At 36.8% G+C, this 72,089-nt stretch overlaps 2 protein-coding genes across 2 annotated transcripts; both read right to left on the reverse strand.

Annotated features, from left to right (window-relative positions):
* Nucleotides 1-10,900: 10,900 nt before the first annotated feature.
* On the reverse strand, nucleotides 10,901-11,524 carry LOC145098912 (zinc finger BED domain-containing protein RICESLEEPER 3-like). Its single transcript, XM_079036502.1, has one exon. The coding sequence runs from the start codon at nucleotides 11,522-11,524 to the stop codon at nucleotides 10,901-10,903; it is 624 nt and encodes a 207-aa protein (XP_078892628.1).
* Nucleotides 11,525-56,607: 45,083 nt separating this feature from the next.
* Nucleotides 56,608-60,855, reverse strand: LOC145102748 (pyrophosphate-energized vacuolar membrane proton pump-like). Its single transcript, XM_079040215.1, has 5 exons — nucleotides 60,434-60,855; nucleotides 59,548-60,122; nucleotides 59,105-59,484; nucleotides 57,205-58,093; nucleotides 56,608-57,077 (listed from the first exon to the last, which is right to left on the reverse strand). Exons 1-5 carry the CDS (start codon nucleotides 60,681-60,683, stop codon nucleotides 56,871-56,873), a joined length of 2,301 nt encoding a protein of 766 aa, XP_078896341.1. The 5' UTR covers nucleotides 60,684-60,855; the 3' UTR covers nucleotides 56,608-56,870.
* Nucleotides 60,856-72,089: the final 11,234 nt, after the last annotated feature.

Raw genomic sequence — 72,089 nt, forward strand, 5'->3', positions numbered from 1 at the left:
AATATCAGAAGATAAATCCATAGTTAATGTAGTCAACGCCCTTTCCTGTTCTTCAACCTTTTCGAAGTCTTCATCAGTGTAATCAGCATACACTTTGTCAATTATTTGTCCATTCGCAAGAGTAGTAGTGATTCTGACCGGTCCTCTGAGAATGCTTCGCCAAACCTTAAAATCTTTCATCTTGATGTATTTCTCGATCCGGTATTTCCATTTCGGGAACCCTTCCGCAAATAACAAGCGTGGAATGCGAGTGGTTGTTCCCATGATTGAATACAATTCATGATGAATGGCTGGGCTTTGAGAATCCATTTTTTGTTTTTGTTTTTGTTGTTTTTTTATTTATTAAATTGAAAATGACTTGAAAAATAAACTAAAATACCAGAAAGCTAGTTTACAGCCACAAGATTACGACTGTAAACAAGTTTACGGTTGGCTGAGATGAATGGCTGGGCTTTGAGAATCCATTTTTTGTTTTTGTTTTTGTTGTTTTTTTATTTATTAAATTGAAAATGACTTGAAAAATAAACTAAAATACCAGAAAGCTAGTTTACGGCCACAAGATTACGACCGTAAACAAGTTTACGGTTGGCTGATTACGGTTGACGAGTTTACGGTCTTTGAAGATTGCCTTTTTACGGTTTCTGAAGATACACAGTATACGGTTATTGAAGATTGCTAGTTTACGACCGTGAATAGGAGTTTACGGCCGCGAACTCTTACCGTAAATGCCCAGATTTTGACAAAAACACGAATTTTTAGCAGATCTGATCCCCTTTTGTTACGAAGACACCAAATCAGGCCTCGAACAGTGGCGAAACTAAGCTCCTTTGACCGTGAACTTGATTGTAAGATGATTTGACACCAGATTTGCTCTGATACCACTTGTAAGTCCTAAATCTGCTTGTGTATCAATCAGATCCATTTGATGGTGCGGAATCTCAATCAAACAGATGATGCCAGATCAAAATAAAAGAGAAGGAGAAGAAGAAGATGAAGAATCTTATATGATTTGATTAGAATGAAGCTCCAAATACAAGATTCACACACAACTTACACACACTTAAGCTCCTTAATTCTCTCTAACTTTCTCTCTATACCATATGCTCTTATTTCCCCTCACATATGCACTCGTCTCCCTATATATATGAGACATGGGTCGTGAACAGATTCACGGCCGTAAACCTGTTCACGGCCGTAAACACATATATAGCCATAAACACCAAGCTGTTTACGGTCCTAGACATAAAAATATATTTTCCTAGAAAAGTAAAGTATAAACCATATTTTTGACCCAACATTGAGGAACTCATTGTTTTTATTTAAATTGACCTTTGACTTAAAAACTCAAAAGTCAAACTTAAAAGTCAAATTTAAAAAGTCAAACCGAAAAGCTAAATTTGAAAATTTTAAAGTTAAACGAGAAAGTCAAAGGTCAAACTTGAAATTCAAAGTCATTTTTTAAGGTAAAAAGTCAAAAATAAAAGTAAAAAATCAAAAACCAAAATTTTTGATTGAAAATGAAATTTAAAAATTTTAAAAATTGATTCTTGGGAAAAAAGTGTTAAAAATGTGAAACTAAAAACTGAAATAAGGAGTCCTTTTGAATTAAATTGGGAAGGAGAGTATCAAGTTGCTAGCTAAATGAGATGGTAAGGTGCCTGGTGGAAGATTCGTGTGACCCGGGTTCGAATCCTAGCAACCCCCCAAAAAAAATTAAACTTCGCTGATGGCTGCGAACTTCGGACCCTCTGATCGAAGACTCGCTTGTATCACGTGCTGGCCGAGAACAAGGTTGCGGACCGCAAACGAGGTTGACCGTGAACGTGCAAAGACCATGAATGCTGCTGGGTCGTGATCTCTGCGAGACCTAGGACCGTGAAAGCTGCTTCGGTTGGCCGTGAACACTTCGCAGATGACGTTAAAAACAATGTTTTTTTACCCCTTTTGCTCCAAAACTAGATCAAAAACTCGTTTTTATGAAAAACTCAAAGAACAAACCCCCAATATTTTTCCAAGAACTATCCAAAAACGCAAAATCCCTCAAGAAAAAGATCAAAAATGCTCCACATGGCCAATATGATTGATACATTCCAAGCTCTGGTACCAACTGTTAGTCCCAAATCTACTTGACGTATCAATCAGATCCAATTAATGGTGTGGAATCCCAATCAATTGAATGATGCAAGATCAAAATAATAATAATAATAATAATAATAATAAGATGAATCTATGATGTTTTTATGATATGAATGATAATCCAACACTAGATTCACACACACTCTATTCTTCTCTATAGTTTATCTCTCTAGAACACCTTGATTTGCACACACTTAAGCTCCTTTCTGATCGTACAGACTCTCACATGCACTCCTCACCCTTACATCTATTTATATGGAACATGGGTCGTGAACACCCACTTGGGCCGTGAACACACAACTGCAAATACATATTACATGAACGAAAACCCAATTGCCTAGAAAAGCAAAGTATAAACCATATTTTTGACCCAACAATCCTCGCGGAGGGAAACGAACTGCCACCCCGGTGCTAGATTGCCTTGGCCAAGACCGGTCCTTGGCCAAAGTCCTGACGAGATAACATCTCGTTTATGATGTTCGTTACATTTAACGGGACCATTTATGGTAACGTTAACATATATATATATATATATATATATATATATATATATATATATATATATATATATATATATATATATATATATATATAGGGAAAAGTGAATATATTCTTAAGGGTATATAAGCTTAGGTACTCAAACTCACCATACTACGTCGTTTTGTATCATTTATATACATTGTAATATCTAATGTTTTTATAATTCAACTTCTAACTTGATTTACTTCAAATATTTTTATAAATTTCACATTTATCTCCCTCTTACATAATTTTCATTTTCAACTATAATATATACAACTTAGTAGGTGTTCGTCAAAAAGATGTGATGTAAGAGGAAGATAATATTAAAATTTTGAAAATCTTGAAATTAAATCAAGTTAATGATTGAAGTTTAAGAACATTATAACGAATATATCAAATAAAACGACGTATTATGGCGAGTTTGGGGTACCTAAGCTTATATACCCTTAAGGGTATATTCATTTTTCCCATATATATATATATATATATATATATATATATATATATATATATATATATATATATATATATATATAGGAGTAGGATCAAATGAGAACACCTAAAAGGTTGAGAACGCGATAACAGATCTGGACCATCTAAATACTAAGATCTATGGTTAATATAAAACGGACGATTTATGAAAACTCTAAAACTACTGGCATTTAAGTGTAACTCTAAAACTACTGGCATTTAAGTGCAACTTTACCTATTTCCTATAATTTCTCACCCTCTCACCTCTTACCTTTCTAATTCTCATATCTTGTAACGCCCGTAGATCCGGGCTAATCAATTTAGAGGCAATAGGGGACGAAAACGAATTTTCGACAAAAGATTATTTAGAATAAATAATTTGAACCAAGTTGTAGTATATGTCACCAGGTTTCCGTACATATAAAGAACGCCGAAATCCGATTTATAACGAAGAAGTTATGGCCCGTCGAAGTTTTACGGCAAAACCGGCACGACATCGGGAAGCGTAAATAGTAAATTTACGATGTTGCAAATTTTAGCCTTAGCGATATAAACAAAATTCGTAGAATACATTAAGCTAAGAACATTGATAAAAAGAACGCCCAAATCTGACTTCGTATGAAGAAGTTATGATTTTTCGAAGTTTCGGATTAACGTGTACAGCCCGAAATTCGAATATTAGACCGAGTGATTTTTAGCCGACACGACCTAAACGAGAATCGAAGATCTCGATAAGAGGAGCGTAATGAGAAAAAATGGGTGAAAACGGACGCCGGATGAAGAAGTTATGAGAATTTAACGGACTAATCCAATCTCGGCCTGTTAATAATATAAAATTTACAATCGAGTCAAAATTAGCCGACGGAGTCTAAACGAAAGTTGTAGAGTACGTTCCCACCTTCGCGTGGATATAAAGAACGTCGAAAACGGAGCACGTATGCGAAAGTTACGTTTTTTAGAAGTTGAGGGTGAGATTTGCAAAACTGATGCAAGGATTGATGACGTGGCCTAGCTCCCAGCCGTCCGATGAACTCGCTTAGGATGAGTGACACGCCACCCTCGCATTACGCCCAGCGTCCGAGCTCGGGTACGCGCCATGTACGCCTTGCACTCCTCGGTCCAGCTTGAGCCACGTCGCCCCGTCCGAAGCTTGCCACCTGTCTGCCTTATCCGAAGCTACGCCCCGCGTAGAGCTTCTGAACTCCCAGCGTAGCGAGGCCCTCGCGGCTATAAAAGGAGGCCGAGGCTGCTCGCATTTTTCACACCAAAATCCGTTCTCTCTCTAGCTTCCCAAACCACCCCTAAGCTCTAGGAAAAATACCTAGCACCCTAAGGAAGCCCCGAGGCTCCCGGAGTCCCGAGAAAAAGTGTCTTTCGGTTTCGAGACGCTGCTCCAATTAAGTTCCGGTTTTCAATAAAATTCGCTGTAAGTGAGCTACGCTTACGCAATTTTTAATATAGCTTTCAAATAATTATAGGAATGTTATTAGGTCCTTCAAATAATTATTTGGGCTATTATTATGAGTTATATTGAGTGTTATTTAACGCTTATATAATAATAATAATAGTCAGACTATTAATTTGTTGCGGTTATCGTTAGACTAAACCCTAGTGGTAATAATACTTGGTTTCGTTAAAGGAAATTATTTTAAAGTAAACGAAGCGCTGTCCGAGTACCGAGTCACCACCTTCTCAGGTGAGTGCATAGTCCCTTTCATCTTACACATAGATATGAAGTATTTTATTACGTGTTGTGTGTGCATATTGTCTGAATACTTGCTATCTATGCTGGGTGAAAGATTTTTATACATGTTTTAAATGATTTAAACTGTATATGTATTTTATATCTACAAAATGTGTTGAGTAAAACATGGGTAGATGAAATAGTTGTTTTGTGATAACACGATGGGAGACATCAATGTTGTCAGTGATCTAGTCATCTAGTGGAGTATAGATGATGACCATGGGCGATACTAGACGGTCTGGTGGAACGCTAGTAAGCTCGTAACTTGTAGGTGTTTTTGAACTAGGTGCTCATTAGGTATTTTGAACTGAGTGTGTTCACTACGTATCTTTGAACTGAGTGTGTTCACTAGGTATTTTGAACTAAGTGTGTTCACTAGTTACTTTTGAACTAAGTGTTTATCAGATGTTTTGGACTACGTGTTCACCAGTTGTAATCTATAAGCTTTGGTAACGATGGACTTCGTGTTGATTCCTTAGGATAATCCTTAGGAATGAATGAACGAGAAAAAGCTGATTCTTAGGGTAGATCCTTAAGAGTAAAGAAGATAATGGGGATGGGTAATTGGGTTTAATTGCTTGATTGTTTAAACATAATAATTATATTATTGTGGGTTGAAAACCCTATGTACTCACCAGGTTTCCCAACCTGACCCACTCAGTTTATTTATATCACAGGTGTTGATATGAAGTCACATTACACTGAGAGATTAAAGATATGTAGATCACTAGTGTAAATAAATGTAAGTTTTGTTTATGCTTATGTTTCTGTATTGACAATGACATCCCAAATGTTTTAAAATGAATAAAATACGTTTCTTCGAAAATGTTTTAATAACGTATTTATCATGTTTTTCTGGGAACAAATTCCGCAACATTTTTATGAAAAGAAGTACTCTGACTTTTATAAAGCATAAACAAAATCGGTCTTTTCTGGCTGTGAAAATGGGGATGTCACATATCTATATCTTCTCTATATCTCTCTCTAGGGTTTCATAAGACACATCGACTGAACAACTGACATTCACTCCCCATTTCCCCTTTATACGCATCGTCGCTTCCATCGGCTTGATGACTTCTACTCATCGGCAAACGTCAGCATCTACTCACCAGCGCAAGGCAACGAACAGTGGCAGACCCCAACGATGACTTTCGTTCTTCATCGTCATCGTCACATACAGAGTGAGACTTACAGCCGACGACTCTTTCTCTTAACATTGTCGGCAATCTGGTGAACACGACTTCTACTCATCAGCGATAGCAAGCAGCGGTACACCACCAGTGTGACATCCCCAATTTCACGGCCAGAAAAGACCGATTTGTTTATGCTTTGTTTTAAAAATCAGAGTAATCGTTTAAAGAAAAATGTTGCGGAATTTGTTCCCAAAACAAAATATGATAAGAATTTATCAAGCGTATTTATTAAAGAAAATGTATTTTCATTAAATAATAAAACCTCGGGATGTCATGTTCCGATACAGACCAAAAGCATAAACAATATAAAATAGACCTTACAATAGTTATTTACAACTACTGATCTATAATCCAAAATCTCTCGTCAGGTCCACCAACTTATACCCTTGTGCCATTACCTGTAATGAAAAGAAAACTGAGTGGGTCAGGCTTGGGATCCTGGTGAGCATATAGGGTTTTCAACCCATAATAATATAATTATTATATTTAATCAACAAAAAATCAACCCAACTACCCATCCCCATTATCTTCTTAAGGTTTTACCCTAAGAACCAACTATCCTTCATTCATTTATTCCTAAGGATTTACCTAAGGAATTGGCACGAAGTCCATTGCTGCCAAAGTTTATTTGTCAGGTACTAAATCCATAGCTATCAGGTGCTAACTCCATAGTCACCAAGGTTCACTTAACAAGCACTAACTCCATAGTCACCAAAGTTTATACAATAGGCGCTAACTCCATAGTCACCAAGGTTTATACAATAGGCGCTAACTCCATAGTCACCAAGGTTCATACAATTTGCATTACGTCTCATAGTCACCAAAGTTTACACAATAGGCACTACATCTCATAGTCACCTGGGTTTACACAAAAGGCACGAAGTCACATCGTCACCAAGGTTTATCAAATAGGCAAGAAGTCGCATCGTCACCAAGGCTTACTCAATAGGCACGAAGTCGCATCGTCACCAACTATTCCATCTACCCATGTTCTACCCAACATTTTTGTAGATATAAATACAAACACAATTTAAATCAATTAAAAACTGTATAAAAACATCAAATCCAAGTCCATCTCAAATAGACAATTAATATATAACACATAGCATGTATTTCATAGCTAATACTTTATATTTATGTGTTAGAAGAAAGTAACTATGCACTCATGCATATAAACAACAATATATATATATATATATATATATATATATATATATATATATACATGTATATACACATAACATGTATTTTATAAAATACTTCATATCTATGTGTAAGATGAAAGTGACTATACACTCACTTGATTAGACAATGCTCAGACAGCACTACGACTTGTAGAAGTAGTATTCCTCCGTAGATCTGGAAGATCTTTACAAAAACAGGCTCCTCACGGGCAGGGCTTCGGCTTGGGAATCTCACTTCTCGGGATCCTCGGGGCATCGAAACTTGCTTCGGGACTCGGGAATGATACCGGGGCTTCGGGATATAATTGGCACGCAAATCGAGGCAAAAACTAGAGAGAAGAAAGAGTTTGAACAAAAGAAATCGGTAGCTCTCGCATTCTATTTATAGGCTGTTGGGTCTGGGATTACGTTGGGCGTAATTTCCAAGTACGTTGGGCGTAACTTCCAAGTACGTTGGGCGTAATTTTGGTTACGCTGGGCGTACGCTTCGGATAAGCTTTGGTATGTGTGTCACGATCTTCAGAAATTCATAACTTTCGCATACGAGCTCCGTTTTCGACGTTCTTTATATCCAGACGTAGGTGAGATTATGCTCTACAACTTTCGTTTAGACTCCGTTGGCTAATTTTGACTTTATTTTTTATTATTTATTTTTAGTAGGCAGGGACAGAAAAACTTCGTTAGAAATTCATAACTTCTTCGTCCGACGTCCGTTTTTGTCTGTCTTTTTACCGTTGGACTACTATCAACAAGATCTTCGATTCTCGTTTAGATTGTTTCGGCTAAAAACCGCTCGATCTCAAATCGAGTATTCGGGCTGCATATCGCTAAGTCGAAACTTAGAAAAATCATAACTTCCTCATACGAAGTCAGATTCGGACGTTCTTTTTATGCACGCTCATGGTTTAACAAAATCTACGACTTTTGTTTAGATTCTAAGGCTAAATATTAATCTAACGTCAGTTCACTTTTTACGTCATGCCGGTTTTGTCGCGAAACTTCGTCAAGTCATAACTTCTTCGTTATAACTCGGATTTCGGCGTGTTTATATGCACGGAAACCTTGAGACATATACTACAACTTAGTTAAGATTATTTATTCTAAACAACCTTTTGTCGAAAAGTCATTTTCGACCCCTATTATCTCTAAATTGACTAGCCCGGATCTACGGGCGTTACAACCAGACTTCGATCCTCCACTTCGGAGCAGTAGGGGAGCGACGAAGTACTCTAAATCAGGTAACATTATATTTTTTTTCCTTGAAAATGTTGTTCGAAATCCACCTCTTCTCTTGATTTGAGCCTTATAATGCTATATAATGTTCGAATTTATACATGGAATCTATTTGTGCAGGCTATGTGAATCTATCCATAAATATTCAGTTGTAATCTTATATGAATACAATGTCATATGTCTCATTTGCAGTTAATCATCAATGAATACTCCATGAGACTGGTCCGAGTGGAGCAAGGCAAACAGCCACAACAATGCAGGTTAGGGGAAAAAGCCAAGGGGCTGCTGCCTCTTTTGATTTCACCAGAAACACAACCCCATCCTGGTGGTTATTCTTGGCAGGGAACGAAGAATAAGAAAGGGAAAAAAAAGGAGCAGAAATCATTTCATCAATTTTAACAGCAAAAAGTGGGTTCAATGGAGATTTCTTGGGTCTTGATTTACTCTAAATTCAACAACTAGAGCTGACTAGAAAGGTAATTTTTTGTAGTTTTTCTTAGTCTTTGATTTCACCAGCAAATTAAGCATTAAAAGGGTACTTTTTGTGTGGTAATACTTAACAAAAAGGAATGAGAAAAGAGATGAATTGAGGGCTGAAACGAAATGAAAACAACTATTTTCTTATATTCATTTGTGAATATCAGTATATTTATGTGTGAATTTATGTTTGAATGACTGTATTTATTTATGAATAGCAAGGTATTCATGTGTGATCAATATGTGTATTTATTTATGATTAGGGGTATTCATTTTATGAAGAAATGATAATTTTTACACTATTTTTATTTTGTATTTATTTATGAATAACAGTGTATTCATTTGTGAATATCAGTGTATTTATGTGTGAATGACTATATAATTATACATAATTGTTTCTTTAACATTTTTGCAGATACAATGAATAAACACGCATATAGTTGGAGGTGGGAGATTTACCAAATGAAACACCGACACCAATACCTCTTTCGGAAGGAGCACAAATGTGTTTTATTCATTTATGTTTGTAATTGTATTACTAGTTTCTGTGTAGAAAAAATATATATTGTAACTTATTCATTTACTATTATAATTATATTCTTATATGAATAGAAATGTGTTTTATTTATTTATATATTAGTACCATTTTAGTTGATTTTATAATCTTTTTTCAAGTATTATTTATTTATGATTTTACAAATGTATTCATAAATACAACTGAGTTAATTTATTTATAATTTACAATTTTATTCATTATAAAAGGAAATGTATAAATCATTATTTATGAAGATATTTGTTAAAAAAAATGAGGTAAACCGATAAATTATTCATTCTCTTGATATTTGATTGCTAAAAGTAAAACATAAAAATGAAAAATGAACTGAAAAAAAAAATGTTATCTTAGATAGACATTAAATCATGATTTTATTAATTATTGGTTCATTAAAAGAATAGAATCTAAAAAATGAGATATTTTGGGTAATTGTCATCATAATCACTAAAATTTAGGAAATTAAATTTCATAATTTAATTAGATGGTAAAATTTCATTTATGCTCTCATAAAATGATTGGTCTACAACTGTTCTCGCGTTCTCAACCTTTTAGGTGTTCTCATTTGATCATCTCCCTATATATATATATATATATATATATATATATATATATATATATATATATGTGTGTGTGTGTGTGTGTGTGTGTGTGTGTGTGTGTCTGTGTGTATGTGAGGTAAAAAATAATTTTTCAAATTAAAAATGGTCAAACAAAGTAAGTGGAGATAGAGAGAGAGAGAGAGAGAGAGAGAGAGAGAGAGAGACGTGGCATTAGGCTAGAGAGAGTGGTGCCACTGAAACCATACTCTCTTCACTGTCATACGTGTGTTACATCATTTTTACCACATAAGTATGGTTTCTTGCCACACCTAAGGTGGTGCCACACTTTTGTTTTTTTTTTAATAATTTAATCAAATAAAACTTCATTTAAAAAAAACATTACATTGCATTACTTGGGTTTATTTTATTATTTTTTTAATGGATAAATTAAAAAAAATGATAATATTTCATTAATTAAAAATAAAAATGTCATACATTGTTTAACTTAAAAAAACCTAAAAATTTAGAAAAGCAAATTAGAAACATAAAACCTACAACTTAAAAAAAAAAAAGACAATTATGAACTTGAAAAAAAAAACTATAAGTAAGCCACGATTGGCATAACGTTTTTTCACTTGCTTCTTCATCGCCAAAATAGCTTGAAGCTCGTTCCCGGTCATAAACAAATGTATACTATCACAAACATGCATGAAAAAACGTAGACCTCGAGATGCATCTTCAAAAAATCAAGAATCCGACCATTCAACTCACCGAGCACCTGTACAAAAGTAACTACATACAAGTTATTAAGTGACTTCAAGTTAAAAAAATTTAAGTGGCTTCTAGAATTAAAGCAACATACTTTTTTGTTTCCTTGAGGGTAGCCAATCTTGTGCAGTCACCATCGCCTCTATAGTTTCAGGTACCAAGGATGAACGACCTTCATCAATTATTCTTCCTCCACTACTAAATGTTGCCTCGGATGCAACACTAGTTGCCGGAACGGCTAATATGTCACGTACGATCTTTGCAAGAGTAGGATGTTTTGCACTATTGGCTTTCCACCAATCTAGGACATCAAAAGACTCGCTTCTTGGAAATAAATATTCTTCTAAATAAATCTCCAACTCAGTTTTGCTTGTAGCAACTATATTAGATTTATTTTTTTCATACCAGGAATCAAATCCACATAACTCATCATCAGAAAAGTGTGTGTCGCTTGAAGAACCACGAAATTTTGGGCTTGATTCTACTTTAGAATGAGATAAGCACTCATCATACTCATTAAAGAGCTCAAACAAAGCACTACAAACTTTTTCAACATATGAAATAGCAAGAGAACTGTGGATCTTATTATAGTAGTACTCAACTAGACTCATTTTGTACCTGGGATCAAATACAACAGCAACTGATAAAACCAAAGAACATTCATTCCAATATTTGTCAAACTTAATCTTCATTGGGTTGGCCATATTATGCAAAAATTGATATTCACTGGTTTCCCACTTCATCATTTGCAACGTAAAGACTCAGAGTCGAGAATACCTCCTGCAGAACGTCTCTTCGATTCCAGGACTCCTTCCTATCCCGTAAATGGTAAATGGTAATTAACAAAATAACAAATAGATATCATATATATATATATATATATATATATATATATATATATATATATATACATATATATATATATATATATATATATATAATAACAAATTTATATTATTAAAATATACACGGGGTGGGTTATAAACGGATCGGATCGATAGTGATCCATACCCGGCCCTTTTAATAAAAGGTTTAACGGGTATGGGTCGCTAACGGGTAAACGAATCACAAATCTCAATCCAAACCCTTATAATTTTAACGGATTCGGATCGGATCAGGGTCAAAACATGCTCCATTGCCAGGCCTATATACGACGTGTCCATCGATAGTACTCTCATGTTGCTGTCCATTTGTTTCCGAAGCTCTCTTTCAGAAGCAAGTTGCAAAATCATGTTCATTCTATCTTTTATACCCTTCATAACGGCCCCCATTTTTTTCAACTAGTCTGAATCCGACGCTTTGCCTTTGCCTTTGCTTTTTTACTTTGTCTCTTCCCATTGGTCGGGAAGGTGGTGAAACTGGAACAGGTTCATCTTCGTTTAGATCAAATTGAACACGAGCATCTGATGTAGTGTGGTCGAACTCAAATGTTCTGCTACGTTTTGAACCACTATCGATATACTCGTCTGATGTTTTGATGTTTTGTCATTTCTTGTTATCTTTCACAAAATTCCAAACTTCAAGAAACTTGAAAGCCTTCGGGTTTTCTTTTTGATACACTTTCAGCGCTTTCCTCAAAATCACTTCATTGCTTTCTCCACTTTTCCATTGATGTTTCATGTTGGTATACAAACATGAAACAACATGATTTCCTTATTCATCTTCCCCCATTTCGAGTACACTTGATGTTTTGAACGGTATTCTCAACGGTTCATTCCTTTATGGAACCTATGTAAAACGCGAATCCAAAAGCGGTCATGCTTTTGGTCTTTTCCAATCAACACATCTTCTGAAATATCGATCCAAGATTGTGCAAACACTAACACTTCTAGGGGTTCCCAACCTTTAGCATCCGCCTTCTCTTTTCTTTTAGTTGCTGCTCGAGTGGGCTGAGTTTCTTTAACGAATTCCGGTTCGGAATCAGAAATGACCGTTTATGGTTGTGCTTGTGTTTGTTGAACAAAGTCGGTTGAGACAATAAATCAAATAGATTAAAATTTGTGTCGGGTTGTGGTAGTGATTGGGTAGTGGTTGTGTTTGTGGTAGTGGTTGTGTTGGTCGTTGTGGAAAATGCGAAAGCATGCCGCCATAATGGTAATACGGAGGCGAGAAAATCGGTTGATCAAATAAAGGTATTCGGGTTGTGGTGTTTCTAGCGAGTGTTTTTTCTTTGGAGGGCCTTTTGGAAGAAAACATTTTGAAAAAAATTTGAAGAAAAGATAGTTAAAGAGATAAGTAAATAGAGTTAAGTTTTTGTAAAAATGGTAAGTATATATAACGTAAATTTAAAAAATAAATAAATAGATAAATAAATAATTTTGCAAATGGACTGTTCAACGGTCAAAAGATGCCCCATCCAATCAAATTGCACGGCGAGAAATGATCACACCACGGCCTAAACCGCAGGAGACCGCGGTCAGGGGGTGTGCGCAGCTGAGGTGGCAAAACCGCGGCCCCAAACCACGCCCACTCCCTCAAGCCTTAGGATGTCTATGTGGGCACAAGTCTTAGCATGTCGAGCACCCAATGTGGTGTTTTCCAATGCTAGCTCAGCAATACCAAACCATTTGTCGAGCCCACTCGTTGTAACCTATGTAGCCTAACATGTAATACGGTATTAAAAATTATAATGCTAGTCTCCATATTCATGCCATAGGGGATTACTACCTGAAAACTCTAAAGGCTATCTTCCAAAAACGAAGTCAACAAAAGTGGTCTCGATCTAAATTCTCCGTCAGTTACGAGCTAGATCATATCTAGCTTCTTTACAAATGTGATCACAACCAAAAATAAATTAGACATGTGTCTAATAAGTTCAAGTGATCAATAATAAAATAATCAACCGACCACGATCATGCTAACACAAATTTGCGTGTGTGAGTAACTAAGTATTTAATATGCATATCTCTATTTCATTAAGCCAATTCTAAACCAACACATCCATGTAGCCCAACAACTAAGTTCATGTTGCTTCTTCTTTTACCTTCTCCGGCTTTCTCTAGTTTTGATTCGATACGTGTTCCATTTTCGTTCTGCACCTTAATTTATTTCTTTTTGCAATCCTCAACTCTCAACTCTCAAGACATTTGTAATGTTGATTTCGTATATTTTTAAATAATAAACTTATATATGAGTGTGCATTTACCAGGTGTTAAATAGCCGAAAAGATGTTCATGCTTTAAACATGTTTCTTATGCATTACTTTTAATTCTAAATGTCTCAAATCTTGATGTTTCATGAATCAGGACGAAAATTCATATTTAAAGGAGTAGGTAAACACTAACAAAATCTTGATGTTTTATGTGGAAAATTCATCTTTTATATATAAACACTAATAAAATCTTTTTTAATGGTTGCTAACTAAATATAAAAATATGTTAATAAATTACAATAATAAAATGTTAAAAAAAGATAAATTACAGGTATTTTAGACACATACCAATTAAGTGTCCTAACTTTTGTCTTTTAGGTTGTGTTTGGTAAGCCATAACTAATTTATAAGTTAATTTATTTTTTGAATTTTTTAAATTGTCATTTTTAATGATCCAAAAAATAATTGAGTCATACGATTTATAATGCTCTTCTTCAGTGGTATTCTTTTCCATTTTTTTTCCAGGTTCTTTCTTTATTATGTCTCCTTTTTTTTCTCTAATTTCATGCATTTATTATTTTCTTATTACATGTTATTACTATATACCTGTTGAGATATCATAAAAAATTAATCAATCTACTAGAGGAAAGATACGTGCTAACATTTTGAATTTGCATTGCCCTCCAGAAACCAACCGTAGTCTCATAGACCATTCTCACATATCTTAATAGGTCTTAGCATTCCCCCAAATTCAGCTACAAGAAGTCATGAATGCACTTCTTGAATCAATCCTCTAAACTGAAATTCATTTGTTAGTTAGATGTAGTGATCAAAATGAAAGATTTGTGAAAGTTCATTATTATTTATTAGTGTTAACCTTTGGAAAATTATGAAACTAATATTATATTTTTGTTCATAACAAGGCTTTTTTTTGTAATAATTTCTTTGATCGGAAGATATGTATATTTGATTAGGTGTAGCCTGAAAAATCATATTTTAATTCTTATAAGGAAAAAATACTTTAGAAATTGACCAAATTACAATGTCTAAGTTTGATGTTTATGGCTATGGCAATGCACCTTAATTGTAATGTTTATTAAATTTCTTTACAAAATTTAACCTTGCTGGTACATATAACAACTTATTGTTGCTTTTGGTTTTACATGATCAATATGAAAAGTGACATATGAGCCTCCATGGGGTTTGTATACCGAACAAAATCAATTCATAAAGCTACTACACAACATATTTTAATCAATGAGTCGCATTGTGATAAAACAAATATCACGTGGATCATTTATGTTAAAAATTACTGTATTAAAACACCAAATTGCTTTAATATAAATATTAAATATTTTTATTTAATAAGTTTGGTTCAAAAACTCAAAATGAATCTAACTAACATTTTTTATTAAAATTTCACCTAAAACAATACATTTATTAATGTGATGTATATTTAATTTATATTCTCCACGTTTAACGTATGTCATAATCTAGTTCATATTTAAAGGAGTAGGTAAACACTAACAAAATCTTGATGTTTCATGTGGAAAATTCATCTTTTATATATAAACACTAATAAAATCTTTTTAATGGTTGCTAACTAAATATAAAAATATGTTAATAAATTACAATAATAAAATGTTAAAAAAAAAAAAAGACAAATTACAGGTATTTTAGACACATATCAATTAAGTGTCCTAACTTTTGTCTTTTAGGTTGTGTTTTGTAAGCCATAACTAATTTATAAGTTAATTTATTTTGAATTTTTTAAATTGTCATTTTTATCGATCCAAAAAATAATTAATAAACTAGCTTTTATAAAAATTATATTAGCTTTTCAGAAGCTTTTTGAAAATATTCTAAATGTTCCATAATTAATTATAGAAAATCATTATCCTAAATGTCATTTTATATCTTTCAGCTAACATATCAGCTAGTTTTGTCAAACGTCATTTTTTATCGACTATAGTTTATACGTTAGCAGCTAGTTTTTTCGCTATCAAATAACGTTTTATCACCGGACATAACCTTAATGATTTAACTTTTAAAATCTACACCCCCATAGGGACCTTCCGGGAAAAATTCCCTACATGTAGCATTGAAAGAGTATCCCCAGGGTTTGAACTAGGACATCAGCCACACATGGGTATAAAGCTCCATGCATTTATCCAGCTAGGCTAGACGTTATTTATAGGTAGATTATATGATAGAAGAACAAAATATTTAGACATATAATATTCTAAAATTTAAATGTTAATATATATTTATACAATAGTATAATATGACATGAGAAAGATAATAAATCAATTAAAAGTGGATGAATAAACGTAGTGACAAAATTACGGTAAAAATAAGACTTCTAAATGCAAACTGCATGCCCTTAAGATGCGGTAAATTGGTTTCCACGTGAATTGTTTGTTACTTTGAAGAGTAACAAATGCTCTCATAAAATCAACAAAGAAATACATTTACATGTATTTAATGCTGTCATTTAATATACTCTCTGAATTAACATTGTTTTAAAGAAATGTTTGAAAGAATAACTGTACACATAGAAAACGTAATGAAATAATAAATGAACACAAATATATAAAAACTTAAGCACGTGACGGAAAAAGTGTCTTTATAATCACTCTTTTGCATAAAAAATTTAAAAAGAAAAAAATAATACTCCATCCGTTACAATATTATTGTCCACCTACAAAAAACATATAGATTAAAAAAAACATTAATTACTACTGATTTATATAATAAAATGATAATTTGTCTTTACTTTGCATTTAATGTTTCATTAAATTCTTAGTTTGTTAAGTAATAATAGGGGTATTTTGGTAAAAAAACTAAAAATATTATTTATTTTTAGAAAATTGACTATTATTTTAAGACAAAAAAAAACGGAAGAAGTAATAAAAAAAATAAAAAATGAAAACATATGTATACTATTTACGGGATAAGTCTTGTATTATTTAACCTTTTTAATGGATCTGTCGTCAATTAAAAGAACAACCCACACCAATGTATGATAGCAAACAAGTTTTGTTTTTACAAAATTTCTTAATTGGTTCCTATAGTTTTCAAAATATTTCATTTTGAGGACTTTCAAGGAAAACGTCACGCCACTAATACCTATGGTTTGCAAAATTAGATGAAAGATCCTCCTGTCATTTAATCTAATTTTTCAGCTCTTAAATTTTAATGAAAAAAAAAATTCATTTTACCCTTGTACCAAATTTGCAATACACTATAAACCTCAAGGACCATTTGTGAAATTTTATAAATTCGAAATATTGTATATATACAAATTATATATATATATATATATATATATATATATATATATATATATATATATATATATATATATATATATATATAATTTCAACAACTTGATAACTTTTTTTTGTTTTTTTACATTTTTTTTTCTACTTTTCTTTTATAATTTTAGTTATTTATGGTTTTTTTAATGTTTTTATTTATTTTTATTCAAGTAAATAAACTTAAATTTGATAAACAAGGTCGAAATCATTTTTTCGTTAATTTTTATCTTATTTGTGAATTGAAGTGTTAATGTTTTTTTTAATTTATACTGTTACTGTTCATGTTTTTTTTACATGAATGCTCCATAGTTAATATTGTTAGCAACTTATCATTACTTTACATTTTGTTTTCTACTTTTTTTTTATAATAATTTTAGTTATTTATTATTCTTTTATTGTTTTTATTTATTTTGATTCAAGTACTGAAAAATAGAAAAACAAAAAACAAAAACTCAAACACCAAAATTATAATATACTCTTATATATATATATATATATATATATATATATATATATATATATATATATATATATATATATATATTACACTTTTAGAAAAATGTCAAAAAAAAATTATCAAATTGATGAAAAATAAAATGAAACAACGAAAAAATAAAAATAGGAAAAATCTAAAAAATAATATGAAAAAAATTAATAAAATAATACAAAAAAATATATAAAATACGAAAAGAACCAAAAAGATGAAAAGTGTAAAATGTATTAATATATTAAAGTATATTACAATTTTGGTGTTTAAGTTTTTGTTTTGTTTTTTTTTTCTATTTTTCATTACTTGAATTAAAATAAATAAAAATAATAGAAGAATAACAAATAAGTAAAATTATAAAAATAAATAAATAAATAAATCATACAAGACAAAAGGTGAAGTAATCTATATATATCATACTATCGTACTATACTTGTAATGGAGACATTTTTCCATGAAACTCATGTATTTGAAACCTCCATAAAAAGTTGCAAACACCTCATGCATTTGAAACCTCTTAATTTAATTAATACCACTCAAAAGTCTCTTAATAATGATTAACAATTCAAAGGTTTCAATAAACAATTAATGGATAGTCTACTATAAAAAGGTCAATCTTTTTTAGTAGACACACAAATACGAATCACATACAAAATTCACAAAGAAAACAAGTTTAAAGTTTTTTGTGTTGGTTTGAGGGATTTGGACCATTTTTCGAGCCATGTTATTATGTTGAAGTTTTTAATTTGTAAGTTTGTTATATACTAATTCTTTTTTATATTTTCTTGATTTAAGTATTCTTTTAAGAATATCATTGTATGTTGTGGTTGAAATTTAATGTAAATTAGTTTAGATTCGTATTATCAATCATATATTATGGAAGGTGATATATATAATATTTAATTAACTATTGTATACATGTTTGTATGTTCGTGTTGCTTCAAAGCAATAATTAATTAAAAATCATGGATATGTCATATTATCCATGTAAGTCTTTTAAAATGCAAATTGTCTATTTTATCACTTTATATTTTAGTATATATTTAACATTGTAATTATAATAATAAGTGATTTTTAAAAGTTTCTTTCACTTATTAATAATAATAAGTGGTTTTCAAATTAATGTACAACAATTATAAATAATAAAATAAAATTATAAAATCATGGATATGTCATATTATCCATGCAAGTCTCTTTTGAAATGTAAATTATCTATCTTATTACTTTATTATTTAATGTATGTTTCATATTTTAATAATAATATTAAGTGTTTCTTAAAAGTCTTCTTTAGCTTATTATTAATAATAAGTGGTTTAAAATTAATGAATAATAATTTTAAATGATAATAACATCAAATTATAAATTACATTTAGCTACAAATAAATTGTATTTTAAGTGAACATCATTATTGGAACTACAAATGATCGCATAAGTAAAAATATAATTAACCAATCATAATAATTGTTAAAAATAATACTAAATAGATCATTATATTTAATTATATTAGTAAGGAATGTGGGTTGATATCAATGAACATTATTGTTCAAAGTAATTGAGATTATATATATATATATATATATATATATATATATATATATATATATATATATATATATACACACATATATTGTAACGCTTGATTCCTGGTACACATTTAATTATAATTTATTTATTTTTGTAGAGTTACTCGACGAGTTGGGAGCCCAAACTCGTCGAGTAGAAATGGGATTGGATGTGGGGTTTTAGGCAGTCTACTCGACGAGTTGAGAGCCCTCGACTTGGCGAGTAGGTCTGCCAGAATGAAACCCTAATTTCGGGGTTTTGCACCCTATTTAAGCATCTTAATCCTCACCCTTCAGCTTTATTTACATCCCCCAAGCCTCGAACCATAATGCACGAAACCCTAGTGCTTTGCTTGAGAATGTGAGCCATTTTGAGTGATATTTGTGTGTTTTTCAAGCTTGTGGAAGAATAGAAAGCTAGAGGGATCAAGAGGGAGAGAGTAGATCCAGAAACTACACATCATTTGCTACATTTTTGGGTAAGCAAGTCCCAACCTTGCTCAATGGTTTCTTTGATCTCTTCTTTTCATCTTTATGAGGGTTTTGGTCCAAGTATGCTAGCATGTGAAGAATGGACGACCCAAGTGGGTATTCTTCCAGATCTAGGATCTTAAAGGACTATTATGGCATAAAGGTGCAAACTTTATGCCATAGGAGGCCCCATGCAAGCCATAAAGTGTCATTTTGGCCCTTTTTAGCCCAAACGGTCATGCATGGAAGTAAAGTCTGAGACTTTACGTGTTCATTTGGTATCTAGGACTTAGATCTCGGTTTCCATGCTTTGAGTTGGAATAATAAGGCTTTTGGACAAAGATCTATGTGCTAAGGAACTAGGGTTTTAGCTAAACCCATTAGGATGGGTTATTAGCGGGTAAAGTTAGAAACTTTACCCCTAAATGGGGCATTTCCAGTGTATAGACGAAGTTTGGACTTTGGATCTGAGAGTAGAAGCTTAATTTGTTAAGATGGCCAAACATACAGAGGAACTCGTCGAGTCCATAAGGGAACTCGACGAGTTGGGTCGTATTGTCCTGTTTCAGCTTAAGATAGAACTCGACGAGTCTGTGAAGGGACTCGACGAGTTGATTCGCTAAATCGCGACAATAAGCAGCCCAATAGAACTCGACGAGTCGGGGGGACGAATCGGCGAGTTGGGTCGCGATTTCAGGACTATTGAGTTAAACAACTCGGCAAGTTGATAAGTCAAATCTGCGAGGTGGTCAACCCAGAATGTTAACTTTGACTAGAACGTTAACTTTGACCAGGGGTAAAATGGTCATTTTACCCTTAGAAGAATTATCAGTTTTTGACTAGTGCTTATTGTGATAATGATAGTCGGGGAGTCGATCGGAGCAGCCATCAAAGATTCCTCACACGAGATTTCAGCAGTCATCTTGAGAGGTGAGTTCTCCTCCAGTAGGAATGGGTCTAAGGCACCAATGTCGGCCCGTTTATGTATTTTAGTGCATGCCATACTTAGATCTGATGTCGGGGCTAGCCCGATGTAGATTATATGATTCCGGACTTCGGTCCGATGTCGGGGCAAGCCCGAGGAAGGGTTTGTAAGCTTGATGTCTTTGTGATTCTTGCATGTGTTTGATTATATGTTCCGAAATTTGGTCCGATGTCAGGGCAAACTCGAGGAATGTTTAGTTATATGCTATGTGTTATGTGTTCTGGATTCCGGTCTTATGTCGGGGCAAGCCCGAGGAAGGATTTAGTTATATGTTTATGTTATGTGTATATGTTATATGCTTGTTCGTATGTGATATGTATATCGGACTTTGGATCGATGTCGGGCAGGGCCCGATGACGGACTTCGGTCCGATGTCGGGCGGGGCCGGATGTAGTGGGCAAGGCCCAATGTATGGCATTATGTGATTATGTGTATGGTATGTTGTAGTTTGGGGAGACTCAATAAGCTTCATTCTTTCAGTTTTCAGTTTTGATTTCAGGTACTTCCGGTAGCAAGGGGAAGAGCTCGGGATGATTGCAGTGCACACACCATTTGATTCAGCATGGGATGTTTAGACTCTGATATTTGGCACATGATTTTGATACAGTATTTTATTATGATGATTTGAGATACATTATATATGTTTTACGAGATGACAAATGGTGTTTATGGATTTTTATAAATAATCAAAACGTAATTGTTGGACCGTATTTTTGGTGATGTTATATATATGTATATATATATATATATATATATATATATATATATATATATATATATATATGTGTGTGTGTGTGTGTGTAAAAATATTATCTCAAAGTTAATGTGAATAACATAACCATTTTAAACTTATATTTTTCAATATTTTAACAATATATTTTTAACCTGTGTTGCGTAACGCACGGAAATTCGTCTAGTATACTTATAAAAGAAACTTTTTTTCTTTCACCACATCATTTGAAACACCCATGACTTTTAAATTTCTTTCTAATAGTGATTATAAGTTAGTTAATAAGGTTAAATTAATATCAAATCTAAAGTGTAATCATATATAAACTAAATTTCAATATTAAAAAAATATATTTACTTCTACTTATAATGTTATGTTTTTAAAGTTTAACGTATTATACTTGATTTATTAGTTTTAATATGTTGTTGTATGTAAACCATTACCATTTTAAAGCTACAACTTTTGAACAATGTGTATAAAATACTTAAATTGTTAATTTAAATATAACATTACAGGGTCAACTTAAATATAAATTTTAGTTCAACTTAAACAACCCAAAGAATATTTTATAAATAGTTAAAAGTGATAAATTATAGTGTCTTTCTAATAATGATTATAAGTTGGTTAATAAGGTTAAATAAATATCAAACCTAAAGTGTAATCATAAATAAACTAAATTTCAATATTAAAATTATATATATATATATATATATATATATATATATATATATATATATATATATATATATATATATATATATTAGTGTAAAAATATTATGTCAAAGTTAATGTCAATAACATAACCATTTTAAACTTATATTTTTCAATATTTTAACAATATTTTTTAACCTGTGTTGTATAATGCGCGGAAATTCGTCTAGTATACTTATAAAATAAACTTTTTTTCTTTCACCGCATCATTTGAAACTCCCATGACTTTTCAATTTCTTTCTAATAATGATTATAAGTTAGTTAATAAGGTTAAATTAATATCAAATCTAAAATGTAATCATATATAAACTACATTTCAATATTAAAAGAATATATTGACTTCTACTTATAAAGTTATGTTTTTAAATTTTAATGTATTCTACTTGATTTATTAGTTTTAATATGTTGTTGTATGTAAACCATTATCATTTTAAAGCTACAACTTTTGAACAATGTGTATAAAAGACTTGAATTGTTAATTTAAATATAACATTACAGGGTCAACTTAAATATAAATTTTAGTTCAACTTAAACAACCAAAGAATATTTTGTAAATAGTTAAAAGTGATAAATTATAGTGTCTTTCTAATAATGATTATAAGTTGGTTAATAAGGTTAAATAAATATCAAACCTAAAGTGTAATCATAAATAAACTAAATTTCAATATTAAAATAATATCTTACTTCTATTTATAAAGTTATGTCTTTAACTTTTAACATAGTACACATAATTTATTAGATTTAATATGTTGTTGTATGTAAACCATTGTCATTCTAAAGCTACAAATTTTGAACAGTTTGGAAAAATACTTAAATTGTTAATTTAAATATAACATTACAGGGTCAACTTAAATATAAATTTTAAATTCACTTAAAAAAGCGAAAGAATATTTTGTGAATAGTTAAAAGTGATAAATTGTAGTGCTAAATGCAAAAACTAAATTTTAATCTCAATTTAACTAAAATATTTCGTAAATATATTTTTATAATCGTTAAAAGTTTTCAAATAAGTATCTTAAAATAACTTATCTAACAAAGGTTAAAAATAACTCTATATAAATGATTATATTATTACTTTTAAAAACAAAAAACAATGTTTGATGTTTTAAATAATTACAATTATATAAATTAAAATTTAAGCAAATAAATTTTTAAAAAAATTAATTAACAATAACACCAACTATAAATAACATTAAATCATATATTATATTTAATTTTATTCATGTGTAACCTGCAGGTAGAGATCATTCAAACAATTGAAATTATGCAGTTTTAATAGATGTGTATATATGTTATCATATAAGTCAAAATAATCAATATATTATATCAACTTATTATAAGAATTATTATATCAAATTTAACAACAACGTTATTGTTATATTTAAAAAACATATATTTGTAAAGATTTCAACTATATAGGTGTTTCTGCGCAACAAGCGGGCATTCGCCTAGATACGTATAAATGAAACATTTTTCCTTTCACCACATTCATTTTAAACTACCATGTATTTTTCCTTTCACCACATTTATTGGAAACTCCCATTACTTTTCAATTTCTTTCTAATAATAATTATAAGTTGGTTAATAAGGTTAAATAAATATCAAAACTAAAGTGTAATCATGTATAAACTAAATTTCAATATTAAAATAATATATTTACTTCTACTTATAAAGTTATGTTTTTTTTAACTTTTAACATATTATACTTAATTTATAGTTTTAATATATTATTGGATGTAAACCATTATTATTTTAAAGATACAATTTTGGAATAATTTGTATAAAATACTTCAATTATTAGTTTAAATATAACATTACAGAGTCAACTTAAAATATAAATTTTAGTTTAACTTAAACAACCCAAAAAATATTTTGTAAATAGTTAAAAGTGATTAATTGTAGTGTCTTTCTAATAATAATTATAACTTGGTTTTTATGGTTAAATAAATATCAAACCTAAAGTGTAATCATAAATAAACTAAATTTTTAATATTAAAATAATATATTTACTTCTACTTATAAATTTATGTCTTTAACTTTAAACATATTATACTTAATTTATTAGATTTAATATGTTGTTGTATGTAAACATTATCGGTTTAAAGCTACAACTTTTGAACAGTTTGGATAAAATACTTAAAATTTTAATTTAAATATAACAATAAAGGGTCAACTTAAATATAAATTTCAGTTCCATTTAAAAACTCAAAAAATATTTTATGAATAGTTAATAGTGATTAGTTATAGTAAATGAAAAAACTAATGTGTAATCTCAATTTAACTAAAATATTTTCTAAATATATTTTTATCATAATTAATAGTTTTCAAATAAGTAACTTAAAATAATTTACAATAACAATATTTAAAAATAACTCTGTATAAATGATTATATTGTTACCTTTAAAAACAAAAAGCATTGTTTGGTGTTTTAATTAATTGAATGATACAAATTAAAACGTTAATCAAATATATTTTAAAAAATTAACTAACAATAATAACAATTATACATAACATTAAACCATATATTATATTTAATTTTATTCATGAATAACTCGCAGGTAGAGGTCATTCAAACGATTGAGGTTATACAGTTTTAATAGAAGTATATATTATCATATAATTCAAAAAAATCAATATATTATATCAACTTAGCATACGAATTATTATATCAAATTTAACTACAACGTTATTGTTATATTTAAGTAAAACATATATTTGTAAAGATTTCAACTTTATAGGTGTCTCTACGCAACGCGCAGGTATTCACTAGTAATAATGATAAATGCAAACATAAAGTTGTTAACGTTATTAACTATGGAGCATCCAAAAAAACACGAATTGTAACAAGACAAACACACACATACACACACATTAACACTTCAATTTACAAATAAGAAAAAAAAATTAAAAAAATATTTCGATATGGTTTATCGAATTTAAGTTTATTTACTTGAATCAAGATAAATAAAAACATTTAAAAAACCATAAATAACTAAAATTATAAAATAAAAATAGAAAACAAAATGTCAAAAATATATTTAAAAAAAGTTAGCAAATTGTTTGAAATTATATATATATATATATATATATATATATATATATATATATATATATATATATGTATAATTTCAAATTTAAATAATTACACAAATGGTCATTGAGGTTTGTAGTGTAACGCCCGTAGATCCGGGCTAGTCAATTTATGGATAATAGGGGTCGAAAACGACTTTTCGACAAAATATTATTTAGAATAAATAATCTTAACCAAATTATAGAATATGTCACAAGGTTTCCGTACATGTAAAGAGCGCCGAAATCCGAGTTATAACGAAGAAGTTATGGCCCGTCGAAGTTTTACGGCAAAACCAACACGGCACCGGGAAACGTAAATAGTGAATTTACGATAGAGCGAGATTTATCCTTAGAGATCTAAATGAAAGTCGTAGAATACGTTAAACCGATGCTTGCTGATCACGCCTGATGCAATAATGAGGACGTGGCATGATCTGGACCGTTGCTTGCTGATCACGCCTCGCTTCGGATGAGTGACGCGTCGCCTAGCATCTACGCACCACGTCTGAGGCCAGGTACGCCCAGCGTACTTCGGTTCTTATCCCTTCCGAATGCGAGACAGTTGGAGGCTCGCTAGCATCCTTATCCGAGCATTACGCCCAGCGTAGCTGAGTCCGAACGCCCAGCGTAACCGAGGAGCTGGGCACTATAAATAGATGTGCGAGGCTGCCATTCTTCTTCACTCCAAAACCTCTTCTTTCCCTCACTAATTTCTCTCTCTAAGGCTCCTAAACCCTCTAAACCCTAAGTAAACCCCCTAGCTCCCGAAGGAAGCCCCGAGGCTCCCGGAGTCCCGAGAAAAAGGGTCTTTTGGTTTCGAAACGCTGCTCCGAGCAAAGCCCGGTTTTCTTTAAAACCCGCTGTAAGTAAGCTACGCTTACACGATTTTTAATATAGCTTTCAAATAATTATAGTAATGTTATTAGGTCCTTAAAATAATTATTTGGGCTATTATTATGAGTTATATAGAGTGTTGTTTAACGCTTATATAATAATAATAATAGCTAGACTATTAATTAGTCGCGGTTAACGTTAGACTAAACCTTAGTGGTATTGATACTAGGTTTTATCGAAGGAAATTGTTTTGAGAGTATCGAAGCGCTGCCCGAATGCCCAGTCACCACCTTTCAGGTGAGTGCATAGTTACTTTCATCTTACACATAGATATTAAATATTTTATATAAACTACGTGCTATGTGTGCATATTATCTGAATACTTGTTGTCTATGCTGGATGAACGATTTATACATGTTTTAAATGATTTAAACTGTATACGTATTTTATATATACGAATATGTTGGGTATGACATGGGGAGATGAATGATGAGAGATAAAAGATTATGTGAGTAAACTTTGGCAGCTATAGACTTAGTGCCTAATAAACATCGGCAGCTATGGACTTAGTGCCTATTGGACAAACACTGGTAGCTATGGACTTAGTTCCTGTTAGGAATGGGTAGCTATGGACTTAGTACCTATTAGATAAACACTGGTAATTATGGATTTAGTACCCGATGAATAAACTATAGCAGCTATGGAATTAGTGCTTTACGAACAAGCATTGGTAGCTATGGATTTAGTATCAGTCCTATAACCCTGGAAGCAAGGGACTTCGGAATAAACAAATGCATGATAGATGACTCTTAGGATAGATCCTTAAGAGTAAAGAAGATAATGAGGATGGGTAATTGGGTTGATTGTTTGATTGTTTAAACTTAATAATTATATTATTGTGGGTTGAAAACTCTATGTACTCACCAGGTTTCCCAACCTGACCACTCAGTTTATTTATATCACAGGTGTTGATATGAAGTCACATTACACTGAGAGATTAAAGAGATGTAGACTACTAGTGTAAATAAATGTAAGTTCCGTTCATGCTTATGTTTCTGTATTGACGATGACATCCCAAACGTTTTAAAATGAATAAAATACGTTTCTTTGAAAATGTTTTGATAACGTATTTATCGTGTTTTTCTGGGAACAAATTCTGCAACATTTTTGTGAAAAGAAGTACTCTGATTTTTACAAAGCATAAACAAAATCGGTCTTTTCTGGCCGTGAAAAATGGGGATGTCACAGTTGGCATCAGAGCATTAGTTTAAGCGAACTAGGAATTTGTAGGAAATTTCTAGACTTAAACTTAGAATGCTAAGCGATGATTGTGAGGCATGAGCACTAGCTTATTGTAGGAATTGCGTCTAAAATGCTTTTATGTGCTAAAAGCTTTGTGCCTGATATGATGTTATTTGTTTGGATCTATGGTCTGTTGTCGACCGGATCTGGAAACCTTATGTGTTTAGGATTCTAAACGTACGAATACGATATTAGAACCAGCATATAAACGTTTCGGAGTGATAAGGATGATTTAAAACACCAGTCCTAAATAAAGATCTAGATTTACCTTATTCGGTTTATAGATCAAAATGGCAAGAACCCGCAGTGGAGCTGGGAATGCAAATGAGAATAGGAATCAACCCCCGGTGATTCAGCAAATACCTGTCGTAGTAGAAGATGTACCCGAGCCAATCACCATGGCTGGAGTACAAGCCATGATTCGGACTATGTTAGATGAACAAAGGGAAGAAATGAGGTGGATGTCGAATAGAGACGAACCTACTATGCCCACTGAGCAACCCGAGCTGATTCCCGAGCAATCGGAGGAAGGGAACTACAACCGCCAAGTGAGTCAAGTGGGGACTTTAGGCAAAGGAAGGGATGGCCCGGAAAGGAGAGACGACAAGGATGGGCGAATGTACAAGAACTTCTTGGGTGCAAAACCACCAAGTCTCTCAGGAAGCCCAAAGCCTGTTGAGATTATGGATTGGATCTCCGAGATGGAGATGGTGTTTGAGAGTTGCGACTGTAGCGAGAAACAGAAGACCGTCTTCGATGTAAGACAACTGAAAACTGGAGTCTTGAGCTGGTGGAAGCTATTGGCAAATACGATGCCACGAGGAGAAGCCCTAAGGATGTCATGGGAAGAGTTCTTGGAACAGTTGAAAATGCAGTACTGCTCAGAGATATATCTAATAGACCTAAACAACGAGTTTCAGAATCTGAAGAAAGGGAAGATGAGTGTTGATGAGTACGCCACCGAATTCACTGAGAGGATGAAGCTATTCCCCTACTTGGTTCCTACTAAACTCTCCAAGATTGATAGGTTTGCTAACAGACTACCCGTAGACTTCGGCCCAATGGTCAAAATGGCAACTACTTTGAAATTAGCTGTTAGAGTAGTTAAGAACGTAGAGACCCAGATAAGAGAAAAAGGTCTAGAAAGAGATAAGGCAGGAGAGAAGCGGAAGTTTGAAGAATCTCCAAGGTCCAACAAGGAGAGCAAATTCTCAAAGCTTGGAGGAGGAGAAGGAGGTGAAGCGAGATGGTGTGATAAATGCAAGAAGAAGCATTGTGGGAAGTGCAACGAAGAAGTGACTTGTTACAAGTGTGGAAGAACTGGTCACTATTCCAAGGATTGTACACATAATGATAAGGTATGCTACAGATGTGGAGGCAAGGGGCACCTGTCTAGAAATTGCCCAAAGAAAAACGAAGCAGCAAAGCCAAACACACCACCAAGGCCAAGGGCATTCCACATGATCCTCTACGAAGCGGAAAACAACGCAAGGAACCAAGGATGATAAATCCATACCCGAAGATCGATGTTATAAGGTAGCCTAAGAGATAGAACAATATGATGTAGCCTATTAGAGGCATAGTTTAGGGTGAACTTGAACACCTATGTAATAGTTTCAAGAAATAATAAAGCGTTCGTTTTGTTATCTGATGTATTAAACTGTTATGTGATTTCCTTTTATGATGACTTGGAAAACTGCGAGACAATACTTGGGACGAGTATGAGTAGGTGTGAAAGGTAGTAGATGCATATACTACCAGAAGCACACGACTCACGCTTGGATCAGGGAAAGTCACAAGGTTACCAAGAAGCCAATAATTGATTTCGTTTTATTCAAGCATGTCGTTACCATCATTTCGGTAATGACTAAGAAGGTTGTTGTTATTCTGACCCTAGTGGTCATGTAAAATTGAGTCCGACTATAATGAGTATGATACGTGGTTCAGAGAACCAAGTTCGATGTAGCATCTGACTTAAACCAGAAGATTGAAATGAAAGCTAACCAAGGCGATCAATAGAAGTATTGTGATGATTGTTAAAGAAGTTGGTAGCTAGAAATTCTACGTATTGAAATGTGATTGTATCACATTAGAACATGAAGGAAGGTATAGTTTGTTCTAGAATTTGACTCTAAGAGACCTGAGTCCAAGTGTTGCAACATACGATAAGAGGTCATTAGAATATGACACATTGGTCCATGATAGTAATAAAAGAACTTATTTTAAGTTCGTGTCCAGTGAGGATCGAGATTGTGAGTTGAAGGTCATAATTTGGAATCTAACATGAGATAGGGAGCAAGTGCAAGATCAAGCACCGCCTGCAGGCAGGAAGTCTTAGAGTTAGATACTCGTTCGAAGAAACATCAAAGTTACGGTTATTACTTAAGATGAAAAGGTAACGTATGGAGTCATCATGTGAGCCCTATTTTGTTGATGATTCCGGGACGTAATCATCCTAAGGGGGAGATAATTGTAACGCCCGTAGATCCGGGCTAGTCAATTTATGGATAATAGAGGTCGAAAATGACTTTTAGACAAAAGATTATTTAGAATAAATAATCTTAACCAAATTTTAGAATATGTCACACGGTTTTCGTACATGTAAAGAACACCGAAATCCGAGTTATAACGAAGAAGTTATGGCCCGTCGAAGTTTTACGGCAAAACCGACACGGCACCGGGAAGCGTAAATAGTGAATTTACGATAGAGCGAGATTTAACCTTAGAGATCTAAACAAAACTTGTAGAATACGTTAAACCGAGAGTGTCCATAAAAAGAACGCCCAAATCTGACTTCGTATGAGGAAGTTATGATTTTTCGAAGTTTCAGATTAGCAGTGTACAGCCCGAAATTTGAATAATAGATCGAGCAGTTTTTAGCCGACACGACCTAAACGAGAATTGAATATCTCGTTATGAGCAGCGTAACGAGAAAAATATGGGTGAAAATGGATGTCGGATGAAGAAGTTATGAGAATTTAACGAACCAATCATGTCCCGACCTGTTAATAATAATGTAACTTTTAAAATAAAGTCAAAATTAGCTGACGGAGTCTAAACAAAAGTTGTAGAGTACGTTCCCGCCTTTGCGTGGATATAAAGAACGTCGAAAACAGAGATCATACGCAAAAGATATGAATTTTTAAAGTTAAGTGTGCAATTTGCGAAGCCTGATGCAATAATGAGGACGTGATATGATCTGGACCGTCGCTTGCTGATCACGCCTTGCATCTACGCCCCGCGTCTGAGTCCGGGTACGCCCAACGTACTTCGGTTCTTATCCCTTCCGAATGCGAGACAGCTGGAGGCTCACTGGCACCCTTATCCGAGCATTACGCCCAGCGTAGCTGAGTCCGAACGCCCAGCATAACCGAGGAGCTGGGCACTATATATAAATGTGCGAGGCTGCCATTATTCTTCACTCCAAAACCTCTTCTTTCTCTCACTAATTTCTCTCTCTAAGGCTCCTAAACCCCCTAAACCCTAAGTAAACCCCCTAGCTCCCGAAGGAAGCCCCGAGGCTCCCGGAGTCCCGAGAAAAAGGGTCTTTCGGTTTCGAAACGCTGCTCCGAGCAAAGCCCGGTTTTCTTTAAAACCCGCTGTAAGTGAGATACGCTTACACAATTTTTAATATAGCTTTCAAATAATTACAGTAATGTTATTAGGTCCTTAAAATAATTATTTGGGCTATTATTATGAGTTATATAGAGTGTTGTTTAACGCTTATATAATAATAATAATAGCTAGACTATTAATTAGTCGTGGTTAACGTTAGACTAAACCTTAGTGGTATTGATACTAGGTTTTATCGAAGGAAATTGTTTTGAGAGTATCGAAGCGCTGCCCGAATGCCCAGTCACCACCTTTCAGGTGAGTGCATAGTTACTTTCATCTTACATATAGATATTAAGTATTTTATATAAACTATGTGCTATGTGTGCATATTATCTGAATACTTGCTGTCTATGCTGGATGAACGATTTATACATGTTTTAAATGATTTAAAATGTATACGTATTTTATATATACGAATATGTTGGGTATGACATGGGGAGATGAATGATGAGAGATAAAAGATGATGTGAGTAAACTTTGGCAGCTATAGACTTAGTGCCTAATAAACATCGGCAGCTATGGACTTAGTGCCTATTGGACAAACACTGGTAGCTATGGACTTAGTACATGTTAGATAAACACTGGTAACTATGGATTTAGTACCCGATGAATAAACTATAGCAGTTATGGAATTAGTGCTTTACGAACAAGCATTGGCAGCTATGGATTTAGTGTCAGTCCTATAACCCTGGAAGCAAGGGACTTCGGAATAAACGAATGCATGATAGATGACTCTTAGGATAGATCCTTAAGAGTAAAGAAGATAATGGGGATGGGTAATTGGGTTGATTGTTTGATTGTTTAAACCTAATACTTATATTATTGTGGGTTGAAAACCCTATGTACTTACCAGGTTTCCCAACCTGACAACTCAGTTTATTTATATCACAGTTGTTGATATGAATTCACATTACACTGAGAGATTAAAGAGATGTAGACTACTAGTGTAAATAAATGTAAGTTTCGTTCATGCTTATGTTTCTGTATTGACGATGACATCCCAAACGTGTTAAAATGAATAAAATACGTTTCTTCGAAAATGTTTTGATAACGTATTTATCGTGCTTTTCTGGGAACAAATTCTGCAACATTTTTGTGAAAAGAAGTACTCTGATTTTTACAAAGCATAAACAAAATCGGTCTTTTCTGGTCGTGAAAAATGGGGATGTCACATGTAGTATATTGCAAATTTGGTACAAGGGCAAAATAATCTTTTTTTATTAAAATCTAACAACTAAAAAGATAGATTTAATGGCAGGAGGACCTTTCATGTAATTTTGCAAATTAGAGGGACCAGTGGCGTGACGTTTTCTGTGAAAGTCCTCAAAGTGAGATATTTTGCAAACTATAGGGACCAATTATGAAATTTTGTATTTTTTTAAACAGTAAAGTTAATTTATTTTTATTTTCATTTATATTTCAGATGAAGACATGAACTATTGAGCTCAAAGATAGATAGACAACATTTTATAGTAAACTAGTTATCATAAACATAGAGAGATTCTTTAATAAGCTAACATAACAAATAGTCAACTTACATTAATCTAATCCATAAATCAACTCATAAATAAGCAAGTAATCTAGTCTAAACGAAAGTTAGGGTATTTAGCCCATAACTTTGGCAAACTAACTTGTAAAAACGAAATTTAACTAGTAATCCATGATCAAACAGAAGAAGAATAAGTAAATATAAGAAGTATTACCTCAAATCTCTCAAAATGAAGCTTCTAATCGATCTTCTGCACCACCAAGCTTCCAAATAATGTTCTTGGTCTTCTAAAGTCGACTAAAGCTCCAGCAAAAGTTAAGTTTTTGGAGAAATCTGCCTTCTATATATATTTTTCTTGAAGTCGGTTCACCACGTCGTGGTAAGTCCCTCCATGATGTGGTCTTTAGGTTTATCGCGTAATCAGCAAGTCTGCAAGGTTCATCGGGAGATTTCAAAATGTCATGTCGTGGTAAGGAGACTTTTCTTCATTTTAGCCTTGATGCAAGTTCCTAACTTCCAGCTTCCTTCCTTTTCGTCCCCAAGCATATATTTACTTCTACAACACAACGTATAATAGATTAAGTATCATTTTTCCTATATATATATATATATATATATATATATATATATATATATATATATATATATATATATGCACATATAATGCACTAAGAACACTCCAAAGCATTCAAAAACTCAAGTATCTCACAAATAGGGCTAGGGTTTCAAAATTAGAGTTAAAGAGGATGGAGGTTGAAGCTAATAAGGGTTTGAAATGAGTTAAGGTCTTTAAATAGGGTCCAAAACCCAAATATTAGGGTTTGCATCTGACTGACATACGCCCAACATACTCCCGGTATTCCCAGCGTACCAGGGTGACCCTCTGTGATCAACTGAGCCTAGTACTGTAACGCTTGGTCCAAGTATCATTTATGTCTCAAAATTTTAGAGTTTTGGACTGGAAATCGAAGAGTTGGGGAGTTCCAACTCATCGTGTAGTCATTTATTTGGACGCGCAGATTAAGCACCCAACTCGACGAGTTAGGGAGCCTCAACTCGACGAGTTGACGTTGGGAGTTAGGGAGCTCCAACTCATCGTGTAGGGATTTATTTGGACGTGCAGATTAAGCATCCAACTCGACGAGTTGATGCTGGGATGAAAACCCTAATTTCCCGGGCATTATACCCTATTTAAAGGACTTAACCTCTAGGGTTGGCCTCCTTACCAGCCTCCTTGCCCAGAGAAAACCCTAGAATCACCTTCCTCCTTGTTCATTGAGTTTTGTGAGTGTTTGAGTGATTGTTGAAGATCTTTCAAGGAAGGTTTTGAAGAGATAAGTATCAAGCTTGGAGGAGTGAGCTTAGATCCTAAAACTCTACATCAAAGACAACATCTCAGAGGTATAAAGTCCTAACCTTGACATGTAGTTTATTAGATCACATTTTTGGTAGTTTTGGGACTTTGGCTTGGATGTCCAAAGAAAAGAGATTTCCAGAGGTTGAGAGCGCAGATCTAGCCTTTATAAGACCTCTAAAGGATTAAAGTTGCAAACTTTAATAGCCTCCATGTCCCATTCATGCAATATGCCCATTATTAAGCCAAAAAAGAACCTTAGAGGTTGTGTCTAGCATGCATGTACGTAAAGTTGGAAGCTTTATGTGATTAAACCACCTTAGGACCTCGGATCTATAATATGGAACATTGAAGCACGGGTTAGAGGCTTAATGGGTCAAGACCCTCCTCAAAGGAACTAGGGTTTGGGTCTAAAGCTTATTAGATGATATTTGGGGGTAAAGTTGGAAACTTTACCCTTCTAGACATCTCTATGGTTATGGATCTGAAGCTTGGAACCTTTGGATTCGAGAAAAAGGGCTTAATGCATTAAGTGAGTTGACAAACTGAAGAACTCGGCGATTTCACAGGGGAAATCGGCGAGTTGGGTTGAGGTTACCCCGATTCTATTGGAAAATGGAGGAACTCAACGAGTTGGATCGCAACATCATGATTCTGCTTTGGGATGGACTCGACGAGTTACAGGGATGACTCGACAAGTTAGGTCGACTCGGAGCGTTGACTTTGACCTTCACTAGAGTTGACTTTTAATGGTTTGAAGGTTTGAGTTGTATCTAATAAGTTGCTTATGATTAGGGAAGTGGCAGAGCTGATACTCGGAGTTTGGACCTACTCAACTACAGTTCACATTTGAGGTGAGTCTCCTCACCGTACCAATGGGTCGAAGGCACCAAGGTCGGCCCATTATGTGATATGTGGATTGTTAGTTGATTATGTGTTATGTTGATATGGCATTTGCATGGAAGACCTCGGGGGGTTCCCGTGGCAGTATATTAAGACCATGTGGGGGTTCCCATGGCATTTGGTGTAAGACATTGGAGGGTTTCCATGGCATCCTAGTATGTTTGTATATTTAGCTTGCATGATATTTCTTTGGTTAGCTAAGACCATGTGGGGGTTCCCATGGCAGTTAGTAAAGACCGGGTGGGGGTTCCCATGGCAAGTAGTTAAGACCATGTGGGGGTTCCCATGGAAATGGGTTAAGACCACATGGGGGTTCCAGTGGCACCTGGTGTAAGACCTTGGAGGGTTTCTATGGCATCCGTATATGTTTGTATGCATGGTTTATGTGGTATATGTAGTTGATATAACTAATATGGTTTATGTGATTATGTGTATTGTGTGGGGTATGCTCTGGGTAACTCACTAAGCATTAGCTTACAGTTTGTTGGTTGTTTCAGGTACTTCAGGATCTAAGGGCAAGAGCCTGGCATGATGGCGCGACATACACTCTCCAGCATTTTAATTGGGGACACTATGATATTATGAATAAAATGTTTGATGTTATGGATTTTGAAAAAAAAAATGTGATTGGAATTTTATATTTTATGGAAATGATTTCATTACTTAAAAATGAAAAACTTTATTGGAAATTTGGGCTGTTACAAGTACGCCCATCTTACTAGCCTAAACCCAAAACCTTCCAAACTTCTAATGGTCATAACTCTCGCGTTCCAACTCCGATTTTGGAGTTCTTTATATGCTCGAAAAGATAATGAAAATCCTTACAATCCCATCAAGTCTCCTATGACTCAAAACCTTCCGAACCCGAATTCTTATTTCAATAAAAGCCTGAAACATCACTTTTACCATTATACCCTTGGGGTCCAAAGTACACATAGAAAGCTTGACTCGCACAACCTATATATAAACGAATCCCAAATAGGCCTAGAACCCAAACCCTTGAAGTCCAAGACCCTAACCTGATCCATCAATTCCCATAATTCCCGAAATTGGAAGCTTCTCGAAACCGGATGTTATAGTAGGCCAGTTATCAGGATTATGTATTGTCACACCCCAAAACCGGAACGGCGGAAACGTTCTGGGGTGGATGACATCATGTCAAGTATCAAAACATGTGCAGTGTAGTAATCAAAGTACAACAACCATTGCATTAATAGTAATAGTTTTACATAAGTTACATTTCATAGAGACATTAAAGTAATCCAGAAACTAGTATAGATGCAGCTCGGTTCTAGGCTAACTTCGCAAAAGCTCCCAGGTGTACTTGTCTATCGCTGACCTGAGAATACAAGTTATTTTGTAAGCGAGTATCAGCATTTTTATAAATGCTGGTGAGTTCATAAGTATTTAGTGTCATTTGTGTAAGTAAGCATTTTTATTCAAAATAACTTTATGAAAAGTAGTAGTTTAGAATCTACGGTGTATTAGTGTCCTTTCCAAAAAATCCTATATTTTCTAACTAAAAGCAGTCTTCTACCAAGACCCGACAGAGTTATGTTTTAAAGAGTAATTTTCCCCGAAATACTATCATTATCGGAAAACAGTATTTACTTTAAAGGAATAATGAGAAAATCACAAGTAAAAATACCAGGGGAAAAATAACATATGCCTCAGCAGTAATACTGCTGATTAAGGCAAAAGAAATCATAGACTCCAGGAGAATATCGAATGAATGATACGCCTGGCTCAGTCTAACAAAAGGAACACAGACCCCAGACAATATCAAATGAACAATACTGCTAGCAAGGTCTAAAACAAAGAAACACAAACCCCAGACAGTATCAAATGAACGATACAGCTAGCAAGGTCTAAAACAAAGAAACACAGACCCCAGACAGTATCAAATGAATGATACAACTAGAAAGTTCTAAAACATCCGTTAATCCTAAGTGGGTTGTCTCGAAGTACAGTGTTGATTCTCGTTACCTTAAGGCCATGAATTATAAGGTAAACATGGAGATACTCGTAGCCATACTGATTGACACTAGAGTACTAGACGCCCTGCAAGCGTCAGAATAAATGTGACATTTATCACCCCTTGGCTTGGTAGGTCGGGGACTGTAGCTAGCAGTCAGGGTGTGGTAGTGTCAGTCACGTATAGATCTATAAACACAATGTCTGCTCTCCCTCCAGGAGACTCTAGTTACCAACTTGACAACGGGGAAAACCGTGTCCTGAAGATGTATCTTGTATTCTAAATTCTGTTAGAGGCATTGGAATAATGATATATACTCAAGAATAAACGGACTCCTTTGGAATTCTCGTACTAGAAAGAGTAAATAGAACCTCCTAACTATTCCTATAATAGTTACTAGTGTCTCTGATCTATGAATGATGAATGGAAGGATGCCCTTGCTACCCAAGGGAAATGAACTGGTCGATGTAAACATTTATGTCCATACATGTATACATGATATATAATTAATGTTTAAACGACCTTCGGACGGATAACCGATAGCCACCAGACCACATCCAAACGAGGAAAAGGAAATAGGGCGAACTAGCCTTCCTAAGTCCTTTAAACATTATTTATATAATTATACAAATATAGGCATGCATTTAACGAAATAAGAACATAGAAGAAAACTTTGGTAAAACCTTTGTAAAACCTTTACACTTAAGAAAATTGCGACTTGATATCATGTTGTAAAAACAAGCTTGAAAATCCTTTGGAAATCCTTTGAAAACCTTTCATAAACAAGTTTTGAATATAATTTGATAAAACAGTTTAAGTGAAGAAAACCTTTGTTTAAAACACTGCTGTAACTGGTTTTGAAGTAAAACATACAGCGCAAGAGACAATTTTGAGAAAAGATTTAAAGAAGTAAAGACGTTTTGGAAAACCATCTATAGTATTATACTTGGTAAAACAGCTGAAAGTGTGATAAATCCTTTTGCATGCGGGTTATTAATCACATATGATTGATATGATAACTAGCTTGTTTTAACTTGTATCCCCCCCCCCCCCATAAAAGCATGTAAAAACGTTTAAAAGGTTAATTCAGGGGTATGAACTCACCTGACGTTGGCGTTTCGAACGAATGGACGGTATAGGATGCTAAGTGTCAAGTGAGGACTTCACCACACACGCGAATCCTATTTAACATGTAATGATACATTTAAGTATCTAATTAGTCATTTAATAACTAATTAAGCAAGTAAGGATGTCTTACTACATAAAAACACTTTGCTACAAGTGCTAGAAGTACTAAGGGTTGCATAGAAGGTGTGTATGGACTCACATTGGAGTTTACTCTTCAAATGATGGCCCTTATGGGTGTTTACGGTTTCAAGACCATTTTCCCCAAGATTTTACGGCCGTAAACTCATGGTATTGGTGTCATGGGATGTTTAAAGGTCTTATCTCACTCATACAATCATGCTAGGGTCGAATCAAGGGCTAAGGAAGTGATTGGGGCTCAAAATGGACACAATAGGGAGTTTACGGTCCTTGGACCACTCCTTGAGGAGTTTACGGCCGTAAACACATGATTTTACGGTTGTAAACTCATGTTTGTCCATTTATTTTGTGCTTTGGTGGTTCTAGGCTATGTAGGCAAGGTTCTAGTCACTTATATGAGCATAGGAAGGTGTTAAAGGCACTAAAACACCGTGGAAAGGTCTTTACGGTCTATGAAGGTGTTCTTGGTGAGTTTACTACCATAAACACATGAGTTTATGGTCGTAAACTCATGTTTTTCCATGAATCCTGTGTTTTGGTGGTTGTAAGTTAGGCATACAAAGTTCTAGGTTCAATTCTAAGCCATACAAAGTGTTAAGGGCACTTTAACACCCTTTGGAGGTGTTTATGGTCTAAGAAGGGGTGTTTACGGTTTTGGGAGACCTTCCCAAACCATAAACTCAAGTGTGACTCATTTGTGTATGTTTTGGTGCATCTCATGAAGGAATATAAGGTTCTATGCACTCATGGAAGCTCATAGAAGCTTTTGGAGGTGTTTAAGGGGAAATTTAACACCTTAAAAGGTGTTTATGGTCCTTGAAGATGGGTTTATAGTCCAAGAATGTTCTTAGACCGTAAACTCATGTTTACTCCCCATATGTTAAGATTTTGGTGCTCCAAGTCCTTTCATGTAAGCCCCTAAGTCATAACTAAGCTCCATAAGTGGTTTGGAAGGGTTTTTGGGCATCAAAACCCCATTTATGGGTGTTTACGGTCCAAGAGTGTTATTGGACCGTAAACTCATGATTTTGCCACTTTTGGGTGTCTTAAACACGAATTTTCAAGTTAAATGAGCTAAACAACAAGTTAGGGTAGATCACTTACTAGTTTGGGGCTTGAAAGAGGCGATTTTTGACCAAACCCGATTTGTAGAGAGAGAAAGTAGAGAGAGAGAGAGAGAGAGACTCCTAAGGTGTGGAAAAGGGTTGGAATGAAACCCACTCAACCCTTATATAGGGTGGAGTTTATGGCCTGGTTGGGGGTCCACCCGACACCAACCGCGAACGGGGTTTTTCACGACTACCGTTAAACACGACAATTTTTAAAATTAGACCACCTTATTTTCGGTTTGCTTGACGAATATTATTTAAAATATTCCAACGGGTTTAAATCCGGTCAAAAATATTTTTGGGATAAATTTGGCTAATTTTTTACGTACTTAATTTCGACGTTAAAACTAATTGAAATTTTTGGGTTGTCACATCATCCCGCCGTTAGAGGGAATTTTGTCCCGAAATTAGAGTTTAGGCAAAGAAGTAGGCATGAATGATCGAGTAATGAGATGAGGGCACTTCCTATTCGAATGTTCCTCGCACTCCCAAGTGAACTGCGGTCTTCGCTTGGCGTTCCAGCGAACCTTCACTAGTGGGGTGCGGATTCGTTACGCTCGCTTGATTCCTCGGTATGCAGTTTCCTACGGGTTTTTCTACGAAGTTAGGGTTCCCAATACCTGCTATTAAGACGAGTAGGTTTATACAAGTCACTTCAGACAAATGCTTTGTCCATGCTGGAGACACGAATAGACTACGGTGGAATTTATGGAATTCCGAAAGCAGTCGTGGTCTGACAAGGGTTGGACCAATTCTTATAAAGAATCTCGAATGGTCCTAAGCTCTCGGAAAGATAGAGCTTTTCAGTTCTCAGAACATAATGCACTTCTATGGTGGGATCATCACTGGCGTGATCGCCATTTTGAAGTTCCAAATGTTCTCTCATACTAGGGGTGTAGTTCTTTGGGTTGGTTCTTAGAAAGCTCATGTCGATTTCGGATTCGTGTTTCCTACTGATTGGCTTTTGGAGGTTTTCTGGATCATCGGATGTAGTGGCTACACACTGGCATGTAATTGGTTTCGTGGAATCTATCTCATCTTAGTGCAAAATGGACCTGCACTTTTGATTCTTGAGGTGTTTCTAACGGAAACTCTCAAAGTTAATGAGATAGAGCCTTAGCAGAAGGTGGTTAGAGGGTCTTAGATTTCTTCGTCGTCTAACAGATGCTTTCACAGTATGATTCTTAACTTGGAAAGAATCACGCTCTTACTTGCTTCGCTGTTTCATGGATAGTAGCCTCTGTTCAGGCTAACTTAGTCCTTAGAGATTTTCTGAAGTGTTGGACTATCTCGGGAGGTGGTTCTACTATTTCTGTGTGATATAGTATCCATGGAACACCTAGTAGTCCAATAAATCTCTAAGACATGCCCTATTCTTTAAGGCTTCGGTTTATTCCAGTAGCAGAAAGTGTGTGTTCTTGTATAAACCATCGACTAACACCAAGACTGGTGTCAAGTCTATAATCTCTTTGGGATATGGGTTATAAGGCTTAATGTAACCTACTTTCGCACTTTATTCAAGTATTCTTAGCTGCGGAGGTTATCTTGTGGTTCTTGGCATTCTGGTATTCACTTCGGAGAACGCAGTCTATCGTCTACAGGGCGACGGTGACTTCTTCCACGTGAGGAGGCGAAGCGTCCTAGGCACTACTCGTCAGTAACGGGGTGGACGAAGTGCCTGAGTAGTGCAAGCATCTTCTGCAACTCCTCTTCCGGTGGTTATGAGTTTCCTTGATTTAGATTAAGTCTAGAAGTATAGGGTTTTGTCGCTCGGAACTTTTAATTTTCCTCATCCACTCTTCTCAGAGTTCAACCTGTTACAGCTCCCAAGTTTTCTGGGGACTCTGCTGAGATGCTTAATTTATGGGATTAAGCGTGGATGGATGGTCGTAGTCAATATCCTTGACTCTTACGACTCAGATCTCTTTACCAACTGAGGGTTTTAGCTACTATGTTGGCTTAACCGGGATGACAACAAATTTCAGATTTATGGTCATTATAGTAGCTCAACCTGCAGAGGTTCTCCTGATTCTAGCTCCTATTCTATGGAATATGATGAAGGGTTTTACTATAAGGTTCGTGGTAGAGCTCATACTTGTCTTAACCACTAATACTTGGTGTATGCAAGCCGTATATAATTGAGGTCAGCAGGATGTTCAGTTGTACGACTCCACCCCAGACCCACAACCCAACGAGGAACAGGGAGTAGGGAGGAAGCACACATCTTAAATCTTTTTTATCTCAATTATATACCACCCTTATGCATATACTCAGCTATAGTAGTCAGCCCCATGAGTTCTATCCTCTTGATTCACGAACCTGATTGTGAGGTGCGAAGGGTCCTTCTGGGGGTTCTACGGAGTAGGTTTCAGGTGGTTATCGTCTTCTGGAATTCCTGTAGTATCTTTCGCTTCGGTTCCTATCTGTCTAAGAAGGGGTTGGTTAACAGCGCGCAATACCCTACTCAGGGGTATTTCGGAAAGTTTTAGATAAGAGCGACGACCGACGGAGCGCATTAGGTTTTATTATTAGGTTCGGAAGAACCTTTATTTGCCGAAATCGCTACGGTGAAAGTTCCTTTTACACAGCACTAGGAATTTACACATGGTTGTACTAAGTCAAACCATGATCGATAGAGGCGTCGAAGTTGGCATACATCGACATGAAATAGAATGAGGGTCGATAGGGCCATGTGCCGAACGGGCACACAAGTTCTTGGCGTCTCGGGTTTCGTCCCGTGTATCACTATTGCGGACACCTGGACTGATAGAGTCGACGCGGAACTATAGAGGGTCCTGAGGTTTCAGAAGAATGTACTTCTCATGAATGGATTCTCACGAGGCCTCTCTATAATCGCCTAGTATACACTAGTCAGGTATAATTAAGGTGGAAAGGAATGTTGACTGAGCGACTCCGCCCTAAATCCACAACCAAACGAGGAACAGGAAATGAGGCAACATCACTCACTCGAGGTCTATCCATCTTAATTATACATGGATTTAACATATATACCGAGCCATACCAAAATTTTGAATTCTTACGACAGTGCTGCGACTTTCGTCTTATCTTTACAATTATCCTTTTAATGTTTTCGGTTAGTTATCTAGGATTGAGAGACGTACCAAAATTCTACTGGGTTTCTTGATGCTTCTTTCTAGGCATTAGAGTCAGACTCCTACTGCGCTATTTCCGTTCCTTACAGTTGGGCAATCTCGCTTTAGGTGCCCAATCTCACCACATAGATGGCATACTGGATTGGTCGTCACATTGGTGGTTGATGTAATAAACTCAATCGGGGTTCTGCAGACGCGAGCAGTATGCCCCTTCATGTTGCACCTAGCACAAAAGAGTTCCTGACAAATACCATGATGATGGTAGCTACACTTGCTGGAAAGGGGAAGATCCCCTAGGTATGGTCTTCTTGGAGTTGGGGCGGGAGGGTTGACAGGGGTATTGACTGTCTCAGCTCGTTGCCCCTCGGAAGGTCCTTGAGCCGAGGTACTTCCCTTCTCGTTATTGAACTTTCTCTTTAGTGGAGTTGGTTGAGGTTCTTGGGTGGTTGGGAACACAGAGGTTGGTTGCTGTTGTCCATTACTTGGATCGGAAATCCCGATAGGGCTCTTGCTAACATTGGCGTTGTTAGCATTTAGATGAGCCATGACAGCTGCTACGGCTGTCGAGACTGCAGCTTGGAACGTAGCTTCATTAAATAGGAGAGTCGGTTTCTTGCCAGCGAATTGGTTACGTTTCTTCGGAGGCATGGTTTTCCTACACGGAAAGGAACACAAGCTGATGAGAGACGATGGTTAACCCTGGACGTATCTATCCTTACTATAATAGGCATAAATTTTTCCTGCGCCTCGGATATTGGTTGTCTGAGTGTCGACCTACATCCCTATGATGTAGTCCTGGTATTCAAGGTAGAAGTAAAAGTATCGGAAAGCCATGAGATGGAAGTCATTCCTACTAGGTTATCTTTATACTGGAAAGGTTCGCTCTCCGGCTTTGGAAATATTTGAGGGAAGTTTGGAACGAAATCACAGAAGAAAAGGCTCAATCGAGGTTTTGAGATCCGATCTAATCGTATTACTTGCGACGGGAAAAGGCGATTTACCTAACACATAGTGTGAGTAGTGTAATCACTAACTCACTAAATTGTATTATTTTATAGGTGTATTAGCGCGACAATAACGAGGAAAAGAAACTTCTCGGGTTCCATGTATTGGCTCCCTCTGTCTTCCTCCTATCCTAGACTGAGACCGGCGTTGGTTTTCTTCAGATAGATACCTAGGGTTCTCTCCTCGTGTAGACATACTGAATCTCTACTCCGCCTTACTTCTGATCCTGACTATGAGTGTCATCGCTTCATGATGGATGACTGGAAATCTCAGAAGTTCAGGCGAATTTCCCACCGATGTCCCTAAAAGGTATTGGCACTTGGTGGTTTCAGTAGTCTCGTCTTGGTTCATTTATTTCCGAACTGGAAATCTTCTCAATGAACCTCTTCTGGGTCTGAATCAACTCTTCTGTCGAACACTGAAGTGGATAGGGTTTTCTACCGGGTTCATGCGAGAATGGAAATGTCTAGAGAATCCTAAGAGATTGTTAACATTTCACTGGGTGATCCACATCGAGTCCTGCTACAATTACATAGGATACATAAATTATATATAACTTAGATCCAATAGGCCTTCGAATATGTGACACTTCTCTATATCCACATCCAAACAAGGAAAAGGAAGTAGAGCGAAACCACACATTCTTAGCCTATGGGATCCTTACTATGAATAATCTTGGAAGTATACCCTCTGAAATCATAGGTATATCAATAAGGGATCTTTTTAGTTTTTCACACAAGGTTAGTTATGGATCCTAAAATACCCCTATGGTATTTTAATTTCTTGTTTGATTCTTAACTTCTGAATATGATTATGGGATTAACGTGAGTCTTTTAGTATTCCAAAATACTCCCATAGTATTTTAAACTTTATGTTTGGCTCTAGCATTCCTAGTTGGTAAGTTTCAGACCTGTTGCAACACCACTATCACTCCCAAGCACACGTTCATCGCATCTCGAATAAATGTAGTTGATCAGGTTACATTTATTACAGCTTACGATTACATAACTGCCCAGGTTTGACGGTAATTCTCAACATCCGAAGACTTTTATTCTTGTTCTTATTGTGATACTTCGTTCGGGTGTTTAGATTCTGGATGTTCTTATACTTTGGTAAAATATGGTTCTATTTTAAAGTATAATTCTTGGTCAGAGTGTTTTATCCCTATGTATTTATAGGCTGTATATCTTTTATGAATTGATATACTGAACTCACTATAAACAATGCTCTGATACCAATCTGTCACACCCCAAAACCGGAACGGCGGAAACGTTCTGGGGTGGATGACGTCATGTCAAGTATCACAACATATGCAGTGTAGTAATAAAGTACAACAACCATTGCATTAATAGTAATAGTTTTACATAAGTTACATTTCATAGAGGCATTAAAGTAATACAGAAACCAGTATAGATGCAGCTCGGTTCTAGGCTGACTTCACAAAAGCTCCCGGGTGTACCAGTCTATCGCTGACCTGAGAATACAAGTTATTTTGTAAGCGAGTATCAGCATTTTTATAAACGCTGATGAGTTCATAAGTATTTAGTGTCATTTGTGTAAGTAAGCATTTTTATTCAAAATAACTTTATGAAAAGTAGTAGTTTAGAATCTACGGTGTATTAGCGTCCTTTCCAGAAAATCCTATATTTTCTAACTAAAAGCGGTTTTCTACCAAGACCCGACAGAGTTATGTTTTAAAGAGTAATTTTCCCCGAAATACTATCATTATCGGAAAACAGTATTTACTTTAAAGGAATAATGAGAAAATCACAAGTAAAAATACCAGGGGAAAAATAACATATGCCTCAGCAGTAATACTGCTGATTAAGGCAAAAGAAATCATAGACTCCAGGAGAATATCGAATGAATGATACGCCTGGCTCAGTCTAACAAAAGGAACACAGACCCCAGACGGTATCAAATGAACAATACGGCTAGCAAGGTCTAAAACAAAGAAACACAATCCCCAGACAGTATCAAATGAACGATACAGCTAGCAAGCTCTAAAACAAAGAAACACAGACCCCAAATAGTATCAAATGAACGATACAGCTAGCAAGGTCTAAAACAAAGAAACACAGACCCCAGACAGTATCAAATGAACGATACAGCTAGCAAGGTCTAAAACATCCGTTAATCCTAAGTGGGTTGTCTCGAAGTACAGTGTTGATTCTCGTTACCTTAAGGCCATGAATTATAAGGTAAACATGGAGATACTCGTAGCCATATTGGTTGACACTAGAGTACTAGACGCCCTGCAAGCGTCAGAATAAATGTGACATTTGTCACCCCTTGGCTTGGTAGGCCGGGGACTGTAGCTAGCAGTCAGGGTGTGGGAGTGTCAGTCACGTATAGATCTATACACACAATGCCTGCTCTCCCTCCAGGAGACTCTAGTTACCAACTTGACAACGGGGAAAACCGTGTCCTGAAGATGTATCTCGTATTCTGAATTCTGTTAGAGGCGTTGGAATAATGATATAGACTCACGAATAAACGGACTCCTTTGGAATTCTCGTACTAGAAAGAGTAAATAGAACCTCCTAACTATTCCTATAATAGTTACTAGTGTCTCTGATCTATGAATGATGAATGGAAGGATGCCCTTGCTACCCAAGGGAAATGAACTGGTCGATGTAAACATTTATGTCCATACATGTATACATGATATATAATTAATGTTTAAACGACCTTCGGACGGGTAACCGATACCCACCAGACCACATCCAAACGAGGAAAATGAAATAGGGCGAACTTGCCTTCCTAAGTCCTTTAAACATTATTTATATAATTATACAAATATAGGCATGCATTTAACGAAATAAGAACATAGAAGAAAACTTTGGTAAAACCTTTACACTTAAGAAAATTGCGACTTGATATCATGTTGTAAAAACAAGCTTGAAAATCCTTTGGAAATCCTTTGAAAACCTTTCATAAACAAGTTTTGAATATAATTTGATAAAATAGTTTAAGTGAAGAAAACCTTTGTTTAAAACACTACTGTAACTGGTTTTGAAGTAAAACATACAGCGCGAGAGACAATTTTGAGAAAAGATTTAAAGAAGTAAGATGTTTTGGAAAACCATCTATAGTATTATACTTGGTAAAACAGCTGAAAGTGTGATAAATCCTTTTGCATGCGGGTTATTAATCACATATGATTGATATGATAACTAGCATGTTTTAACTTGTATTCCCCCCCCCCCCCATAAAATCATGTAAAAACGTTTAAAAGGTTAATTCAGGGGTATGAACTCACCTGACGTTGGCGTTTCGAACGAATGGACGGTATAGGATGCTAAGTGTCAAGTGAGGACTTCACCACACACGCGAATCCTATTTAACATGTAATGATACATTTAAGTATCTAATTAGTCATTTAATAACTAATTAAGCAAGTAAGGATGTCTTACTACATAAAAACACTTTGCTACAAGTGCTAGAAGTACTAAGGGTTGCATAGAAGGTGTGTATGGACTCACATTGGAGTTTACTCTTCAAATGATGGCCCTTATGGGTGTTTATGGTTTCAAGACCACTTTCCCCATGATTTTACGGCCGTAAACTCATGGTAGTGGTGTCATGGGATGTTTAAAGGTCTTATCTCACTCATAAAATCATGCTAGGGTCGAATCAAGGGCTAAGGAAGTGATTGGGGCTCAAAATGGATACAATAGGGAGTTTACGGTCCTTGGACCACTCCTTGAGGAGTTTACGGCCGTAAACACATGATTTTACGGTTGTAAACTCATGTTTGTCCATTTATTTTGTGCTTTGGTGGTTCTAGGCTATGTAGGCAAGGTTCTAGTCACTTATATGAGCATAGGAAGGTGTTAAAGGCACTAAAACACCGTGGAAAGGTCTTTACGGTCTATGAAGGTGTTCTTGGTGAGTTTACTACCATAAACACATGAGTTTATGGTCGTAAACTCATGTTTTTCCATGAATCCTGTGTTTTGGTGGTTGTAAGTTAGGCATACAAAGTTCTAGGTTCAATTCTAAGCCATACAAAGTGTTAAGGGCACTTTAACACCCTTTGGAGGTGTTTATGGTCTAAGAAGGGGTGTTTACGGTTTTGGGAGACCTTCCCAAACCATAAACTCAAGTGTGACTCATTTGTGTATGTTTTGGTGCATCTCATGAAGGAATATAAGGTTCTATGCACTCATGGAAGCTCATAGAAGCTTTTGGAGGTGTTTAAGGGGAAATTTAACACCTTAAAAGGTGTTTATGGTCCTTGAAGATGGGTTTATAGTCCAAGAATGTTCTTAGACCGTAAACTCATGTTTACTCCCCATATGTTAAGATTTTGGTGCTCCAAGTCCTTTCATGTAAGCCCCTAAGTCATAACTAAGCTCCATAAGTGGTTTGGAAGGGTTTTTGGGCATCAAAACCCCATTTATGGGTGTTTACGGTCCAAGAGTGTTATTGGACCGTAAACTCATGATTTTGCCACTTTTGGGTGTCTTAAACACGAATTTTCAAGTTAAATGAGCTAAACAACAAGTTAGGGTAGATCACTTACTAGTTTGGGGCTTGAAAGAGGCGATTTTTGACCAAACCCGATTTGTAGAGAGAGAAAGTAGAGAGAGAGAGAGAGAGAGACTCCTAAGGTGTGGAAAAGGGTTGGAATGAAACCCACTCAACCCTTATATAGGGTGGAGTTTATGGCCTGGTTGGGGGTCCACCCGACACCAACCGCGAACGGGGTTTTTCACGACTACCGTTAAACACGACAATTTTTAAAATTAGACCACCTTATTTTCGGTTTGCTTGACGAATATTATTTAAAATATTCCAACGGGTTTAAATCCGGTCAAAAATATTTTTGGGATAAATTTGGCTAATTTTTTACGTACTTAATTTCGACGTTAAAACTAATTGAAATTTTTGGGTTGTCACATCATCCCGCCGTTAGAGGGAATTTTGTCCCGAAATTAGAGTTTAGGCAAAGAAGTAGGCATGAATGATCGAGTAATGAGATGAGGGCACTTCCTATTCGAATGTTCCTCGCACTCCCAAGTGAACTGCGGTCTTCGCTTGGCGTTCCAGCGAACCTTCACTAGTGGGGTGCGGATTCGTTACGCTCGCTTGATTCCTCGGTATGCAGTTTCCTACGGGTTTTTCTACGAAGTTAGGGTTCCCAATACCTGCTATTAAGACGAGTAGGTTTATACAAGTCACTTCAGACAAATGCTTTGTCCATGCTGGAGACACGAATAGACTACGGTGGAATTTATGGAATTCCGAAAGCAGTCGTGGTCTGACAAGGGTTGGACCAATTCTTATAAAGAATCTCGAATGGTCCTAAGCTCTCGGAAAGATAGAGCTTTTCAGTTCTCAGAACATAATGCACTTCTATGGTGGGATCATCACTGGCGTGAGTTTGACCAAACCCGATTTGTAGAGAGAGAAAGTAAAGAGAGAGAGAGAGACTCCTAAGGTGTGGAAAAGGGTTGGAATGAAACCCACTCAACCCTTATATAGGGTGGATTTTATGGCCTGGTTGGGTGTCCACCCGACACCAACCGCGAACGGGGTTTTTCACGACTACCGTTAAACACGACAATTTTTAAAATTAGACCGCCTTATTTTCGGTTTGCTTGACGAATATTATTTAAAATATTCCAACGGGTTTAAATCCGTTCAAAAATATTTTTGGGATAAATTTGGCTAATTTTTGACGTACTTAATTTCGACGTTAAAACTAACGGAAATTTTTGGGTTGTCACATGTATGACCGACCAACGAAGGACTTAACTGAGAAGTGGCCAATGGCTAGGTAACTAGGGAAAGGTAGTTGCTAAGGCTATGTATATGCTAGTAGTTTGCTATGTGCTTATGATACATTGTTATGTGATAGTGATAGCTTGGTTTCTATGTAGTTTAAGTTTGATAGCCTGAGAACTCTTCGTCCAATATCTGATTGTGATGTTCTTGTCTGATTGTTCGCTCTTGGGTGGGTTATCTGTTTGACTGTCTATTTGATCCTTAACTACATATGAATTTATATGAAAGACTGTGGTTGGATCACAACACTGATATGAAAGACTGTGATTGGATCACAACATTTATATGAAAGATTGTGGTTGGATCACAGCACTGTTATGAAAGAATGTGGTTGGATCACAGCACTAATATGAAAGATTATGGTTGGATCACAACAACTGTATGTAAGACTAGGGTTCGGCCCCTGGAAATGGATTCAAGGTTGGGCCCGTACACTCCCTAGGATTGGGCCCATTACGGATGATAATATATATATATATATATATATATATATATATATATATATATATATATATATATATGGATAGGAAATTTGATTGCTCGTTGCTAGAGCCGAGATCTTGTGTCGATGCATTTTATGTATGATGGAATATATGGTATACTGAGGAACTAACTAAGCTTTATGCTTACAGTTGTGGATTAAACATTTTTCAGGTCATTCATGAAAGAGCTCGATGGGACTATACACACGCATCGTAGATATTCGTTTCCGCAGTTTTGTAAGCTTAACTTTGATATTGTATGGTTTTAATCAAATAAATGTACTTGATGGTTTCTGAAACAAAGGTTTTAATTGGGTTTTATATTTTAAAAATGAAAAATCTCTTTGAAATTTTCAGGACGTTACATATCAATTGGATATATTTAATTAGTGATTCATTATCCAACCAATTCTAATCCTTTTTCTATCCGATACAACCAAATATAATTATGATAATCAAAACTAAACTGAACACAATTACGCTAAATAGGAGTAATAAACAACACTTCACGTCTTGAACTTCAACGACCACGGTTCAAACATGCAAAATCTTTAAGAGAATTTGTTATATTTTTATCTTGTCTAAAATTAATTCGATAATAATAATTATGTGAATTGGATATTTATTGGATTGGTTTGGTTCGGTTTGGTTATCCATTGGATTTTCAAGATGATCTAGTAACCAGTCCAATCCAATTGGATTTAGAAAATTTAAAACCGATCCAATCCACTCAAATCGGTTGGTTTGTAATTGGATCGGTCGGTTTGAACTGGATCGGTTAAGTATTATACACCCATATTGCAAAAGTTTTGGATGGAAGAGAAATGCTAAATTATACAAGTCTCCAAGTAGGAGATTGTTGGTTTAGTGAAGGCATGAATGAGAATACATTTAAAGTTCAGGGGCCAAAATGTAACTATCAACAATTCAATATTTTTTTGGACCTAGTTATCTGTGTTTCTGTGTCGTGTATACATGTCAGACACGAATTTACGGTTACATGCATGAACTTCACAAACATGAACACGACATGGATTGTAAAACATGTCTTATGTATCAAACACAAACGGGCCACGTAATTAATTTGTGTGATACGTGATACTACACAAATAAACATGTTTTTAACCATGTTACATGAAAACATGGATAAACATGAATTTGCACATAATTAATTTGGGCCTATACGTATTTATACATGTTTATGCGTGTTTATACGCGTTTATAGGTGTCTTATGTCGCATGTTTATATGTTTCGCGTGTCAACACAAATTAAATTTGTGTCTATACGTGTTTAAATAGGTAGATTCATGTTTTACACGCATAAGACACGAAACACGAATTTTTTAAATTTATGTCGACATGAAACACAGATTTCTAAAACCCATACATGGAAAACATGTGTCATGCCCGTGTTGTGTATCAAATTGTTAGGCTATCCGTTATGGGAGGGGTTTTCACGTGACATTTGACTTGTCACCCTACCCATGCATGAACATCGCCCCAATGGGTAGTTTGTGTATGTGTTGTGGCATGACTCCGGTCATTGGCAAAGACGATGGATTTTATTGGGTGATCTTTTTTTGACCCCCTTCTCTCTCTTGTCCTTCTTAATCTGCTCTCTTTATCCTTCTCATCTACTCTTTTTCTCCATTTCCATTTGGTTCTTCTCTTCTCCTGCAAGTTCTTCCGGTCCTTCTTGGTCAATGAAGACAAGACAGCAAAGGGGGAAAGGTTTTAAGGTTTGTTGAGTTGAATAAAATAAGGAAGAAATGGTATCGGTTGTACTCCTACTCAAAAGATCTCTTACACAAAAGGCCCCTAAGTCTCATTTTCTTACATTAGTAGTTTTTCAATTTATAATATATGGTTTTAATGTAATTTTGGACTCATAAGTTGAAGGCAGATAAAGAATCAACGAGTTTCAGAAAAGACTTGGAAAAATTAAGTAGGAAATATTGGAATCTCAAATGTTGTATGTTTTTGTTCTTTGTTATGTTTTTATGTATGTTATACTGAAATGAAATGAAAACTGTAATGTAATGACATTGGTAATGTACTTTGAAAGTTTGGTTAATTAAAAGTTTTGTATTGGAATGGAATCAATGTTTTATGGAAATAAACTTAGTTTTGATAAAGGAACGGGACCAATGATTCCTAAATATAATTGAGTGCTCACATTGGAATGGAATCAGTGATTCCTAGAATGGAATGGAATTAATGATTCCTGGTTAATATTAATTCTTCACAATGGAATGGAATTAATGATTCCTGGTTAATATTGATTCTTCACAATGGAATGGAATTAACGATTCCTGGTTAATATTGATTCTTCACACTGAAATGGAATTAATGATTCCTGGTTAATATTGATTGTGTACATTGAAATGGAATTAATGATTCCTGGGACCACATACATTACAAAAGTTGGACCACATATTGGAATGGAATTAATAAGTCCAGCACTAATTCAGTTTTCAAATAACAAAATGACATATACATTACCAAAGTAGGACCACATACATTACATGACAATAGAATATTTAAAAAGACACATACATTGCACCTAACCACATGTGCCTTCATCAGTTTTTGGCTTAAATACAAACAAGTTATCAAAACATGTGCCCAATAAAAGATTCCCTACCAAAAGATGCCCTTCACAAAATCTGTCCCCAACACTACTCCTAGAGTGTGAGAGGATTTTCAAGACTCCCCCTATATCATCCTTGGTCACCACTTTTCTCCTCAATCTAAGTTTTGTGTTCCTCTGAGAAGGACCACACTTTCTCCTTTTCAAAGTTGGAGCAACCACATGCTGATTTCTAGGATTCACCACTTGTTCATCATCCACCTCTAAATCCTCCTTTGAATCACCTACAACTTCTTCCTTTGAGTCACCTTTAACCTCCTCCTCTAAATCAACTCCAATATCTTCAGCAGCCCCATGGCCTTGTCTATGTCCCTGTCCCTCACCCTCAAATAGCTCATGGTAATCAAAGAGATCTGAATTATCTACTGCATTAACCTGATTGAGAGGACATTTCCTCTTGTTATGACCTGGTTGGGAACATAAACTGCATTTAGAAGTGATCCCAACTTTGCTAACAATGTGTCTGTCACTTCTTTCTGAAATGCATTTCTTCCTGTTCATCTTTGGTCTGCCTAGCATTCTTCTATGCTTTGGTGGTAAGATGGTATCCATATCATTTGTTGGCCACCTTTCTTATCCATTTATTGGCTTCACATTATACTTGTAGCAGCTTCCAAACATTTGTGTTGTGTACCACATTTCCACATACTCCTCTATATTCCCATTCAAGCACAAGATTGCAGAAATAGCATGGACACATGGTATACCTGTCAGCTGCCATGATTTGTATCCACATGTTCTTTTATGTAAGTCAATTGCATACACCTCATTCAACCACCTACTCTCATATTGATGAAAACCACTTTGAGTTACTCCCCAAAACCTATTATGAAATGTAACATATAAGTTAGTATTGATATATATATATATATATATATATATATATATATATATATATATATATATATATATATATATATTATGTATAAATATAGTTATATACCTCTGTATTTTCTTCATGTCCTCAATCTTCCTTCTAATTGAGGGACAAATCTCCAAGTTCCACTTCAGGCCCTTCCTTTTCTAAGTAAACATACTTTATGTGACATTCACTCTAATATCTTCTAACATTGCTATTATTGGTTTTTTTCTAGCTTCCACAATGGTTGTATTAAATGACTCTAATATACCATTTTCAATGGCATCACTACCACTATCTTCCCTAAAAAAATGCCCTAGACCATGTGTTTGGTTTTTTCCATCAGGTGTTCAGAGGCATTTATGTCAATTAATTTGATCTTCTTCATGATATCTTCAAATTTTGTGGTTGTTATGGCCTAGGCAGCACCCTAAAAAAGTTTCTTGTACTCAACTCCTGAGAATGTTCTCTTGAAGTTGGCATAGACATGCCTAGCACATTGTCTATGCTCACATTTTGGCACTCTTTCCTTAACTGCTTCAATCAGTCCCTATTAAGTAACATTTGAATGTCATTATAAATTAAAAATAAAATATAAATAGTATTATTAAAAAACAGTTGACTACCTTGTGTTGGTCAAAGATGATGGTTAGTCATCTGCCTTGTCCCATATCAATGTCTTCAAGCAATAGATCCAAAAACCATTTCCAATTTGCCTTATTTTCAACTGCTACAATAGCCCATGCTAGAGGATACATTTGGTTATTAGCATCCCTACCAAATTTGAAAGTACCTCACCTCACAAAGTCCCTTTAAAAAAACATCCATCTACACCAATCACTCTTCTACACCCCTCAATCCAACCATCCTTCACAACCTTCAAGCAAATATACATCTTTGAAAAATGGACTATAGAATCAGGCATGATATCCACATCCAACTTCACTGTGGAACCTGGATTAGTCCTCAATAGCTCCAAACCATAACTCCTAAGCTTTTCGTAGTGTGCCACCAAACTCCCTTCTATCTCATCCATTGCAAATTTTTTGGCATTTCTACACTAACCAAAAACTAACTTTTAGATTAAAATCTCTAAGGAGTGCTGATACTATTTTCCTGTAACTTATTCTTGGATTATCTATTATGGTTTCCATTAACTATTTTCCCATCCAACTATATGTGACCATTGCACCTAAATTGAAGGCCCTACAACAGTTGTGTTCAGAGATTAAGGACTTAATCTGAAATGATCTTTCTTTACTCATCCAAGTTGCCCACAACCTAAAAGGGCATTTAGACTTCTCTTCACCTTTGCAACATCTAACTAATAATCTAGTTGAATCATTTTTTTCATACCACAGTTTATACCCATTAGCAACAGTATAATTGTTTAAAAAATGCTTAAGTTCATAACGATCATAGAATTTCATACCTAAGACTGGAACCATTGTATCCCATTTTTGGTTAGGATCATGAACTGGATACTTATGAAAATCTTTCTTGACATCTTTCTTATCATCTACAACTCTTGGAGGCCTGAAATTTTTTCTTCTAATGAAAGGATCATTAGATGGCTGTATTTGTATCACTTCATCATCAGGTTCATGCTCCACAAACTCATTATCTGAAAGCTCATAGTCTACATCATCATCATCCGTATTACCATCTGTCGATCCATCTTCGGCTATTTCTTCTTCAATCCACTCCATATTTGTCTCCTGACTGTGATCAATGTACAAATTGATCATACCCCCATTCTCATATCCAACATCAAGGAAACAAACATAATCATTTTCATCTTCCAAGGCTCTTAACCCATCTCTCAGTGAACGTTGTGGAAGACAATAGTACACATTGATTCTTCCATCCTTGACCAACTTCTTCACATTCGAGATGAACTCCATGAAACTCATGTTTCTAAAATCGACATTGCTAACAACCACTTTTACTGGATTGAAATACACAATCGGTTTGGGGACAAAAGAACTTGTATGATTTACTTCGATTGTCAAGATGGAATCCATTGTGGTGATTCTGTGGAAAGGATGAACGAACGAAGGAGAAGGAAATGAACCCTTGATTTTGGGGAAAATAACGAAGGGTAAGGGCACATATATTCCCATAAATCTTTTAACCGGCATACCTACAATACGTTTTTTTTTCACTAAAAAAAAAAAGAATAATGGTGTTTTTGTACGTTTTTGGAACATTATTACCTTTTAAAGTCATTTTCCTAATATTTTTTCATGTATGAAGAAGAAAGTTGGTAAATGTGATGGACGGGCGGGCGTAAATTCTGCGATTCAACATCAACAGGTGGCTTTATCATTTCGACATATATGTTAAAATAAAATGGCGGCTTTATCGTTTTCACACATGTACGAATGTTAATTAAAAGTTGACGGCTCACTAAGTATATATATGTGTGCTGCAAGATTGGAGAAGTGTAGCAAAATGTAGAAGTCCATAGGAAATTAAGAGCACAGCTCCTCTTCTGAGAAAATTCCAAGAGCATTTATTATGAAGTTGAAACCACATTCAACTTTGGAATAGACTCTATAAAGAGAGATTATTATTTGTTGGTAGCTCATATTAGTGCAACCTTAATGTGAATGATTTACAAGTACAGTTTAGTCTTATATAATTGTAATTTTTTAGTAATAATAAAATCATCTCTCTGGTTCATCTGTTGGTTAGCCGATTAGACAAATCGTAGTGAATCAAGTTAAGTACTTTGCTCCGATTTTATAATTTTCTTTGTGTAGTTTTCTAGTAGTTTTATTCCGTGTTTTTATCGTTTGTATGAAGTTGTTCAACTTGCTTTGTTGAATTCCAGTATTTTGGATCTTGCCGCTTCTTCGACACCATTGTTGAACATTTGCTAATTTCTAGATCAGTCAATTTTTCCAAATGAATTTTTCGAAACTTGTAGCGAAGATTATAGGCGTATATTAAGGAATTAGAAAAAGAAGATATTAAATGTAGATAAACTCTAAAACTAGAGTTTTAAAGTTACTAGAATTAATATAGAGAGAGAAAAGGAAGATTACCAAAAATGCAATTTAAGAAGGGGGACAATCTATGAAACAAAAATGCAACTTAAGGACATGTTTGGGAAAACTTCAAAAACAGGGACCAATCTTGCAATATTTGGTAAAGTTTATGAGCTATTTTTGTAATTTACTTCATTTATAATTAGGATCTAGGTTATTAGTGACTTTTTGTTTATGATCATTAATATTAGAGATGTAATTGTGAAAGTAGGGAATAAAAAAATATCATTCATCCATATGTATAGGCTCGTAATTCTCATGTATATAAGGCCATTTATATTGCAAATTTATAGGATTTCAATGGAGGAGAAAAATGTGAGGCTAAATTTAATAGGAGTTTAATGACCAACATTGTTGGGTCACTTTTTGTTTAAATAATCTATAAATTCAACTAACCAAAAAATAAAGAGTTATTTGGTGGGTGGGATGACTTGTGTTTTAAGATAGCCATTCTTTTAGGGTAGAAATGTCATTTTACATCACTTAACATGGTGTTACTCAAAATGTCCGAGCATGTAACAAACTGAAACCACAAGTACCATCACCCAACAAAAAATTATCAAGCGCAAACAAAGACTACGAAAATAACATATTCTTCCAAAGTAAATAAGAAAAGTAGAAACCAACAGCTCCTCCTAAACGATATGAAGAAAACTAACAAATTCTTCACCCTAAACTCTCTCCTCAAATAGGCCAATTGCAATATTCGTAACAACAGTCATACCAACCATTAAACTAACTCTAAAAATAGGCATCAAATGCCATAATTTTAAAACATACTGCTACAAAAGTGGTCAACCTCCATTCATTCATTCATACTTAAAACAGTTTAAAAAGCAAACCCCCATGAGCCGCAAAGAAGGGTGCAAACACAAGTGATTCAACAGCCATCAGCTTGATCAAAATGTTTAGAGATGGACCCGAGGTGTCCTTTAGTGGGTCCCCAATCGTGTCCCCTATCACAGCCGCCTTATGTGCATCCGACCCCTTCGGTCCAAGTGTCCTCGCATGTTCCGATGCACCCGCCTGATCATAATTCACACACCAAAAAAACAAAAGTTACACAACTTCTGAAAATTTACATTTTTAGTCCCCAAGATACTTGTTTTTTTTAAGGGACCAAAAATGTTATTCACTCTAAAAAAATAATCACCTCAATATACTTCTTAGCATTGTCCCAGGCGCCACCAGTATTGGATGCAGAAATCGCCACCTGGACACCAGAAACCAAAGATCCCGCAAGAACACCAGAAAGAGTCTCAACTCCAAAAAACGTCCCGACAATAAGAGGAGTCAACATCACAAGTGCGCCAGGTGGAATCATCTCCTTAATGGACGCATCCGTTGAAATCTTAACACAAGTGGCATAATCAGGCTTCGCAAGTCCCTCCATGATCCCCGGAATCGTATTAAACTGCCGCCTGACTTCCTCCACCATCTTCAAGGCGGCACTGCCCACACTCTTCATAGTCATGGCGGAAAACCAGTACGGAAGCATAGCCCCCACAATCAACCCGATAAAAACCTTCGGAGTCAAAACATCAACAACTTCGATCCCCGCGCGGCTCACGAACGCGCCAAACAGCGCTAGCGAAACGAGCGCAGCGGAACCGATCGCGAATCCCTTTCCGATGGCGGCGGTGGTGTTTCCGGCGGCGTCGAGGGCGTCGGTGCGTTCGCGGATTCTGTGGCTCATTCCGGCCATCTCGGCAATTCCGCCGGCGTTGTCGGAGATGGGACCGTAAGCATCGATGGCGAGGCCGGTGGCGATGGTGCTGAGCATTCCGAGGGCGGCAACGGCGATTCCGTACATGGCGGCAAAGGAGAAGGAAACGAAGATTCCGATTGCGATGGCGAAGATCGGAATGATGACGGATTTGTAGCCTAATGCGAGGCCGAAGATGACGTTTGTGGCGGCCCCGGTTCTGCAGGAGTCGGCGACGTCTTGTACGGGGCTGTACGCGTTGCTGGTGTAGTATTCGGTTACGAAACCAATTATGAGACCCGCCCATAGACCCACGCAGACGCATAAGAAAAGTTGCCTGGGTAAAAGGGTAATTTTGCTTTTGGTTATATGTAACTCTTTGAAGAATTTTGTATGGTGCTTACAAGAAAAATAACAAAAAATGAGTAGATGATGTCGTAAAATGATCATTTTTCAACTTTTATCATTTGTTTCGCGGAATGGCGAAATGTATTTTACTTTGCAAAATTGATGGCAATACACGAAAATTGATGTTTTGGGGAATTATAAAAATTCAAGATTTTTTTTTTTAAATTGCTTTGCGAAAATCCTTTTTCTCTATTTTTTTAAATGATGTTGCTTCGTGAAACACGTCATGTCATTTTCACGAAATTAAAAAGAATGGCAAAAATCTGTTGAGATGTTTCAAATGGAGACCACCGACAAAGCAATTCGAAAAGAAAAAGAAAAAAAAAAAGTGATCCCACTATGTTTTTTGTGAATTCTTTTTCACAAAAATGATTTTATTTTGTAAGAAAAGAAAATTTGTGCAAAATAAAAAATAATCGTAATTTTTTTAAAGATTTTGCTAGTGCAAAATAAAAAATAATCTTAGACTATTTTAAGATTGCTTTGCAAAAAACCTTTCTCTCTGTTTTTTCTCATAAAAATGATGTTATTTCTTGAAAACACCTTATGTCATTTTCACGGAGATGAAAGAAAAAACAAAAAAAAGTTCCCCAAATCTGTGAGATATTTTAAGCGGGGACCACTAATTAATGCAATCCGCAAACAAAAAAAAGTTTTTAAGGTGATCCCTACTGTTTTTGTGATTTTTTTTGTAAAAAATTATGTTATTATGCAAAAAATCGTTTTCACAAAATAAAAATAATTGTGAATTCTTTTAAGATTTTTCCAGTCTCCAAAGACAAAGTTATTATATTATCATATTACCTTCCCATATTTTGTGATATTTCAAATGTCATTTTCACAAAATTAAGAAGAAAAAAAGTGATTTTGTGATATTAGGTTATATCTATGATTAGTACTTTTATATATCTATGACCAAAAGGGTAATTAATTTGCTTACCAGTTATGCACAACTTTCTGTACACCAAAGTTGAAGATGGTGAAGGATGAAGGAAGTGCAATCCAACTAACGATTCCGATTCCAAAAGTCATAAGAACAGTAGATATAATAAGCTGATTCTTCAATGTTGGTTCAATATCTTTCACAGCTTTGATTTCAAAAAAATCGGTTGCAAAAAGTGTGGTTATCAAGCACACAAGAATCCCAACAGAGCTCACAAGCAATGGGTAACACATTGCAGTGTATTCATGGTTGATTCCAAAAGAAGAAATGGAAGCAACTACAAGTGCAGCACATGATGACTCAGCATAAGAACCAAAAAGATCAGATCCCATTCCAGCAATGTCACCAACATTATCTCCAACATTATCAGCAATAACCTGAAAAAAAAAATGAGCATATCAGGAATGAGAAATGACACAAGGGTATAAAGGTAAACTTACAGCTGGATTTCTAGGATCATCTTCTGGAATGTTCCTTTCGACCTTTCCAACAAGATCAGCACCAACATCAGCAGCTTTAGTGTAAATACCACCACCAACTCTTCCAAACAGAGCCATGGAAGATCCACCAAGTCCATAACCAGTTATGGCTTCAAAAAGACCTTCCCAGTCATCTCCATAGTATAACTTGAATAAATTAATAGTAATAAACAAAACCAAAAGGCCATTTGCAGCAAGGAGAAACCCCATCACAGCACCAGATCGAAATGCAGTAATGAAAGCTTTCCCAACACCTTTTCTTGCTTCTAATGTTGTTCTGGCATTCGCATATGTGGCTATTTTCATCCCAAGGAAACCAGATAGGACAGAGGTAATGGCACCAAGCAAGAAGGAGATGGTGCTAAAGAAAGCAGTGGCAAGTGCAGGTTTACACATGCTGTGAACATCGTAGGTACATTGTTTACTCTTTGTGCTGAAGCCCTCAACAGAACCCAGGAAAAGGAAGATCAAGATTGCAAAAACAACCATGAAAATTCCCACGTATTGGTACATAGTAACCAAAAAGGATGTTGATCCTGTTATTTTGGAATGAACAAAGAAAACAAAGTACATATTAACACAAGTTTAAAGCGACAATCGTTTAATATATCCTATTCTATTACAATTTAGATGTATCCTAATTCCAGATCTACCAATATAAAGTAGAAACTAGCTTTCCACTCACCAAACCAGGAAAATATCACGAATTTACACTGATTTAAGCTCGACTGATTTCACAAAATGAAATGCGCAGTTAATGAAGTCGAAAACTATCATTATATGTAGATCCTAATGAGAAAGAATGATTAAAAATCACAGAGAACAGTAGGTGAGAGACAGATCTAACCTTCAGAGATGGCATTCTGAATCTCAGCGCATTTCGCGACGACATTATGTTCGTTAACGCCCTCTTCTTCTTCGATTAAGGAATCATTGAATCCATTCTTGTTGTTGTTTGCCGGAGAGCCGTTTCGGTCGGGTGTGAGCTTTACTTTTGACACCAACGCCCATTGGATCAGAGAAAAAATGATACCAATCACGGCACATACCGGAATGATGATCTGTGTAGCCAGATCTGGTAGTAACACGGAACCCATATCACCGGAAACTTATAAACTCTCCGGCAGACAAAAAAAAAAGGGGAAGAGTAGAAGTGAAGTGGGAAAGCAAGCAGTTTGTATTTATAGTGAAGGACGATAAATGGTAACAAAAGCAGATTGGGTAATTTTAGGGTTTTGCAGGTTAATCTGTAGGGTATGGATTAGCGTTTAATTTGGTAAGGATTTGAGTAAATTTAGGGAAATTGAGTATATGATTAGATTTTGTTAATGAAGCAAATTTAACGAAGTAGTCAAATTTAATGGAATTCAAATTAGGCAAGTAAACAGGTCTTTTCCGGGGAAGGCTTTCTTTTTTCTTCTTATTTTTTAATATTAATTATAATTTTATTTTTTATTTTTTTGAAAGCGACAAGTTATCTCATCGAATCTGGCTTTAATTTTTTTTATTTTTTTTTTAAGTTTTCTAATTCTCAAATAATTATCACTATGCAGTGCATCTTGTTGGGTCGTATGGACTGCATCAAATGTTTACTTAATGTTTAGTCTATTTATGTAACGGGTTGGGTTTATCTACCCGGTTATTTTATTATTAGGGTTTAACTATTTATAGTACATGCATGCACCATATTTTGGAATCATTTTTGGCTGTAACCTTACTCTGCTTTTACAATAGCAATTCTTTATCGAGCGCTTGTAAGGCAGTGCTTTTCAATCATTAAGCACGTATTCGATCATTGTTTCTTTGTTTTATTCAACTACCTGTGTTGTGAATCTATCGATCAAACTTTTCATTTATTCTAACAAGTGGTATCAAAGCAGGAGATTGTGTAAATCTACGCAAATCTTCTGTCGAGTTTCATTAGGGTTTCTGCTTTTATTGGATCTGTTATAACCGTCTTCATCGTCATTATCGATTGTAGACGTTGGATCTTGATCCATATTCTAACCTAAACTCGATTTTAATTTACACATTTGATTCTTTACAGGTTTTATAGACAACATGCAACCTGACAATTCACACGTTAACTCCATCAATCTCTCAAGCAGCATTTGATCTACAACAAGGATCCCTATACTCTTTCCAAATGATTATGAAGTGTGGGCACTGCACTTTGAAGATTATGTCCTTAGTCTTGAAAATAATGGTTCTTTGATATGGGAAGCCATGACTATGCAGACGTTCTCTCATACTGGAACAAGGAGGGAAATCAAAACTCAAGCTGATTATAACAATCTTCTTCTTCAAGTTAAATACGTTACACAGGACGAAAAAGACAAACTAATCAGTAACGTCAAGGCGATGAGGATAATTAGGTTTGCTTTGCCTCCAGACACGTTTCGGCTTGTGAGTTCCTGCGATACAGCTAAAGCGATTTGGGATAGGCTCAAAGAACTCTACACAAGTGATGCAGGTCTTGAGTATTCAATTCAAACACTCCTGCTTTCAGAGTTTTGAGCCTTCGTTCAGAAGCCAGAGGAGAATCTCGATCAAACGTTCAACCTACAATCATCTTTTAAGTAGGATGATGAAACACAAAATTGGACGTGAATTGATAAAACAAGAAGTCACATTCATGAACGAGTTGAGATCTGAATGGAAATTTGTGGTGTCGACGGTTAAAGAGCATGAGCAGTTTAAAAATTACTCCTTGGCGAAGCTTGTTGGTATTTTATGTTCACACGAGGATGAAGTGACAAAGGAAGGAAAGATAGTGTGTAACATCATGATTTCCAGATGTGAGACTTTAAGGATTTTAGGCAAATAAGGAAGCCTACTCGACGAGTTGGAGGCCCCAACTCGTTGTGTAGAGAGTAACCAACCCTTGTGACTTTTAAGACCTACTCGACGAGTTGGAGGACCCAACTCGACGAGTAGGAGCTGGAAATGAAAACCCTAATTTTTAGGGTTGGCACCCTATTTAAAGAACCTTAAGTCCATCCTCCCAGCCTCCTTACTACCCTTTCACGTCCAGAAGCAAACCCTAAGCAATCTAACCATATTTTTGAGTGTTTGTGAGGCTAAAAGTGTGTTGTTGGTGCATAATTTGGAAGCTAGGAACGAGGAAGAGTTGGTAGATCCCGCATCTACTTCAGCTTGGCATCATTTGGAAGATAACAAGTCGTTACCTTGATCATCCTAGTGTTAGATCTCCTCATTCAAAGGCTTCAAGCCATTTCTAGCATTTTTGTGGGTCATTTCTAGTATGGAACATGATCTAAAGTTGTAACTTCATATCTGGACTCTTTTAGGCCCTCATTGACATAAAGACTCAAGCTTTATGAAGCTTTGGCCCTTCTCCATAACCTAAACCTTTTCTTTGGTCTAGTTTTAGCATTTGAAGCCTGCATGCACGTAAAGTTTGCAACTTTACATGGTAACCATGCCCTAGGAGGCTAGATCTACAGTTGGGAGCCTTAGTGTAGCTTAAACGCGACTGAATGAGAAATGGATTGAAGGAACTCAACGATTTGGATAATCAACTCAACGAGTTGAAGAGGGTTTTCCCGTTTTCTGGATTTCAAATGAACTCGACGAGTTAATAAGGTAACTCGACGAGTGGTAAGGGTATTCCCTGATATTCTGGATATTTCATGGACTCGACAAGTTGCCTGGCAACTCGGCGAGTTGACTCAGGTTTTTGCGGTTTTCTGAGTTCTAGAGGAACTCGACGAGTTCGTAGTTGGACTCGACGAGTTTGGTCAACATGGATTGTTGACTTTGACTGTTGATGTAACGACCCAAAATACGACCCAAAATTTTTGTTTAAATAGTACTAAAATTACCAATCATTCATAACATAAAAGCTGAAATAAACTCCAGGGATAAAAGTTGAAGTTGTGGTGTGTGCACTGCAATCTTCCCGAGCTCCTCTTTTGAAAACTGAGTACCTGAAACCAAAATTGAAACTGTAAGCACGAAGCTTAGTGAGCTCCCCCAAACTACCACCTACCATACAATAACATATAAAGCACATACTGGGCCTTGCCCACTGCATCAGATCGAAATCCGGAAACTGCATCAGACCGAAGTCTGGAAACTAACCAGGGCCTTGCCCTCTGCATCGAACCGAAGTCCGGAAACTAACCAGGTCCTTGCCCTCTGCATCAGACCGAAGTCCGGAAACTGCATCGGATCGAAGTCTGGAAACTAACCAGGGGCTTGCCCTCTGCATCGGACCAAAGTCCGGAAACTGCATCTGACTGAAGTCCGGAAACTAACCAGGGCCTTGCCCTCTGCATCAGACCGAAGTCCGGAAACTAACCAGGGCCTTGCCTTCTGCATCGGACCGAAGTCCGAAAACTGCATCGGAACGAAGTCCGGAACTAACTGGGACCTTGTCCCCTGCATCGGACCGAAGTCCGGAACTGACTGAACATAACATAATATAAACATATCAACTAGCATGAACACATATACTGCATACTGAATCGGACTAGGGTCAGAAACACATAACACAAAACATGCTTGAATCACAAAGACATTAAGCAATCTAACTACTGCATCAGACCGAGGTCCAGAACTACTCCTAACTAAATGGGTCGGCATTGTGGCCGTAGACCCGTTCCTACTGGAAGGAAACCCACCTCACACTGCTGAAGTCCCGTAGACACAATCTCATACTACTGAAGTCCCGCAGACTCAGCCTTAGCTGCTGGATGACAGATTTCCGAACTGTCAACACCAAAATAGCACCCAATTAATAATTGGGTTCTAACACATAACTATAAATACATAGTTTGGGTAATTACTACATTACCCCTAGCTTGGCTTACCAAGCCCAAGGCCCAAAGTCAACTAGGGATCCAAGCCCAACATATGGCCCAATTTTCCAAATTAGGCCCAACCTCTAGATGGACTTCCCTTAAGGCCCAATTGCTCAGTTCGGTCCAACATGTCTCATTCTAAGGGCCCAATATCATACAACCATCTAGGCCCAAACTATGGCCCATTTATGGCCCAATTTTCTAAATTGGGCCCAATCCTTCATATGGGCCTTACACTAGAGCCCAACTAATTACTCTAATCCATTTGATTATTTTTGGATGGCCCAACACAAAGACCAAGTGAAATTAGGGTTTCACATAAAATGATAACTAGGGTTAAGTGTTTCTTACTTAACCCATTAAGGACTTAATCCATTAAGTCCTTTACTCTACTGGATAAGTGATATGAAGTGATTTGGGCTTCATACATAATTCCATTTCCAATGGCCCAAATGTGGGCCCAAATAAGTCCAAGGCCCAATTATTCAAGATTAGGGTTTTCTAAACCCTAATTAGGGTTTTTCACCCAACATAGCCCGATAGGCCCAAAACTAATCCTTAAGCCCATTACGGTTTTGCTAGGTCAATTAGGGTTTTGCTTGTGGGTCACCACCCACTACCACCTCGGGTAGTGGTGGTCAATGGCGGCTCACGATGGCGGCCACCACCCTAAGGTGGTGGTTTTCCATTTCTTTCCATTAATTGACTAATTTTTACAATTACAATGTAAATCTCCAAAATAAACACACACACACACTATAATGCTAGATATACACACACACCCACCTAATGGTGGCCGGCGGTGGCTCGTGGTGGCAGTGGCTGATCTTAGAAATTTCGGCTAAACAAAACACACTCTAACAAAAGAAACACATACACATACACACTACAATAAACACACCACACCCTTTGCCCGGAATAGTAACACAACCACCCACTGTGGCGTTTGGTGGCAGCAGAAACCCCAAAGAGGCAGCAGCAGCGTCCCGTCATCTTCAACCACCCCCAACAGCGAAGCTGACAGCTAGGGTTTGGCAGCTTGTCGAGCAGGCAGCAACGACAAGGAAAAATACAGCATCGACGATCTTGTCGCCATCACGGTTTGTTGTGGCTTCGATGGTCGGAGAATAAAGTAGATGGATAGCGACGGCGCACAAAAAACATGAGATGTAGCGGCGAGAACGAAAGCAGCAATCGATCTTCATTGGCAGCAAGGTGGGTTGATCCGGCTAAGCAAACAGACAGGCGGAGGTGGCGGCAACACACTCGATGGAACAGTCGCCTAGCGGCGGTTACAACGCCGAGACTCAACAGCACTCCTTCGATCGGTCCATCTCGGAATCAGCGTCGATCTCAGTGAATCATATCGGCAATCCCGACGTCCGACAATGGAGGAGATGGGGTGGCGGATGCTCTTCTTATCTAGGGTTAGGGTTGGATTGGAGGGGTGACGGGATATATACCCCGATCCCCTAACTTGTTCCCATAAAGACATAAGTAGTCCCTCTCTCTAGAAATATTTTGCAAACTAACCCAGAATTTACCCTTTCATCCCTTAACAATAAAATTCATTACAATTTAGGTGCAATAATTACCAAACATACCCTTGCTTCTAAAATTCTTCTCAAAACGACTCTGTAACTTACTAAACAACCCCCAACTATCAAAATTCTTCACAATTAGTCTGGGACTTACATTTATTAATTTATTTATTTAATAAACAGGGTGTTACAGTTGACCGTTGACTTTGACTTTGACTAAGAGTTTACCAAGTTTGATTTTCTGAGGGTATTATGGTAATTTGGGTCTTGATGGAATTAGTCCGGTAATGGTTGTATGTGTTTGAGTTTTGAGTCGTGATTCGGGAGTTTGAGTCTTTAGTTCAGATCAACGTTGCGAGGTAAGTTGTCCTCACTATACTCAAGGGTCTAAGGCACCAAGGTCGGCCCTTCGAATCGTTATTCGGATTTGTTACTGTTATGATATGTTAGACCAATATCTTGGTAGATAGGATGGTTATATGTTGTTATGATCTGTTAGGTTTCAGTGTATTTGCATGATATTTATGTGTTGTAATTTGATGTGATTTGTGATACGCATGATCCAGAGTTTACAAATTTAGGACCAGTGGGTCCACAAAGTTAGGGCCAGAGGGCCCACAGAGAGTTGGGACCGGAGTGTCCCACTGAGACACATTGACCAGAGGGTCAAATAGAGTTATAGCCTTGAGGGGCTAATATGTGTTAGAATGGTATTTTGGGGAACTCACTAAGCAATCATGCTTATGGTGTTATGTGTTATGTGTTTCAGGTACTAGTGACAATCGCGGGAAGGCGCCGACATGATTCGTACACACACGCGGAGTTTTATATGTTTTGATCTTGGGATATGTTTTATGAATTGAGATGTGATACATTGAGATTATTATTATTATTATTATTATTATTATTATTATTATTATTATTATTATTATTATTATTATTATTATTATTATTATTATGAACGGAAATGTGTTTTGAAAATGTGAAAAATTGTTTAAATTTTTACAGTGTTACAAGTTGGTATCAAAGCCTTGGTTTGAGAGATTCGGATGCACCTTCGGGCGTATCTGAACTCAAACTGAGGATTTGAGGAAATTTTTTGATAATAAAATAATTTTCAAAGGGTAAGAGAGTTTTGAGACAAACAGAGCAAAGCCGTGTGTATGATCAGCCAGCGCCCAAACGGTGATTTCCCAAAAAAAATGCCCTTACAATAAGTGTTATGAGATATGTTATGCTGTGATATATGATGAGTTATGTTATGCATGCTAGAGTAGACTAGGTATTCTTATTAGGACTAGAGTGGCCTTATTTGTGATGCCTTAATCTAGGAGTTTTGCTGCTAGGGAAGCTTGAGAGTGATTAGATAGCAACGAGGAGTTTATGAGAGATATGCTAGAGAATGGCCTATGATTATTGAGAGTAGAGTACTTGGGATTTGGGACTTTGGGAGGAGGACTTGGGGTGAATGCCGATGCGGTGTGGACAGTAGTATTGGGCCCGTACTACTGGAGACACCGGATCAGTGCGCAGTCCAAGTAAGAATCTTTGGGGTACCAGAGGTCAAGTAGGGCTGAGTTATTGAGTATGAGTATACTCGAGCAAGTCCCTGATATTTCTTATGTTGTATTTCAGAGACATCATGGTTGGTACACGCCACACACCAGAGAGCAGCGGTGCTAGTGATGAGGAGATCTGTAGGATCATTCATGAGGAAGTGACTGTGGCCATCAGGGCAGAGATACCAGAGATGTTTGGGTCTATCAAGACCATGCTGATAGAGACTTTTGACGAGCGATATGTTGCTCTTTATGATGCTGGTGTTGCTGCGTCCACCGCAGCTGTAGCTGCGGCTAGACCGCAAGGTGGTGATGCGTTGCTGTTCCGGGAGTTCAGCAACACAAAACCACCAGAGTTTGATGGGACGCAGGATCCGATTGCGGCAATGAGGTGGATTTTAGACATTGAGGGGTGTTTCTTTACGTGCTCATGTCCAGAGCATTTAAGGGTCCGGTTCGCGCTGAACCAGCTTCGCATGGGAGCGAAGGACTGGTGGAAGTTTGTGACGGCACATTATTCGCTTGCAGAGCTTGCTGCGGTGACCTGGGAGAGGTTCACCGCTATGTTCCAAGATGAGTACGTTCCCCAGGTGGAGAGGGAGAGTTTGGCCTAGGAGTTTCTGACCCTCAAGCAGGGTACCAAGTCTGTTAATGTGATTACGAGGATGTTCCATGAGAGGACTATGTTCTGCCCAAAGCATGTGTCTTCCGAGCAGGCACGTATGAGCCGATATCTGAGTGTTTTGAGGAGGGATATATGAGAGTTCGCGGCGAACTCGTCGTACCGGACATTTGTTGAGCTTCAGGCGAATGCTCGGAAGAGGGAGATAGAGTTGGAGACTCAGGCGGGGGAGGAGGCAGAGTCTCAAGGGAGGGATCGGCGACCGGCACAGTCTCAGTCAGCAGCCAAGCGGGCCAAGCCCACCGATTCGAGATCAAGGATCCAGAAGGGTCGCACTTGTGGCAAGTGCGGCAAGAGTCATGATGGGGTGTGCAGAGCAGGGTCTTGCTACAAATGTGGCAAGGAGGGGCATATGGCCAAGGATTGCCCCAAGGGGTTTGCAGTCTGTTTTCACTGCAACCAGACCGGACACCAAAAGGCAGAGTGTCCGCAGTTGTGAGGGTTAGCACAGGGAGCATCTCTAGGATCTGCCCTTGCTGCAGCGAGAGCTACTGATAGTCGGCCAGTGAAGGCCGAGGCACCGAGGGCACGAGGGAGAGCCTTCCAGTTGACCGCGGAGGAGGTCCGCGCGGCGCCCGATGTTGTGGCTGGTATGTATTATTTCATGTATTTATTTTGATGTTTGAGATATTGTGCTTATATTATGATGTGCGTAGGTACTTTTCTTGTGAGTTCTGTACCTGCTTTGGTGTTATTCGACTTGGGTGTGAGTCGATCTTTTGTATCTGTAGCTTTTAGTCAGCACATCAGTATTAGTAAAGAGGAGTTGAGTCGACCACTGAGAGTTTCCATAGCTGACGAGAGAGCAGTGTATGCTTTAGAGGTGATTCAAGGATGTGTACTCGAGATCTTCGGAGTCGAGTTTCTGATTGATTTGGTTCCGATTGCGATGGGAGATGTCTGTGTTATCGTGGGAATGGATTGGTTGAGCAGATTTTGAGCGGTTATCGACTGCGAGAGACAGTTGGTGACCATACGAGACCCTAGTCGGGGAGTTCTTACAGTGTACGGCGAGGGTACCCGTTCGGGGTCAGCATTTTGTTCAGCTGCTAGAGCGAGGCAGAGTCTACAGCAGGGCTGTAGTGGGTTCCTGGCCTATGTGATGGATGCGAGGGTTGATTCAGCGAGACCGAGGTCAGTAGATGAGGTTTCAATAGTGTGAGAGTTCCTGGATGTTTTCCCCGAGGAGTTAGCGGGTGTGCCTCCCGAAAGCTAGGTAGAGTTCCGCATTGATTTGATTCCGGGGGCAGCACCTATCGCCAAGGCGCCTTATCGCCTTGCGCCTCCAGAGATGCAGGAGTTATCCTCACAACTTCAGGAGCTGCTGGGGAAGGGGTTTATTCGGCCGAGCAGCTCGTCGTGGGGAGATCCGATCCTTTTTGTCAATAAAAAGGATGGTTCACACCGGATGTACATTGATTACCGGGAGTTGAACAAGTTGACGGTCAAGAACCGTTACCCCTTGCCGAGGATCGACAATTTGTTTGATCAGTTACAGGGAGCGTCTTGGTTCTCCAAGATCGATCTGAGGTATGGGTATCATCAGATGAGAGTGCGCGATGATGATATTCAAAAGACAGCGTTCAGGACTCGTTATGGGCATTACGAGTTCGTGGTGATGCCTTTCGGGCTCACCAATGCACCAGCAGCGTTTATGGACCTCATGAACAGAGTGTACAGGCCGATGTTGGATCGTTCGGTGATCGTGTTCGTTGACGACATATTGGTATACTCGAGATCCAGAGAGCAGCATGAAGAGAATTTGAGGGAGATCCTCGGAGTTCTGAGATCGGAGAGGCTTTATGCCAAATTCTCCAAGTGTGATTTTTGGTTACGGGAGGTCCAGTTTCTAGGGCACCTCGTTAACCAGAATGGGATATTGGTCGACCCGGACAAGATTGAGGCAGTGATGAGTTGGGAGGTGCCATGATCCCCCACAAAGATCAGGAGTTTTCTGGGGTTGGCTGGCTATTATCGGAGATTTATTAAGGATTTCTCCATGATTGTCGTTCCTCTCACCAGGTTGACCCGGAAGGGTGTGGCTTTTAGTTGGGGCCCAGAGCAGCAGGCCTCCTTCGAGACGCTTCGCCAGAGATTATGGGAAGCCCCAGTGTTAGCCCTTCCGGAGGGGATGGAGGATTTTGTGGTGTATTGTGACGCGTCGATATCGGGATTGGGAGCGGTGCTGATGCAGAGAGGGCGTGTGATCGCATACGCGTCGAGGCAGCTGAAGCCTCATGAGACAAGGTATCCCACCCACGATCTAGAGTTGGGGGTTGTGGTGTTCGCCCTCAAAATCTAGCCTCACTATTTATATGGGGTCCGGAGTAGCTATATACACGGACCACAAGAGTTTGAAGTACTTGATGGATCAGCCCAATCTGAATATGCGCCAGAGAAGATGGTTGGATGTGGTAAAGGATTATGATTGCGATATCCTGTACCACCCGGGCAAGGCTAATGTTGTAGTCGATTCCCTGAGTCGCAGAGCGGAGAGTGCCTCGATACGAGACGTTTGTATGAGAATGACAGTGATGACTCCGGTGTTGGACACCATCCGGGAGGCCCAGGTTGAGGCCATAAGATCAGAGAACCGCAAGAGAGAGCGGGTAGTCGGGCAGGCATCCGAGTTTGTTGCCGACAACCGAGGGCTTTTGACCTTTCAGGGTCGGATTTGGGTGTCGTTTGAGGGTGGGGCACGCACCATTTTGATGGAGGAGGCGCATAGAAGTTTTAGATCCATCACGGGGCCACTAAGATGTACTTGGACCTGAAAAGAGAATATTGGCGGCTATGCATGAAGAGGGATGTCGCGTGGTTTGTAGAGAGATGCTTGACCTGTCGCAGAATCAAGGTTGAGCATCAGCGTCCGCATGGTAAGTTACAGCCATTAGAGGTTCCCGAGTGGAAGTGGGAACAGATTTCCATGGACTTTATCACCAAATTGCCGAGGACTGCAAGAGGCATCAATGCAATTTGGGTGATCGTCGATCGGTTGACGAAGAGCGCTCATTTCCTTGCTATCAGTGAGAGCTCTTCTGCTGAGAGGATGGCGGAGTTGTACATAAGGGGGGTGGTATCGCGGCATGGAGTTCCGGTCTCGATTGTTTCAGATCGAGATGTGCGTTTCACTTCCATATTCTGGAAGAAATTCCATAAGGAGTTGGGTGCGAGGCGGCATTTTAGTACCGCATACCACCCACAGACGGACGGTCAGAGTGAGCGGACGATTCAGACGCTCGAGGATATGCTTCGGGCATGTGTGTTGGACTTTGGGGGAAGTTGGGACACGTATCTTCCATTGGTCGAGTTTTCTTATAACAACAGCCATCATTCGAGCATTGGTATGCCTCCCTTCGAGTTATTGTATGGGAGGAGGTGTCGGACCCCTATTTGTTGGGGAGAGGTCGGGTAGTATGTGATGGGCAGGACAGAGATAGTACTACAGATGACTGAGCAGATTCAGCAGGTCAGACAGAGGTTGTTGACGGCTCAGAGTCGTCAGAAGAGCTACGCGGATAGGTGTCGCTCGGAGCTTGAGTTTCAAGTTGGTGACTTCGTACTCCTGAAGGTATCTCCTTGGAAAGGAGTGATCCGATTCAAGAAGAGGGGCAAGCTGGGGCCCCGATATATTGGTCCATTCAGGGTGATCGTAAGAGTAGGTAGGGTAGCATACCGGTTGGAGCTACCTGCGGAGTTAGGTTAGATTCATGACACCTTCCACGTATCGTAGTTGAGGAAGTGTGTGGCCGATGAGTCGGCGGTGGTACCATTAGAGGATATTCAGGTGGGTGTGAGCCTGAACTATGTTGAGAGACCGGTTGCGATTCTGGATCGGAAGATCAAGGTTCTGAGGAACAAGGAAGTGCCCCTGGTGCAGGTCCAGTGGCAACAT

This window comes from Lactuca serriola, chromosome 4, assembly GCF_051521515.1.
Source record: "Lactuca serriola cultivar US96UC23 chromosome 4, Lser_US96UC23_V15, whole genome shotgun sequence".
In the NCBI taxonomy this organism is placed as follows: domain Eukaryota; kingdom Viridiplantae; phylum Streptophyta; class Magnoliopsida; order Asterales; family Asteraceae; genus Lactuca; species Lactuca serriola.

Coding starts and splice junctions, on each gene's coding strand:
- LOC145098912 (XM_079036502.1), bottom strand. CDS start 11,524: ATGGCCAACCCAATGAAGATTAAGTTTGACAAATATTGGAATGAATGT.
- LOC145102748 (XM_079040215.1), bottom strand. CDS start 60,683: ATGGGTTCCGTGTTACTACCAGATCTGGCTACACAGATCATCATTCCG. Junction 58,094..59,104: donor CAGAAAGTTGTGCATAACTG/GTAAGCAAATTA, acceptor CCTTTTACCCAG/GCAACTTTTCTTATGCGTCT. Junction 57,078..57,204: donor ATGCTAAGAAGTATATTGAG/GTGATTATTTTT, acceptor AATTATGATCAG/GCGGGTGCATCGGAACATGC.